Raw genomic sequence first — 71335 nt, 5'->3', positions numbered from 1 at the left:
TTTTGGGGGTTAGAGTCCACTTGTATTTATTTTAGTACTTGAATGAAAATCTTTTTAGGTATTTGGGTTTCTCTTTTTTCTTGTTAACCCAAACTGAAATAACAATAATCTCTCAAGTATAATTCCACATTGCCTCAGGATTTGATTGGCACGATCTCAGTTGAATGGATATGATCAAGATTTCAAATGAAATAATTGCATTTAATTAAATTCTGTAAATTAAGAACCAAGGGATTACCAAATCTTTTGATTCAATATGATTTAGTGAAAATGTAGCTTGAATTTATGCTTGTGAATCATTAGCGTTGAATTGCAGTTACATGATGTATATATACTTCCATGTCTTTTTTTTTTATAAAAAATTTGTTACAACCAAAGAAAGGAAAAAACCCACTCACACTCTAGCTCCTAGGGTGACTCGAACCCCTGACCTATTGGTTGGAGGGGAAGCGTCTTACCAACAGACTGCGCTTCATCGTCCACTGCAAGCTGACTTATTAGTAAAAACAATTTAAATAAAACAAATGAAATTTATACATCAGGTCTCGCAAATTAAAATCTCTGCAGATGAGACGAAACACAAAATCAAACTATTGGAAGAAGTAGTGAGCTACAGCGAAGATGGAGCTTTAGACCAGCCATCACCTCAATTAGGAATGTCAAAAAAGTCCGAAATAGACGGATCGACCCGAATAGATCGATAAAAAATGTGGGTTAAGGCTGAAAAATTTTTAGCCCGAAAAAAATTCAGCCCGAATAGCGCGAACTGAAAATAGCCCGAACTGAAAATAGCCTGAACCCGATAGGGTTGGCCCAAAAATCGAGTGAGTTGACCCGATTAACCGAACACTTTCTTAATAATTGATTTTTAAACTTTAATATTTTACTTTTTAATTTGATAATAACATTTTGATGCTTGTATAATATGTTTTGATTTTTTCTAACGATTAATAATAAATATTTATGATATAAAAGTCAAAGAAAGATAGTAATTTATGTTATATCTATATACAATTTTTATCGGAAATAAAGTTAAAATTAGACATTATGTAAATTTACATTAAAATAACACTAATTTTTGTATCTAAAATAAGGCGAAATGTTTTGATTTAAAAAGCACGACATATTTTTATTACAATAATATGATTATCCATATAAAAAATTATACATATAAAAAAATCGTAAATTTGTGGGCCCAAATGAGCTAGCTTGAAACCGAGTGGGTTAGGGTTATAAATTTTAGCCCGAAAAATAAAAAAAACTGACTAACCCGAACCAAAAATAACCCGAAACCAAATGAATTGACCCTAAATCGAGTGAGTTAGTCCGATTGACATCCCTAACCCCAACTATGTTATAATAAAACCGCCATTTATTTATGTGCATGATTTTCATTTATTATTGATAAACCCGTCATTTATTGTTAATAAGCATATAATTTATTATTAATTAATAAAAGTATCATCCACGTATAATAAGTAGATAGAATAAGACATAAACAAAATGTTAAAATCGAATTAAGTCGAGCGAACACAAATTTGATTGTGCTTTCTGTTGAGTATGGAGCCTGATTGGATTTGGGCCGTGGTATTTTTGGGGCCCAAGCATGTCTCCTAGTTTGACTAGGGTTAGGGCTTCATTAATATTGCTATATATAGTTGTTATCCTATTGTAATCTGTATCTGAAAATCATATAGTGAAAACCTGGCTTGGCATCGGCCCCAGACGTAGTTACATAACGTAACAAACTGGGTAAACAATTCTCGTGTGTGTTTTGTTCTTCTTTCGTGATTGTTGTTGTGTTTATTTCCTAACAACTAGTATCAGAGCCAGGTTCGGTGGGAGCAGTCACGATGAACGACATAAAGGTTGTAATCGAGAAGTTTGATGGATTAGACTTCGGCTTCTGGAAGATGCAGATCGAAGATTACCTCTATGGTAAAGATCTGTACTTGCCCTTCAAAGCGAAACCCAAAAAGATGTCTGCGGACGAGTGAGAGTTGCTGGACACAAAAGCGATGAGCACGATTCGTTTGTCGCTGTCCAAGGACGTGGCTTATCACACGACTGGTGCAAAGTCGACAAGGGACATGCTAAAGATTCTGGGGGAGATGTATCAGAAGCCGTCCACGGCAAACAAGGTATATCTAATAAGGCGTTTGTTTAATCTGAACATGACAGAGGGTACATCGGTGCAGCAGCATCTGAACGAATTCAACATGATCACCGCGCAGTTGGACTCGGTTGATATCAAGTTCGATGATGAACTTCGTGCCTTAGTTATCCTATCTAGGGCTGGGAATTTCGGGTTCGGGTAATCGGGTACCCGATACCCGACCCGAAAAAATTGGGTATAGGGTACCCGATACCCGATTTTTTCGGGATCGGGTACGGGTTCGGGTAGTTTGGGGAAAAAATAATCGGGTATCGGGTATCGGGTATACCCGATCGGGTATCGGGTATGCCCGAATTACCCGATTATTTTTAATTAATAAATTTAAAATTATTTAATTAAATTAATTATTAAATATGAATTCTAATTTAATTTCTAAAAGACTAAAACTCCCCAGCCCTAAAATTTTCGGATCCTCCCTCCCGCCCGCGGCCCGCCCCCAGCCCCCTGTTCCCAAAGGATTCATCCCTCCCAAACCCAATTCCCAACTCGCCCCTGGTCCCAGCCCGCCGGCGCCGGCCCTAACCTCTCGGCCGCCCCACTCGCCCCTCGCCCCTCGCCAGCCTGGCGTCGGCTCCATCCCAGCCCCTCGCCCCTGCAGCCGTTCGCCGCCGCAGGTGCAGCAGCCGTTCGCCGCCGCAGGTGCAGGTGCAGCCTCCGAGCTCCGACGACAGCGTTGACAGACAGGTGAGCTTCTTCTTCTTCTTTTTTTTTTTTTTTTAATGCAAATTTCGAATTTATTTCCAGATTTGAGATTTCTTTGTCATTGATGTTAATGTGGTTAGAGAGACTTGTTAGTTGTTAGAATTCATTGTCATTTTCAGAGAATGTAGTTGTTAGAATTGTGCATTATGAATGATTTTCATATATGGCAGTTTATATGGCATTGAGATTTCTTTGTCATTGATGTTAATGTGGTTAGAGAGACTTGTTAGTTGTTAGAATTCAATGTCATTTTCAGAGAATGTAGTTGTTAGAATTGTGCATTATGAATTATTTTCATATATGGCAGTTTATGGCAGTTTATATGGCATTGAGATTTCTTTGTCATTGATGTTAATGTGGTTAGAGAGACTTGTTAGTTGTTAGAATTCATTGTCATTTTCAGAGAATGTAGTTGTTAGAATTGTGCATTATGAATGATTTTCATATATGGCAGTTTATGGCAGTTTATATGGCATTATGCATATATGGCAGTTTATATTATGCATATATTGGTGATTTTCAGTTTATAAATTCTTTCTTGTTGTTTTGTTTTGTAGTTTGCTAATTGCTACATTGTCATGGATTCTTCGCGCAATAGTAATAGAGTTGAGGAAGATGATATTGATATGAATGATGATATGGATGATGATGGCTTAGAGGATATTCCTATTGGCTTAGAGTATGTTTTCATCATATACAGAGGACTTGAGGAACAAGAAATATGATAATGGGCAGCATATTGGAGCACCTGAAGCGGTGGATTGGGTGAACATCAGGAAGATCATAGAATACCTCAAGAAATTCTATGACCTCACTCTTCTTGCATCTGGGACTTCATATGCCACTTCACACCTCTTCTTTGTTGAGATGTGTGATATATTTGATCTTATTGCTGAGTTAGAGCTGAATGAGGATTTGGAGGTGTCTTTGATGGCTACAAACATGAGGAAGAAGATTGGAAAATATTGGTTGGAAGGAGTTGAATCAAATCCAAACATGAATCGGCTTCTTTATATTGCTGCTGTGTTAGACCCTAGGCAAAAGTTGAAGCTTGTGGAGAAATGCTTCAAATCAGTGTATGGTTTGGAACGTGCAGCTGTTTTGGTGAGTGAGGTGATGAGCGCATTGAAGGAGTTATTTGAGTTTTATAAGGTATCTCATCATGTGGCGTCCACATCTCGACCACGAGTTAGTGCTTCTACATCGACATCAATCAGAGAAATGAGATCAGAGCGTCGTAGTGCAATGAGCCTTGAGGCTTTGCAAGAGAGTGATCAAGATTGTGACGATCTTGATACAAACGAGCTCACTATCTACCTCACCGAGAAGCAATACAAAGTGGGTAAGAATGATGTCGACCAGTTTGATATTTTGATGTGGTGGTCGAGTAATACTGCACGTTATCCTGTACTTGCTGAGATGGCGAGAGATATCTTAGCCGTCCCCATATCTAGTGTTGCTTCGGAGTGTGCATTTAGTATGGGAGGACGTGTTCTATCACCGTATAGAAGCACTTTGGCGCCGGAAATGGTTGAGGCCTTGATTTGTGCTGAGGATTGGTTAAGATCTACCAATATTGATAAAAAAGATGAAGAAGGCGTTCCAGAAGAAGAGCAACAGAAGGAGTTTGAAATGGGTAATTATATTTTATTCAAGTCTATTTGACATATTATTATGTTACATTGTTTGATTTTGTTTATTTTAATTTCAATTTCTTACAGTGCTCCATAGCTATACTCATGGTGATCCGAGGACGGCACAGAGTCAGACAGATCAAAGTGGAAGTCGTGCAACGGAGACGGATTAGTAGTTATGGCCCATGAACATCATTTTGTGATTGTGATGTATTTGAGTATTTGACTTGACATTTGTTTATGTTAACAACGTACTTGGGTACTTTAGAAGTTCGTTTAATTTTAAATTTTAGACTTGGGAGCTGAGATTTGTGCTTGTTGATTTTTTATTTGTTGTTATATATTATTTGTTACTACAGGGAATTAAAAACGTAAGAAATTGTATAGGGCAAAGGCTGAAAAATAGGGGTTACATTTTCAATTTTTTTTTAAAAAAAATAGGGTATTTTTCGGGTATTAGGGTACCCTAATATCAAAATCGGGTAATTCGGGTACCCTAATACCCGAAATACCCGAAATACCCGATTGACTTGGAAGAGCTCATTTTGACCGGGTAATTTCGGGTACCCGAATACCCGACTCGGGTACCCGAGTCGGGTATTAGGGTACCCGATTTCAAATTCGGGTTCGGGTTCGGGTAGCAAGTTTAGGGTATTTTCGGGTTCGGGTACCCGATTTTTTCGGGTAGGGTACCCGAACCCGACCCGATTCCCAGCCCTAATCCTATCTTCTCTACCATACAGTTGTGTGAATTTAGTGACTGTAGTTAGTGTTGGACATGCGAAACTAAAATTCGACAGAGTAATGGATCTGATGATTGGCGAAGAAATCCGTAAAAAACAATCTGGATCTTCTTCTTCGGGAGTAGCACTGAGCACGAAAAATAGAGGTAGGTCGAAGGAAAAGTAGAATCGGGGAAGGTTAAAGTCCAGAGGAAAGAGCCAATCTAGAAAGGATAAGGGTTCAATTCAGTGCTGGAATTGTGAGGAGTATGGGCACTATAAGAGTCAATGTAAAGCACCATTGAAGAAAAATAAGAATAAGGATCAGGAAGATAAGAAGACAGCAAACGCAATCACATCAGACGATGAAGGTGATGCGCTGGTCTTGAGTGTGAGCAGCCCGATAGAATCATGGGTGCTAGATTCTGGAGCGCCATTCTATTCATGCAGTAATGTCGGAATAATGGAAAAACTACGTCTCTGGCGATTTTGGACATGTGTATCTTGCTGATGATGAGCCCCTGAAAATCGTAGGACAGGGAGACATGCGAGTCGTGACATCCAACGGATCCATGTTAAAACTAAATCAAGTCAGACATATTCCCGAACTGAAAAGGAATTTACTTTCGATTGGGCAGCTTGATGCAGATGGCTACACAGTGACGTTTGGCTGCAGTAATTGGAAGATAATCAAGGGAGCTATGACAGTAGCTCGTGGAAAGAATGAGGGCACGTTGTATATGATAAATAACTCCAAAGACTGCATTGATCTTGTAGGAGCAGTAAACAACGCAGATTTATGTTATTGTCGGCTTGGCCACGCAAGCGAAAAATGGATGAAGATAATGTGTTCGAAGGGTAGGCTGTCTGGCCTGGAAACTATTGAAGTTGGCTTATGCGAGGATTGCTTGTTCGGAAAGCAGAAGAGAGTAAGCTTCTCGAGAGACGGCAGAACTTTGAAGATGCAGAAGTTGGAGCTGGTCCATAGTGATCTATGGGGACCGGCACCTGTAAAGTCCCTTGGTGACTCGAAATACTACATCAACTTGATTGACGATTACACTCAAAAGGCATGGGTTTATTTTCTTAAAAAAAATCTGATGCGTTTGATGCTTTCAGAAAGTGAAAAGCCCTTGTAGAAACTGAAACAGGGCTGAAGGTGAAGTGTCTACGATACGACAATGGAGGAGAATATGAACTTAAGAAGTTCAAGATTATTGTGCTGAGAATAGGATTCGCATGGAGAAAACTGTGAAAGAAACTCCCCAGCAAAACGGAGTAGCAAAGCATATGAATAGGATGCTGAATGAGCGAGCTGGATGCATGAGGCTGAAAAGTGGGTTGCCTAAGTCGTTTTAGGCAGATGCAGTCAACACAGCTGCATTCCTAATCAATAGGGGTCCATCAGTTCCGTTGGAGAATAGGATACCCGGGGAAGAGTGGACGGAAAAAGAGGTGAATCTATCTTTCCTACGCATATTTGGTTGTGTTGCTTATGCTCATATTGATCCTATTAATAGAAGCAAGTTGGATGCTAAATCTGTTAAGTGTACGTTCATTGGTTATGGTGGAGACCAGTTCGGTTATAGGCTCTGGGATGAGAATAACCAAAAAGTTATTCGAAGTAGAGATGTGGTTTTCAATGAACAGGTGTTGTACAAGGACAGATTGAAGGTATCGAGCTCTAGCAATTTTGATTCCTAAGTAGTCGAGTTAAACATCTCAAACTTAAGTGGGAGCAAGGAGAGCCAGAATATTGAAGAGGTTCCAGATGAGAAGCCAAGAACCCCACCACCGAACAATCCACTGTCAAGATCAGCTAGAGAGCGACGCGCACCCGAAAGGTACTCGCCCTCTAATTTTTATTTGCTACTTACTGACAGTGGTGAGCCTGAATGCTATGCAGAGGCAGGTACTGGTAGTAACAAGCGGAGGTGGAGAGTTTCTATGGATGGTGAGATTGCATCTCTTCTCCTAAACGACACTTGGGAACTTGTGGAGCTCCCAAAGAGAAAGAAGGCTTTGCACTGCAAGTGGGTCTATCGAATCAAGGTTGAAGCTGATGGTAGCAAGTGCTACAAGGCAAGGCTAGTTATCAAAGGGTTTGAGGAACGACACAGTATTGATTATACCGATATGTTTACTCCTGTCGTTAAACTGACCACTATTCGTTTGGTGTTGAGCATGGTAGTTGCAGAAAACCTGTTGTTACATCAGATGGATGTAAAGACGGCGTTCCTTCATGGTGATTTGGAGGAGAACTTGTACATGAAACAGCCTGAGAGATTCGTGGTGAAAGGCAAAGAAAATCTTGTGTGCAAGTTGAAGAAGAGCTTGTATGGCCTCAAGCAAGCTCCGAAGCAGTGGTACAAGAAGTTTGATAGTTTTATGTTGGAGATTGGCTACGCGAGATGCCACGCTGATCATTGTTGCTACTACAGCTATCTTATCCTTTTATTATACGTTGACGACATGTTGATCGTAGGAGCTGATGCAAAAGAGATGGATAAGTTGAAGAAGCAGTTGTCTGAACGATTCTCCATGAAGGATCTTGGAGAGGCCAAACAGATTTTGGGCATGAGAATCGAGCGAAACAAGGTGGCGAGGAAATTGTATCTTTTGCAGGCTATTTACATTCAAAAGGTCCTGGAAAGATTCAACATGGATAATTCGAAGCCGGTGAGTGTGCCGTTGGGCAGTCACTTCAAGCTTTTGAAGAAGGAGTCACTGACTACAAAAGAGGAACACGCCTATATGAAGAATGTTCCCTATGCTTCATCAATTGGCATCATAATGTATGACATAGTGTGTACAAGGCCAGATATTGCGCATGCAATGAGAGTAGTGAGCCGATTCATGGGTGATCCGGGTAGGCAACATTGGAAGCAGTCAAGTGGATTCTTCGTTACTTAAGAGGTATCACGGAGAAGGCTTTGTGTTTTGATGGCAAGAGTATTGAGTTAGCTGGATTTGTCGATGTGGACTTGACATCAAATGATCTTGATGCCTACCTTTTATTTATTTATTTATAAATTAACAGTATTAAATAAAGAAATTTAAAGATTACGCCACAAGGAACTCGAACCCAAGACCTGTAGCCTTAGGCATTAACCCCTTACCGCTTGGCCAACACACGCACACAATTGATGCGTAACTTAATTATGTATTTGCTTGTTACAGGCCATTGAGTGTTTTAATTAGGTAGTAGCAAGCGTTATTAATAACACACGCGCGCGCACATATACGTATAAAATGCAAAATTGTCAGATCTAGGTTCAAAATATAAGCAACGAGATTGCAGAACTACATTGCAAAATTAACGAAGGCAATTTTGGTTGATCTTAGCTCACAGATCACCACAATGCAAACAGTCGTCGAAACTATAGGAGTCCTTCGGTGAGAGATTCTGATGCTACAATTTGTGTTTAGGATTTAGGGTTTAGCATACTTTTGCAAGAACTAAAGATAAGCTATTTATGCCAGCATATTACCCTACTCTAAAATATTTTGAAATAAATTTAAACACCTAATACACTGTATTCGTTGAATTATAAAAAATTGAGGATCTGTTAATTAATTTAAAACATCATTATAAAGGTCAAAAAATTAAAAGATTATATATCCATCTCCCAAATTTAAATAAAATATTTAGTTAAATAAAATATTTAATAATTAATTAACATATCCATACACGTAGCTAGCATTTAAATAGTTAGAAAAGTAGGAAAAACACATTAGCCGTTGAAAATTAGGCTTCTCACGGCATTAGCCGACGATAGTGGTACCACGCCGGTTAATGACGTAAGAGCCTAGGTTTAGACGGCTAATCATATTTTCTGGCTTCTCTCCTACCTAAATACATATATTCTTAAATTTTTTTGGCTATCCGACACAATTTATTCGAATAAACATGCAAAATAAATAAATTACGCTCAAATTCAATGAACTACAAATTCATAACATAATAATGATAAATTCTAGATGTTAAAAAGTTAGATTCTTACTTGGTTTGAAGAAGAAGAAGCCATGGGTGTCGTTTGTGTAGAAATCTTTGATTAGCCGTCAACCACAAATGAGACCCGTTGAATTCACCTTCCCGCAAGTAGTCAACCACTATTCCCTTCTCACTAGCCGTCGATCTTTCCCTCTCACACACAAGTTTCTCTCTAATTTTTTTAGTTGTGTTAAACTTTCAAAAGGATATTGCTTGTAGTCGTCCCCCTTTACCGTATACTTCCTTCGTCCCATAACAAGTGTTTTAATTTGTTTGTTTTTTAACAAACAAACTAGGACACTTGTTATGGGACAATGGGAGTATCTAACTTAAAATTTTATGTAATGGACCCTACCCACTACCCATTTACCCACCCATTAGTTGTTTCTCTGTTGATTTTTTACTATACATGGCTTTCTCTTTCTAATTCCGGTTCCCCAACAAAGAAAAGTAGTCAAATTTGTCTTATAATATATATCAGATTTAAAAAATGTATAAAATCTTTCATAATTTAATTATGTCACCATTAAATCCTATAATTACAAAATTTGAGTCCAAAGTGTAAAACATGTAAAAAAAGTGTTGGACAAGTACAATAATGATTGGAATATTAGGGCATTTTAGTATATTTCAGTAGATTTAATATATTTTTTTGGAGGTGAATATTTTTCATGTATATATATGGGTATTTTAAATTCGGACCCTTTCATTATCTTATCAAAATTGATGATTTCAGGACTGCCCAAATCGAGATGGAAGAAATTTTTAGAAAACGTTTTACTGATATAACCCGTATATTAATATAGGTGGATACTAAGTGACAATTTATTTAAGTTCCTCATGCATGAAAGTTTCCAAATTGAGAGAGAAAGGTTTGTTTGTTGAAATAAGGGAATCAATCAAACAGCTTTAATCCGCCTAATTTGAAATTGACACCAACTTGTTGTACAAACAAATCCCTACTTGCTGTATGAGTATTCTTTTGGGAGTTTCCTTCTCTTTTCCAAGATTTTTCTCTGAATAATTTATTTTGTAAGATGAAAGGATGTGCAAGTGGCCAAGCAGGCTATTCAAATTCATGATTGTCCCCGTCACTATGCAATTATTATACTCCTACTTATCCAATTATATTTCCCTTAATTAAAGATTTCCTATATATTATATTTATAATAATGTTTTGTACTATCGATGTAATTTTATATTATGTGCCACACCTGACCGACCTCATACATAAAAGGAAAAGTACTCATAAAACAGAAAAGAAAACATAAAAATAGGAATTCATGATTTTCCTAATGATAATAAAAACAAGATTAATTAAGGGATTCTTGATTTTCCTAATGATAATCCAAGTCTTCCAATTTATTCAATTTTATATAAAAGAAGTGCAATGAAGTTGTTTCACTTCTAAATATATTGCAGTAAATTCTTAGCGGTGAACTTATTTTAGTGGCACAGTTGGAAACGTTTCGTCCTTGGCAAAGCTCTCTCTTAAAAAAAAAAATCTTGGACGGCTTCGTGTCGGTTTATCTGTAACACTAAAAATTGATTTATTGGTAAATACTCTGTTTGATTAATGCTCGATCCGTCACTTAAAATTATACATTGAAAAATTTATGTTAATAAGCAAAAACGTTCTAATTCTTAAAGTTACAGATAAAATCAATTTATTGGTAAATACTCTGTTTGATTAATGCTCGATCCGTCACTTAAAATTATACATTGAAAATTTTATGTTAATAAGCAAAAACGTTCTAATTCTTAAATTATATTCCATATGTCCCTCACAAATATGTGTAAGTATTTTTAATTAATAAAAAATCGTTTAGAGTATTGGTAATGATGACAAGATCTCATATTAAATGTATTACTTAAATAAGTTGTAGTAAGTTGTAGGTAAATAATGTAAATTACAAAAATAAAATTATAAAAATTATGTTTGAGTAATATTCAAAAATATTGTACGTATGAATTTGGAGGACGTACCAAAAAAGAAAAGTATGCATCAACAAGAGACACGCGGATGGAATACATGAAAATACCTTTTTAATTGTTCCTCGAAGTTATTAAGCTCTTGCACACGCAGACAGTTAGATTTTATACATCAATATGGCCCTTTTATAGTATTAGGCAAAGGTAAACAAAAGTCGTTTCCAAACCTTTTTCTTTTTGGCACCTTATTATCACCGTTTAATTATTACCACAAAATCTTCAGTACACTCGTGTAACACCCCGCCTATTTATATTAAATTTAGAATTATTTTGAATTTAGATATTAAGTTGATTCACGTCGGATAAAAGAAAATGAATTTATTTTTAATTCCAACAAAAATGATTTACAAAAAATATTTGTAAATTTAGTTATTGAATTTATATGCATTGCATATTTATTTTAGCATTCTTTCACGAGCTATTTATTTAGCGAACCCTGAAGTATTATTACAGTCCCGATATTTTTAAAATCAATTCATATCTTATCAAATTCTTTTCCACTCTCTTTTGTTTCCATTTTCTTTTGTTTTATGCTGTCAAATTCCACTTAGCAAATCAGCCAAATCTCTCTTTTGTTTCCACTTTCTTTTGTTTTATGCTGTCAAAACCCACCTAACATCCCACTCACACTTCACACGATACTTTGCCCCCCACCAAAATAAACTTTAGCCATAATACTCATTCCCTTCCACTCACTATTTCTCCTACATACCAAGGAACTAAGTGCAGAGCTACACCCACAGAAGTTCAGCTATACCACACGGACATCCCTATCACTTCACTCATTCTGAAAATTTTCATTTGCTCATCAAGATCATTTCGACAGAATCCAGCACACAAGTAAGATTTTAAATCAGTTTCTTTACATTCGTCCCTATGAATAAGAGCCTTCATTTAAATGGTATTCATATCTATGAACCTTCTTTTCCAGCAAACAAACAGGATCAACACTCACTGAAATTTCTCACAAGGTAGCCATTTGATTTCTTTTACCTCTGTCATAAATCGAACTTCAAGCTGCAAGCTTGTTCAAAGCTATATACAATTTGATATACACACAGCAACACATTCAAGCATTTCAATAGTATGACTTTCATTATTACATATACATACATGAAAGCATGATTTATTGAAAAGAAAAGAAAGACAAAGATTTTATTTTCAAGCTTTAACCGTGTGTGTGTGTGTTGGGTTGAGTTGAGCGGTGCCGGGATGGCGGCGTGCTCGCTGTCGGTCATCCGGCCGTGTAAGAGGAAGAGGACGCTGGTGAGAACAGAGGGAGGCCGCGGCACGGCGGTTTTGCCCGCTGCTGTCGGGCCGTCGATCCAGAGAGAGTCGGAGTCGGCGGCGGTAGTGGCTTCTCGCTGCTATTGCCGGAGTTCCAGAGGGAGGATCGGAGTTCGAGAGGGAGGAGCGGTGGTGGCTGGGGCTGCTATCGCCGGAGGTGGAACCGCGGGGGTTGAGCTTTCAGAGGGAGGCTAGAGCTCGGCGGCCTTGGCTGCTGTCTCTCGGCCACTGTCAGAGAGAGAGAGAGAGCTGGTGGCGGCAGCTCGTCGCTGCTGCTCCTCCGGCGAGCTCCACGGTGGGCGGCTGTTACCAGCCGAAGAGAGAGGGCCGAGGAAGGCGGCTGGTCTTTTCGGTTGATGCGGCTGCCGGTCGACGGCTGCCTCGCCGGAAGGATGCGCGGTGGCGGGACTGATGGCTGAGAGAGAAGGGAGCGAGAGATGAGAGAAGAGGGAGCCGAGAGAGGGAGAAGAGAGTGAGATGTGATAGTATGTGTGTGTGTGTGCGGCTGGGGAGGAAGAAAAAGGGTGGTGGGGGGGGGGTGTTGGGCTTTAGGTTTGGGTTAGGGGTTGGGCTTTAAATTTGGGCCGGGTTTTTAATTAGGGGTTGGGCTTTAAATTTGGGCCGGGTTTTTAATTAGAGTGGGCTCGAGTTGTGGGCCGATTTTAATTAGAGTGGGCTCGAGTTGTGGGCCGATTTTAATTAGAGTGGGCTCGAGTTGTGGGCCGATTTTAATTAGAGTGGGCTCGAGTCATGGGCCGATTTTTATGAGTATTTGGGCCGAGATTTTATTTATTTTTGTTTCAGTTGGGCTATTAATTAATAAATTTGTTGGGCCTTATTTTATTTAAGGATTTTGAATTGCCTTCAATTAATTAAATTGGGCTTTCTTATTTTTAATTAATTGAACTATTATTAGTTTGATTAATTTATTTAAAGGATAATTTTCATAATAATATTATATTATTATTATGTGCATATTTTAAGTAATTACTTATTATATGTTAAGCATGACATGATTTGCATTATATTTTGCAATAAGAATATTTATGATTTAATTGGTTTTATTATAATTCCAATTATTAAAGAAAGATGAGTAAGAATATTGTTGGTGTTCTTAACTCAAAGAGAAATGTTTTCAATTATTTATTCATTAAATTTTGAAAACCCGGCTAAGTGAATCATAGAATATTAAGCACTTTACCATGACTTAAGATTAGAATTCAAGGAGACCTATTAAGAATAGATTTCTTGTAGGCTTTGAGCATCAGGAGGACTAGCACTGCTATTCCGATTCAGAGATAAGGTTAAACGACAGGCTTTGCCTATACAGGTGGGCTTATTTTCCAAATGTATGATTTAGCTATTGAGCTTAAATATTTCAATGAAATGAAAACTGTTTATCCAATAAATATTTTTGTGCACTCTGCTCTGTTTAAGGCTCGCATAAGTTAATCGATCGAGGTTCTCTTATGACCTAACACGTTGTTTGAGAATTGTGTACACCTATTAGCTGACTCGGTGGGTTGATCTCCATCGGGCACTAATCATGTATGAGGCGTTATAAGGGTGCTCGACGGGATGTGTTCCGGAGCATTGGGTCCCAAATGGGAGCTTGGCTGGGTTACGCCCTCAGTCCAAGTAAAGCAGGAGTAATGGATCCGTCGGTGGCTAAAAGGTCCGGGATCACAGCGAGTAACGGAAAGGGAGTGTGACAATTGCGCGCAATATAATAAAATGTTTTAACATGCTTAGAAGTTATTTTTGTTTTAAAACCTTCTAAGTCATGTAAAGTATAATTGGATAAACTGCTCTTATGATTATGAAATATTTATAAAAATGCTAGCCCACTAAGTACATTAGTACTTAGCCCAAAATTTCTTTCAAATGTTTTCAGGTTGATTGGTCGGTGCTGACGGGGCAGAGCTGAGGCTAGGGTTCAACTCTGTATTTTGTCTTCCGCTGTTGCACTAGCTCTTATTTGTTTTTTATTTCTCCAACTTAAGACTTTTATGTTAAATTCTGAATTATGTTTCTTATCGAGCTTAAACTCTCAACTTCTAGCTCTATGTTATTAACGTTGGTTATCGGAAGCATGAAACCGAACTTGTGATCCTAAGGCTTAGAATGTTGTTGATTGATTAATATCACTTGATTTTTGTCTTTCTTCACTCAAAGGGCGTTCCCCGACTTTTTATCCTATTATTTGAATTCCACAAGGTTCTTTCCTTGTTTATTTCTATGATTTTAGTCGCACCTCGATTATAGTTTATTCCTTCAAGAATTGGGGTGTGACAGAATGGTATCAGAGCATGAGTTTCCTTTCATGTTTCTGATAACCATAAGCTTTTCAATGACGAGTCTAGAATAGTATCTCTAGACTTCTAAGAAAATTTGTTGACCCTCAGCTCGCCGTCACACTGCCGCAACAAAAGGTACGACTTAAAAATTTCAATGATTTTAAATGCTTTCAAAGTTTTTAAGAAGTGCGCGCTTTCAATGTATGATGTTATATGAATTGCTTATCGCTTTCATATTGTTATTTTGAGCCTTTAACTCATATAACCAATGTATGTATGTATGTCGTGTTTGGGACTACCCGAGCCCTTAACGAATCAATGAATTTATGGTCGAGTTAGATTTCATTAATCTTTCCGGATTAAGAAAATTTTTATGAAAGGGGCATTTATTGTCCATATGTTTAAAGGTTTCAAAAGAAACAAATGATTAAATGAATGAAAAGTTTTATGTTATCGTGTTAGGTCCACTGCCTGTACGATATGAATGATGAGTCTCTTACAAATCGTTTGAGTACTACCCAAGGATACTTTAGAAATGTTAGTCGTGAAAGCTCCGCTTGATCGATTTAAGTAAGGAATGATAAGATAGCAACGTTTAACATAGATATGTTACAACGTAGAAGAAATGTCATGAGATTAAGGTTTCACCTAAGTTATTCCACTTAAGTTTAGATTAGTTTCCACGTAGAACTAGTCTTTCACATGGTTACACTATAGAAGCGATATATCTCGTGTATATCTATATATGTATGTATGTATGTATGTATGCCGAATGAGTCTCTTCGTCTACTGATTCTCGTCCGTCAATCAGAATGGAAGGTGCACCAAGAGGACGTGGTAGAGGGCGCGGACGTGGCCGTGGGCGCGGTAGGGGATTTGTACCCGAAGAGCCTATTCCACAAGTAGCACCAAATCGCACAGCCGAGGAAAAGTTTCGCAAGGAAAAACCCCCAACGTTTGATGGATTGGGCGAACCTGCGGATGCCGAGAAATGGGTTAGGGCAATAGAACGGATCTTCAACTACATCCGTTGTGACGATGAGGATAAAGTGGCATGCGCAACTTATCAGTTGGTGGACGAAGCTGACTTTTGGTGGGAGTCAGTGAGGCGGACTATGACTGACGAACAGTGGGAGAATTTCACATGGGAAGAATTCAAGGCTGAATTATATGAGAAGTATATACCAGGATGTTACCGACAAAAGAAACAGAACGAGTTTTGGAATTTGAGACAGAAAACGGGAACTGTGACCGAGTATGATAGAGCCTTCAATCAGCTATCAAGATATGCTCCGACGTTGGTGGACAGCGATGAGAAACGCGCAGAGAAGTTCAGAAACGGACTGCGTCACGAGATAGCGATTTCCCTAGCAAGTCAAGGGGGTCTCACCTATGCGCAGACATTGAGCAGAGCCCTCACTATTGAGTCATTGTTGCCAAGGGAGAAAGGAAAATCCCCCGAACAGTTTGGATTTGTACCATCTCAAGATGGTAGTAAGGGAAAGAGAAAATGGAATGAAGGGACTGGTGGAAACATTGGAAATGGGAAGAAACCATGGACGGCAAATCAAAATCAGAATCAACATCAGAACCCACAACCTCAAGCAATAGTTCAAACTCCTTGCCCAAAATGTCAAAAACTCCATCCAGGAGAATGTCTGAAAGGAATGAACGTCTGCTATAACTGCGGAGAGGCCGGGCATTATGTCTCGACATGCCCAAAGAAGGGAGGAGGAGCACCCCAACAACAAAATCCTGGAAACCAACAACGACAAAACCAAGGTCCTAGAGGAAATCAGAACCAACCACGATACGCTAGGGCCTATGCCCTTAACCAACACCGAGCAGCAGGAGATCACGGAAACCTGGCAGGTACGATTAATGTTTTCGACATGTCGATTATAGCTCTATTCAATATTGGAGTATCCTATTCTTCCATTTCATATGTTGCTTGTAAGAAATTAGAATTTACGCTATAATCGTCCGTAACAACGTTAGAAGTTAGTACAACTGACGATGAAAGACTGCTACTAAGGACGTCACCGCGAACTCAGAGCTCGATATAGGCGCCGAAACATTTTGACATACTTACATGTTATTCTTATGATAGAAATTGACGCAATCCTCGAATTGGTTGACTTACTCAAGTCAGCGCCACGATACTTTTAACAAGAGAAAGATCCCTCTTCAATCTTCAGGAGAGGACGAGACAAGTTTCCACGACATAACGACGTACCAGAGTTTGAGGAAAATTTTCTAGTTTGCTAAAACGATGTCGCGCTGTTAGGGAATTAAGTACGTATATGATTTAGTGCCGCACAAGAGTTGAGTGGAATGAAAGTCTAGTATCCAAACTAGATGACCAAGATATGCAATTTCGAGGACGAAATTTTTATAAGGAGGGAGGAATGTAACACCCCGCCTATTTATATTAAATTTAGAATTATTTTGAATTTAGATATTAAGTTGATTCACGTCGGATAAAAGAAAATGAATTTATTTTTAATTCCAACAAAAATGATTTACAAAAAATATTTGTAAATTTAGTTATTGAATTTATATGCATTGCATATTTATTTTAGCATTCTTTCACGAGCTATTTATTTAGCGAACCCTGAAGTATTATTACAGTCCCGATATTTTTAAAATCAATTCATATCTTATCAAATTCTTTTCCACTCTCTTTTGTTTCCATTTTCTTTTGTTTTATGCTGTCAAATTCCACTTAGCAAATCAGCCAAATCTCTCTTTTGTTTCCACTTTCTTTTGTTTTATGCTGTCAAAACCCACCTAACATCCCACTCACACTTCACACGATACTTTGCCCCCCACCAAAATAAACTTTAGCCATAATACTCATTCCCTTCCACTCACTATTTCTCCTACATACCAAGGAACTAAGTGCAGAGCTACACCCACAGAAGTTCAGCTATACCACACGGACATCCCTATCACTTCACTCATTCTGAAAATTTTCATTTGCTCATCAAGATCATTTCGACAGAATCCAGCACACAAGTAAGATTTTAAATCAGTTTCTTTACATTCGTCCCTATGAATAAGAGCCTTCATTTAAATGGTATTCATATCTATGAACCTTCTTTTCCAGCAAACAAACAGGATCAACACTCACTGAAATTTCTCACAAGGTAGCCATTTGATTTCTTTTACCTCTGTCATAAATCGAACTTCAAGCTGCAAGCTTGTTCAAAGCTATATACAATTTGATATACACACAGCAACACATTCAAGCATTTCAATAGTATGACTTTCATTATTACATATACATACATGAAAGCATGATTTATTGAAAAGAAAAGAAAGACAAAGATTTTATTTTCAAGCTTTAACCGTGTGTGTGTGTGTTGGGTTGAGTTGAGCGGTGCCGGGATGGCGGCGTGCTCGCTGTCGGTCATCCGGCCGTGTAAGAGGAAGAGGACGCTGGTGAGAACAGAGGGAGGCCGCGGCACGGCGGTTTTGCCCGCTGCTGTCGGGCCGTCGATCCAGAGAGAGTCGGAGTCGGCGGCGGTAGTGGCTTCTCGCTGCTATTGCCGGAGTTCCAGAGGGAGGATCGGAGTTCGAGAGGGAGGAGCGGTGGTGGCTGGGGCTGCTATCGCCGGAGGTGGAACCGCGGGGGTTGAGCTTTCAGAGGGAGGCTAGAGCTCGGCGGCCTTGGCTGCTGTCTCTCGGCCACTGTCAGAGAGAGAGAGAGAGCTGGTGGCGGCAGCTCGTCGCTGCTGCTCCTCCGGCGAGCTCCACGGTGGGCGGCTGTTACCAGCCGAAGAGAGAGGGCCGAGGAAGGCGGCTGGTCTTTTCGGTTGATGCGGCTGCCGGTCGACGGCTGCCTCGCCGGAAGGATGCGCGGTGGCGGGACTGATGGCTGAGAGAGAAGGGAGCGAGAGATGAGAGAAGAGGGAGCCGAGAGAGGGAGAAGAGAGTGAGATGTGATAGTATGTGTGTGTGTGTGCGGCTGGGGAGGAAGAAAAAGGGTGGTGGGGGGGGGGTGTTGGGCTTTAGGTTTGGGTTAGGGGTTGGGCTTTAAATTTGGGCCGGGTTTTTAATTAGGGGTTGGGCTTTAAATTTGGGCCGGGTTTTTAATTAGAGTGGGCTCGAGTTGTGGGCCGATTTTAATTAGAGTGGGCTCGAGTTGTGGGCCGATTTTAATTAGAGTGGGCTCGAGTTGTGGGCCGATTTTAATTAGAGTGGGCTCGAGTCATGGGCCGATTTTTATGAGTATTTGGGCCGAGATTTTATTTATTTTTGTTTCAGTTGGGCTATTAATTAATAAATTTGTTGGGCCTTATTTTATTTAAGGATTTTGAATTGCCTTCAATTAATTAAATTGGGCTTTCTTATTTTTAATTAATTGAACTATTATTAGTTTGATTAATTTATTTAAAGGATAATTTTCATAATAATATTATATTATTATTATGTGCATATTTTAAGTAATTACTTATTATATGTTAAGCATGACATGATTTGCATTATATTTTGCAATAAGAATATTTATGATTTAATTGGTTTTATTATAATTCCAATTATTAAAGAAAGATGAGTAAGAATATTGTTGGTGTTCTTAACTCAAAGAGAAATGTTTTCAATTATTTATTCATTAAATTTTGAAAACCCGGCTAAGTGAATCATAGAATATTAAGCACTTTACCATGACTTAAGATTAGAATTCAAGGAGACCTATTAAGAATAGATTTCTTGTAGGCTTTGAGCATCAGGAGGACTAGCACTGCTATTCCGATTCAGAGATAAGGTTAAACGACAGGCTTTGCCTATACAGGTGGGCTTATTTTCCAAATGTATGATTTAGCTATTGAGCTTAAATATTTCAATGAAATGAAAACTGTTTATCCAATAAATATTTTTGTGCACTCTGCTCTGTTTAAGGCTCGCATAAGTTAATCGATCGAGGTTCTCTTATGACCTAACACGTTGTTTGAGAATTGTGTACACCTATTAGCTGACTCGGTGGGTTGATCTCCATCGGGCACTAATCATGTATGAGGCGTTATAAGGGTGCTCGACGGGATGTGTTCCGGAGCATTGGGTCCCAAATGGGAGCTTGGCTGGGTTACGCCCTCAGTCCAAGTAAAGCAGGAGTAATGGATCCGTCGGTGGCTAAAAGGTCCGGGATCACAGCGAGTAACGGAAAGGGAGTGTGACAATTGCGCGCAATATAATAAAATGTTTTAACATGCTTAGAAGTTATTTTTGTTTTAAAACCTTCTAAGTCATGTAAAGTATAATTGGATAAACTGCTCTTATGATTATGAAATATTTATAAAAATGCTAGCCCACTAAGTACATTAGTACTTAGCCCAAAATTTCTTTCAAATGTTTTCAGGTTGATTGGTCGGTGCTGACGGGGCAGAGCTGAGGCTAGGGTTCAACTCTGTATTTTGTCTTCCGCTGTTGCACTAGCTCTTATTTGTTTTTTATTTCTCCAACTTAAGACTTTTATGTTAAATTCTGAATTATGTTTCTTATCGAGCTTAAACTCTCAACTTCTAGCTCTATGTTATTAACGTTGGTTATCGGAAGCATGAAACCGAACTTGTGATCCTAAGGCTTAGAATGTTGTTGATTGATTAATATCACTTGATTTTTGTCTTTCTTCACTCAAAGGGCGTTCCCCGACTTTTTATCCTATTATTTGAATTCCACAAGGTTCTTTCCTTGTTTATTTCTATGATTTTAGTCGCACCTCGATTATAGTTTATTCCTTCAAGAATTGGGGTGTGACAACTCGGGTATACCGCACACTCTAGTTGACCTGTATTCAAATTCTGATCCGCATGCTAATTCAAATTCGCATTCTGACTCAAATTGTGTGAATTACACTATTTAATTATACAAATAACACTGCTTATAATTGACACTATTCAATTATAAATGACACTGTAACATTTTAAAATGTTATAATGCCATTTTCAATCTTATAGTGTTATTTAAAATATTATAGTGTCATTTACAATCTTATAGTGTCAATTATAGGAAGTGTCATTTATATTTCTAAATATCGTCAATTATACACAATGTCATTTATACGTAGTATCATTTGTATAACAGAATATTGTCAATTACAGACAGTGTCATTTGTATAACCGGATAGTGTCATTTACACGATTTGAGTTAGGATGCGGGTTTGGATCATGATACGATTCAAGATTTAGGTACGGGTCAACCCGGGTGTATGGTATACCCGGGTGTACCCAAGACCACCTCTATCATTAATCATACACCAAGAGCATCCCAATACCTTTGAGCTTTGCGACTGCTAGAATGCCATGTCCTTGATCTTGAGAGCTCTGAGTTTTTTTCTCATTCTTTTTTTTTTATTATTATTATATTATACTTTTCTTTTTCTTTTTTCTTTCTTTGTTTTTAGCTACCAAAATTTGACAATAGCATAGAACTCCTAAACTCTTTTTATATTACGTTTCAAGAAGGAAATTATTGAAGGGGCTAACTATAGAGAGTTGTTCCATTTCTTTAAGTTCATTTGTAAGAAATTTATCTTATTTATCTGTATTACTCAAATTTGAATTATATTTTTAACATTTCTTCATATATAGAGATAGATTGTGTTTTAATCATTAATATGTAGGAAAATCGAATTTATGCTCAAAGGGAGATTGATGAAGTTCGTCATTGAGTAGAAAAGTTCTTGCTGGAACACGTATAGTACGATGGTAGTACTTTTGAATATATTTATTGTATAGATAGTTCATACTTATGATTTTAATATGAAACAATTGGTATTAATTAAGGTTGTATTGATACTTGGTATATAATTTTTGGATGAAATATTTTGATTTTGAATGTAATGGAATCGATTGTATTTTAATTTCATTCTCATTGAATTATAGGTCTTAAATAATTAAATGTTATAGGTTTTAAATAGGGTTAAATGCATGTAATATCACAAACTTTTCCCGAAACACGTTTTTCCCAAGATCTTTAAAAAATTCATTTTTTATGACAAACTTTAACATTTGTTCAATTTTTCCGCCGTTTTTATTTTTCCCAGTTCGGAATCGACGTGGCTCGCCGGCACCCGCCTATTCGTTGTCGTCCGATGACTTAAACACAACGTATCATTCTTGTATAAAACTACGTCATTTTGTAATCATTTGTGATTAAATCATTACAATTGCAAATCAAAACCCTAAACTATTTCATTTTTGCTTCCGCTACTAGAAACTGTTCTTCTCATTCTTTCTCATTTTCTCCTCGCGTTCTGCAACGTTTTTCTCCTTCTTCGTCCGTCCAAGTGAGAAGAACAGAAGATTTCTTCTTATTATTATTATTATTATTATTATTATTATTATTATCCTTCAGCTCTCTAGGTTTGATGTGTCTTCGAATTTTGGGCCATTTGGCCCTATTTTTCCCCTTTATTTGTGTCAGTTCAGGTCTTCCCGAGAGAAAACTAGGTTGTAAAGGGAAAATAGTCTGGTAGAGCGCAAACGGGAAAAATATGATCGGAATGGGCATTACTAGGCCCGATTGCAAGAAGTCATGTTTACCAGGAAGGAGCCGAGGCTCAGTACCTCTCAAGTATTACTTGGGGCATGGGAACCCAAAGCAACCCACCTGGTATGAGTCAAACTGGAGGAAGCAATCCGTATGACCACTACAATCAGCAGGAGTAAGCCATTGCCAGAATTCGGAACCTAATGCAAAGAGATGTAAGAGATGATCGTGGAAGATAGGAGAAGGAGGCGGAAGAATTCAAAAGGGTGGAGAGTTGACCTAATCTGCAGCTGGAGGAAAGGATCAATCGAATCTTCAATCATATCAATCAAGGATGGAGCCAGAAAAGGAAAGAAGATCCTGATGGATATTTGAAGGCCAGCGTGGCTAGGGTTAACCCACCACCAGAAGCAAGTATAAAGGAAGAAGGAGTCCCATCTGTGGAGGACTTTTGATCTTTTGGCCAACGTGTGACATTTACTCTTTAGTACCAGAAATAATTTATTTTTCAGTTGTTTTAACCAGTTCAAACACTTTATCGCTTTCTAGTATTTTCAATCGTTTGCAAGGAACAAGATCAAGGCTTTTGCCTTAGGTACTTTTGTTAATTCAAGCATTTCTCTTTACTACATGTTGCGTTCATATTATTTCGTATTTATGTTTATCAACATGTATGAGTAGATCATTTGGTAAGGTTAAAGGGTGGAAATAACTGTTGTCGATATGTAAAACTATTGTGAGGCATTTGTTCTTTCGGTTGAGTCTAGTAATTTCGAATGGATCTGAGCCGAACCTTGGACAATAGTGGCCTAACGGGTGATCTCCGTTCGGTAAAAAGCTATCCATGTCAAGCAAAGACTAGGCATACTTGGGCGTGACAACCAGTATGCCCATGACCGGGTAGCTGAGCAGCATCAACAAAAGATGTTGTAGATCCAAAATGCAAGGAAATGATTGATGGGATACACTGTCCTTCCTCGATCTTGGGCTTTTCTAGCAACGACCCATGAACTGTGACGAGGCATAAAGCCATGGTTATCGATCGAGGAAAGCACTATGCATCTGTAAGAGTATCACATGATTGGTTGGACGCGGTTCTGAAAATGAATATCCCATGATGGTAGACCTTCTGAAGGTGCGGAACCGTGGACCTCAGGAGAGAAGGTTGGTGGTGGATAACGGGTATGACTACTACCTAAGGAGGAGTGAAGCACAACCTTATGACTGGGGAAAAACCGTGATCTTCGGACCAAGTGATTACAATGGACTCAACCATCCTAACTGTGAAGTATGATCTCTTGAAACGCCCCAATGTCTTTGGGCCACGCCTTGAGGTTATATGGATCATGGTTGGATCATCAGTATGCCTATGACCAACAAAAAATATCGACAATAGTTATGACCTAATCGAAAACCTTACCCCTTGTTATATTTGATCTTCGTTTCATTTATTTGTGCAGGTTATATAGATTGAGACTTGTGACACCTCAGTTTGTCTTTGAAGAACAAAGTGGTTCCTCACTCCCTGTGGGATTCGACCCTATACTTGCTGCTAAGACTGATCTTTGGTTGTCAGCATAGGAGAGTGATTTGTCCGTCTAGGGCAAACACAAGTATTTTGATCGTACCGCACGACGGGTGCGTGTCAAGGTTCGAAACCAAAGTTCATTGTTTGTAGGTGTAAAAAAGCTCTAAAGGTGTAAATAGGCCACAGAGTTCAAATTACTATCAATATTGGAGCAGATTTTCTTAGTAATCAATTAATTTCAGAATGCATATAATGACATTTGTTGTATTTGTCCTAATGTTTATTTGCCAAAAATAAATGGTATAGAGGTCGAGTTTTGCAAAATTGTATAGAATATTAAAACCAATATTAGAGGCTGAGTACCTATCAGCCATATTGGAGACATGTATCAAATTTATCTTTATTATTATTGTTGTTGTTGTTTTGAATATTTGGTGCAATGCTGACTTGGCAGAGCTGACTTCATCAATAAAGACGTAGAAAAATGTGAATCATTCGGGAGATAAATCCCACGTGATATCGAGGATTCAAATATTCTTTCGTAAGAAGAGGATGCAACTCTAAAGCTCCAGAACTGATGGCACTTCACAGAAGAAATATATTCTCAGCTTCACCTTAGCTTGGACAACTCAATTTCAAGACGTGGATTAATGTAACATGGATTGGGCCTAATTGCTTGAGTTAATGGGTCCAATTGCTAGGTTTACTTTGATGCTTATAAATAGAACTTTCAATGGTAAACTTAAGGGGATTCTCTCTTTTCACCATTTCATCTTGTAAATGTAATCTCTTACCAAATATAGTGAAAACTCCGGCAACCTTTCATTGACGTAGATTTTTATGATCGAACCACATAAAATTCTGTGTATTGTTTTTCTATTTTTATCTATTTTGTTGTTGAAGATTAATTTAAATCAGATTCAACAATAATATTTTAACTACGATTTTAATTATAATATTATAGTGGTAGTTATAAATAGACTACAATAATAAATGTATATAAAAACATAAAAAAAAAAAAGAAAAAAAGAAATTGTAGTGAATGTCTTACAAAAGACTACATCTTTTTACTATTGGGTAATGGGTATACATAAAACAACGGTAGTCTTTGTATACAAGTACTACAATTTTTGATGAAAATGTATATATAGAAAACTGACTTTACACTATAGTTATAAATTAAATAACTATAATAAAATAGTGTAGTCTATGATTGACAATAGACTACGATGTAAAACTGTAATAAATGTGCGTGTCCAACTGTAGTCTATAGTGGTTATAGACTACAGTTTTCAAACCGTACGATTATACACATACGTACACTACAGTTTAAAACCGTGGAGAAAATGCAAATTTGTAGTAGTATATAATTAGAGAAATAGTGAGAAGAGCGATATAGTAATGACCAGGATTGCATCTAGCGGATCCTTCCATGAAAGTCTTACTACGCCCGACGTTTAATCAATATTCTACAGTCTAAATAGATCTAGGAAGTCTATTGGTAATGGCTGAAATATCTAAGTTGTGAATTTAGTTTGTCTTGATTAATTAAAGATAATTATGCGGTTGTAATACTGAAATTGGATTCACAATGAGATAAGTTTTAAATGACTTAATTATAACATTAAGAACAAGAACTCGAGAAATTGTTATTTCTTAACTTATAATAATAATATTGTACTCCCTCCGTCCCAACGAGATTCTACATATTCCTTTTTCGGCCGTCCCAACGAAGATGCTACATTTCTAGATATGAAAAAAATAAAGGATTTTAATTGCAGAATTACAACTAATTAATCACTCCCTTATTACCTTCTCTATCTTGCTTTATCACTTTATTACCTTCTCTCTCCTACTTTATCACTTTTATACTACACACTTAAAACACTAATCCACAATTCCTTAAATTGCAGAAAAGAAATGTATCATCTTGGCTGGGGCAGAGGGAGTATATACGAATTTTATTATGCATTGCTTTGCTTTATTATTATAATCCAATATTCTTGATATTTTGGGTAGTGGTAATTTAGTATCGATAAATGTTGTTATATTATTATATAAAATCGTGCCACGATGCATTAAGTTGATGATGTCCTCTTGAAATAATTATAAGGTTTATTGTACTAAAAGCAAATCGGTTGGATTATTTTCAAGTGCAATAATTATGTTGGAGCAATTATAGTATTGGATAACTGATTAATTAATCAAAGCAGTCAGTAAGCTTAAATTAATTAAAGGACATGTGTTATCTTAAACATGATAAATAATTAAATAAAATGGTTTTATCTTTGTAATATGGATGAGGATTGATAGTGTGATATTAATTCTTTAACGGAATGAATTAATATTGATATTTTCAATTTGAGTTAAACTTAACTTAAGGTAATTTGAACTCTATCAGGATATCCAATCCTAATTCTCCTAGGAATCTATATGCTTAGCCCATCACTCATATAAATAGGGAAGGATGGAGCACATAACTCAGTGCACCATAGGAAAAATCATCCCCTTCTATTGTAGTGAGGATCTTCTGTGAGTTTGTGTTTGTCTCTCAGCTATTAGGCTTGTCAGTTCGTTGTCTTTCCAACGTTCAAGTTTTAGGAAATAAGCTAAATGATTCGTTGGTAGAATCAATAGTTGTTAGAGTTACATTCAAAGACAAGAATACTACAATTAATCAATGTATGTAATCAAAATTTAGGAGCATGTTGAGGCTAAATTCTGTGCTTTATCTTGAATGCAACATATGTTCTATGGTAGTTATGTTATTGAATATGCATGAGATATTTTTTTGAAATATTATTTCTATGAGATCATGACAGTTGATCCTCATCCATCAATGTCGAAATTTATAAACACAAATTTTATGTATTTGATTTTATGAAATACAAAAGTACGTACAAATGCAAAATTTATGGATTGAATATGTTTGTGCACGTGTGGCAATCTTAATATTCGAATACTTTTGAGTGTTGTTTGAATTTCTCGAAATCTTTAGAGGGAAGTAGGCCTTTTTGAATTTTGATCTCCTTTGGACTTGGGAAAGTGTAAATTCTTGATATCCTTTGATAATGTCAATTTAGAGGGTTTCCACCTCATTTCTGAATCAAATATTGATTTGAATGATTTTGATGAAGAACACATTACTCTTTTTGTAGAACACTTTGATTGTTGATTTAAAGTTTTGTAATCACTACAACAAAAATGCTGATAGAATGACCGGTTTCTATGTACTAAAATGACCGGTTTCGTAGGCACCGGTGTTATAAGTGTCTTAAAAAATGCGCTAATAGAAACCGGTTATTAACCGGTTTCGTAAGTACTTATGACACCGGTTTAAAACCGGTTTCTATTAGCGTGACTTTTTAGCGGTGTCTTTTGCGGTAATAGACACCGCTATAAGTGGGCGCTGATAGAAACCGGTTATAAACCGGTTTCGTAGATAGATTAGAAACCGATTTATAACCGGTTTCTATTAGCACAACAATTAATGGTGTTTGTTACCATAAAAGAAACCGCAAAGAAGTCACTTATAGAAACCTGTTTATAACCGGTTTCGTAGCTAAATTAAAGGAAAAAAAATAATTTTTAAATACATTTTGTAGGCCCTATAAAAACAGTTTTTTAAATAAAATTATATATAACTAATAACAACAAATATCGAATTACACAATCAATTAGCACCAATGTACGTTACAATCATCTCCAATGTCTCGCACCAAGTTTCAACTATCAATATAACAATAGAAAGTCTAATATCAAGTTTCTAGGAAGACAAAATCTAATATCAACTCTCAAAATCAAATGTTCTTGAAGCCTCAATTTTTCAAAAACTAAATATGGTCTTCTTTCCTCTTTGCATCCAAGTTAGCTTTGATCATATTACCTACAAAACACAATCAGCCCACTCCCTCCGCACTTCATCAATCTCCACACTAGAATAACTTTTGCTATTGAACTGTAAAGTAATAGATATGCCCCATAAGAATATGGCAAACCATCAAATATGTTCAACAAGATATAATTATAATAATTACGTACCAATAATTGCAGCGAGCTAATCCTCTCAAAATTAGCAGACTCAATAATATCTTTCATATATCTCATGACATAAAAACCACACTGAGAGTTGTCAGGTTGTTTAGGAACCTACATTCAAATTAAATTGTTAATGAAAAGTTTATTCCTTATCATTTATTTTATTTTTATGAAGTTACATACCTTAGGTATTGACCAGTTTAGTGTCTTTCTTCCTTTCCTCTGCATCGTGGCATTGAACATCTTTAACGCCCTTCATATATGAGACATAAAGAATTTAATTCAAGGACTAATAAATTATAAAATACATAGTAAGAAATAGTAAAACAACAATGACTTACCATTCAATAACTTTTTTCCAAGTACTATCATGAATACCACTATAAAATGGGTCCAATATACCAATCTCCTCCTTGTGCGGGTCGATCACAGTAAGAATCCAATGCTCACTAAATGTAATCACGACAAATAATGAGTGCATGCAAGTATTAAACATTGGAAAATAATATATAAGTTTTTACTTACTCCACATTACATGGAACCAATACAAATTGATTGGACAATGTACCAACAAGTCGATTTGCTAAATCTTGTGCTCTTCGTTCCATTCTTTCATTGATCGATTTTGTATCCTTTTTAGTGGATGGTACATGTCCTATGTTGTAAGGATCAACAAATCTAAACTTATTGGCCTTGTCTAGCTTCTTCACCTTACCGAACAAGAGCCTACGCAGAAAAGACAAAATTAATCAAATATAATTTAAATTGGAAACATACTATAAATATATAATCAATTACTTACCATATATAGATAGCAATGCACGTATATGAAATTGGCTTCAAGCGGCAGAAAGGCTCAACATCTTCAAGATTTACATGTAAGATGCACGGAATAGTCGAACATCTCCGTGTTCATATCATTCAAGTCGAGAATATTTAACAAGAATAAAAGTTTGAATGATAATTTTCAAGCTCAAGAACCACTGTATCATTTCTTATCCACATTTGTGATGGGAGGGGCCAAGCTTTTTGATAGCATTAGCCCCACACACACAAACACGCAATACATAATATACACACACGAATTATTGAAATACTTTATGGAAATGTAGCTGGTTTAGCTCTCTTGATTAGAGTTGGCAAATAAGAATAGCTTTCAACTTTTCAACTAGGACAATTAAATACAAAGTTGATGCTATAAGTATTAGTACTACTTGTTATGTTCATATTCACGCAGTCAAGTAAAGCTAGAGTTTTCTCTTTAGGGTCTGCTATGTCACTTTCCTGGAATTAAATTCAAGAACAGCAAAGCAACCGAGAATGTGTGTGTGTGCAGCATAATTATACTCTGATGAAACAAGATTGTAGTGCAGCATAAAACTAATTTTCTGTTTGTAATTAATAAAGAAATCAAGCTAAACATAAAACTAACCTCAAGGAGCAGCGGCTAAGTCGAGAACAGACCGGAAGAGCAGTGCACGTGCTGCCCTCCGATTGAAGCAGCTAATTCTGCTCCTGCCTCGTCTGGTGTACAGCAAGGTAAACCAGAGCAGCGTGGCAGCCACCGGAGAAAGCTTGACAGCAGCATCGTTTCTGGAGTACAGCAGCAGCTCAAAGCAGCGGCGAAGTATGGCGCTAAGGGGATCAGAAAAACACTCAGAGTAGCGTCGTTTTCCGTTGCTTTACAAACAAATAATTATACTCGGATGAAACAAGCTACACATAAAACTAACCTCAAGGAGCAGCGGCTAAGTCGAGAACAGACCGGAAGAGCAATGCACGTGCTGCCGTACAGCAAGGTAAACCAGAGCAGCGTGGCGGCGACCGGAGAAAACTTGACAGCAGCGTCGTTTCTGGAGTACAGCAGCAGCTCAAAGCAGCGGCGAAGTATGGCGCTAAGGGGATCAGAAAAACACTCAGAGTAGCGTCGTTTTTCGTTGCTTGCTGACCGGCGGAGATTGTGGCGGCGGCGGCGGCGAGGAAACCTACGATTTTATGACTGGAGAGAGGCGACAGAGGACGTGGTTCGTGGCTGCGTTGACTGTTGATACGACGGCGGCGGCGCAAGGAACGAGTGGCGTTGGTCGGGGTGAGTCGGCGCCGGAGAGATCGTAGGCGGCAGATTTGGGAAGAAGAAGATAGGTGGCAGATTTGGGAAGAAGGTGGTAGGCGCGGCGCATTTGGGGTTAATTAGGGCTAATGTGTTTGAACGATCAAACTGATTTTTTCTCTTTTCATTTTTTTTTTTTTTAAATTATGAAAAAGCCTTTAAAACCGGTTTAAAAACGGTTTAATATGTTTAATTAAAACCGGTGTCATAATGTAACTACGACACCGCAATAAAGAAACCGGTAATGAAAAACCGGTTTCTATTAGCGCACTTTTTTTAAATAGAAACCGGTTGTACCTACTAAACCGGTTTTTCAAGCTACGAAACCGATTTTAAGCAAAAACCGGTTTCTTTTTAGTGGTTTCTATTTCAATTTTTGTTGTAGTGAATACCAAATAAAAAATTGGTGACTTGATAGAGTTGATGTCTTGTTGAGGAATTCAGAAGGTCACAAAATGTGAATATATAATTAAAACTAGGTAAATTAAAAAGTTGTTCTGTGAAAAAGAAGAAGAAAATGTCAAGGAAAGAAGAGCTTAGCAAAGAAGAGGTGGTTCCAAACGTCTTGAACTCCAGGCAAGCACCAGTGTATGCAATCAGCGTAGGGGATGGGATTTGCGCGCTGGGTGGGCGTTAAGGGGCGGCGATAAGCTTTATAGATGGAGGTGTGGGCATCCTTGCGTCGGCTCGTCACCTCACTGATGTTCAGGAATGTGATCGGAACTGCAGACTTGCTCAATTCTTCTTCGATTATGGGAAACAAGCTTCTTTCCACTCCCATATACCTACCATCCTCGATCATCGCTGTTTCGTTGTAGCAGTTTCCCTTCGGAGCTCCTCCCCATTTTGAGCTCCTTCATCCATATACGTACACATTAATCAGTATACGAGGTAGTACAACACAATCACCAAAAATAATGCATCGTTTTAATTTTATTTATGTTTGTATTAACTTTATATATATACACGAAATTAGATTTTTTTTTTAATAAATGATGAAATATATCATATGGTCAACTATGACAATGCAAATATATAATTAATGATACTCCTATATTTTTTAGCTAATGAGGCCTAGCTCAAGTGAAAAAATTGAGGTACTTATAAGGATTCTCGTTTGTTAAAGGTCTTGGATTCAATCTCGCCTAGCTATGTGCGAATTTGCTTCAGAATAGTGAATATCTACTATATACATTAACACATTGAAAAAAAAAACTCCTATATTTTTTAAATGCCGCTATATTAGCTCGACTATCTTTTAGCAAGCGTTAATTAATAACTTAAATTTTGAAATATTTGTTTGGGCTCAAGTTGATTACGCTTCCTAACAGGGGCGTAGCCAGGGGGGGGCTAGGGGGGGCTGAAGCCCCCTCCCAAATTTTCAATTTTTTTTAGTATATATATATATATATATATATATATAGATATATGTTTATATTATAAAAGAAATTTGTTTTACAAAAGTTAATTAGCTTGTTATATTCTTCCATTTATAATTAATTTAAGGATAATTGTGTTATTTAAAACTATATAATTTATAAAAATATTATACATTATTATCACTATTATGCTTGTCTTTTAATAGAAAATGCCTAAAATGGATGGAATGCCCAAAAAAAATTTGTTTGCTTTTATTACTATGCTTGCCTTTTATTATTATTGATTCTAGCCTGTAATTTATTGAAAATATATAATTTATGAAAATATTGTTCGTTATTATTGTTATTATGCTTGTCTATTAATAAAAAAATGCCTAAAATGTACAAAATGACAAAAAAAAGTTTGTAATGTATTGAAATTAATTTTTAATATATTAAAACTATATAGTATATGAAAATGTTGTTCTTTATAATTACTATTATACTCGTCTTTTAATAAAAAATGCTTTAAAAATACAGAATGTCCCAAAAAAATTTGTAATGTATTGAAACTAATTTGTTATATATATAAATTATATAATCTATGAAAATGTTGTTCTTTATTATTACTATTATGCTTGTCTTTTAATAAAATAATGCCTTAAATATACAGAATGTCCAAAAAAAAATTCTCGGGGGCTACCGCCCCCGAACCCCCGTGTAAGTTCAGCCCCCTCCCAAATTAATTCCTGGCTCCGCCACTGCTTCCTAATAATGTGAAGTGAGAAATAGAGCCATATAAGCGGAATTAATGAATAAAATAAATGATAATTGTAAAGCATGGATTATGAATTACCGTTGATGCGTAGCTGACAAGCCCACAAAAAAGAGCCTTGTTTTGTTGGGATCAATGTTCTCGTTTATCCATCTTATCAGCATCTTCAGCGCCACGCGATACCCATCCTCCATTGATACCTTTACCGTTTCCTTCGCCTCATCCTCCAAAGACCCTCTCCTTCATCGCCAAAACCAAAACACACACTTAATTTGTGTGTATAAATAATTTGACGATGCATGTGTTAAATTAATAATTAGAGTAGGCTAATAACATAGTCATCTTAATATAGTAAACATTAACTCTTGGTAGTATGTGGAGTGACGTACAATAATATATGGACGCCCTGGACCCACCAAATGTAAGTGTTGAAGAGGATTATGTCTGCTCCTTTCCAGTATTGGCCATGCCTCCCAATGGGGGCATTTCTGATAATTCTGTGATCCACCTTGTGCATTTTCGGGTCATCTGCGTTCGACTCCACCAAAAATGGCATCCAATAGAACTCTATTGTTGCATTATAATCCTGATTATTATTACCATAATAATCAATCTATCTTTATTGGCTTCTATTTAATTTATTATGCAATAAGTGGTTATCATGGGAAAGAAACAAATAACTGCATTGTAATGAAATTACTTGATGAGATATAATTACGATATATCAACAATCACAAGAAACATTCAACTATGTATAAATTTGCAAGGGCAAAATTTATTAAGCAAGATAAACGGAACTATTTGTAAAAATGTAAGGAAGAAGAAAAAAAAAGTGACCTTGGCTGTGAAAATAGTTAAGGAATGAATGGTTTCCATAGATTGAGCATGTGGAGGTATGACTCGGTGAAGAAGACAAACCAATGAGGTGAATTGGCCTCTAAATAGAGAATCACCCACAAATATCATTCTCTTTCCTCTAAGCTCTTCCAGCATCAATGTTGCGTTAAAACTGTAACAAATATTCTTCATCATTATTACTTGCAAACTGCAGTATATATATATTTCTTCTTATAATAAAGTTAACGATCAAAAGATATAGAAATCAATCCCGAATTTCCATTTGGAAGTATAATGACCAAATTCGCCACACAAAGATTTGATCATGGGCATTGCCATACATGTTATATTAACTATTTTATCTATAAAATATCCATTTATGTGGATTGACATTTTGATTCACCTCAAAATTACCTCGCAGACGAATGAAGCAAAATACCAATGATTAAGAAACGTTAAACCCCCAAAACAAAACGCTGAATTTTGTTAGTTACTAAACATAAAAAGAAATGGCAACAGTAAAAGATAGCCATTTTTCTTAGCCAAAATACAAATACTAGCAATAAATTTACAAATTTAGAAATTTTAGCCACTTTTTTTTGTATAAATAGACTATTTTACCTTTAATGAAATTGTAAAAAAAAAAAATCATGATTATGCGAAAATCAAAGATTTATGCAATCTCGTGAACCTTTAATTTTCGTATGTGCAAGACCCTTGAATTCTTTTCAAATTTAAAATAATTTTTTTTTTTTACTTGGGGGAGTTGGGGAGGGGGAGCAGTGGGGTTTGAACCCGGGACCTCACTGTTCACACGCAGGAGGTGGCACCGCTTGGTGTCCCCTGGGGACTTCAAATTTTAAATTATTAGTATATTTTTCAATTAGTGGCTACTATTTATATTTAAGCTAATTTTTGCCTCTAAAAAGAAATTGGTGAATATAGAATTATATATCCATACATAATGAGAAAGTAAGCATGTTTTTTAATTTGGCACCTAGGGAGAGAACAAGCATTAGGTTGCCATCTCCAGTAGCGGTAGTCCTTATCAGGGCGGCCGTGGCCGAGACACGTCAGCTGGCCGCCGATGTACGGACAGTCGGATTCCTCGTACGGCGGCTGATCGTAGTCCCGGACCCACCTCCCGCCGAACATATCACAATTTCCGTCACCCTCCCCGATCGCGAAAGGCAGTCTTTCTCTCGTCTTCATCTCTAACACCAACAAATCATCAAAAACAAACACAACACACACACACATATGGAGAGAAAGGCAAAAAGAAAACAAGTTTAATTTTACTGAAGTGAACAGCTAGTGGAATGGGCGGGTGATGATCGTATAGACGAGAGATGTAGCAGAAGCCGGAGCTGTAAATCACGACGGCCGATAAAATGAGGGCTAATAAGAGGGAAGGAGAAAGGATGGAGGAAGACGAAGGTGATGGCGAAGGCTTCATAACAATGTTTCCTACTATTGTTTTCTTCATTTCTTCTTCTTCTTCTTTCGTTGAGAGAGGAATCAACATAGACCTCTATTATTTATAGGAATAATAGAGGTTCGAATCATTGGAAATAACTTATTTCCTTGTTCGGATAAAAATGCGATACTCCTACTTTGTTACCTTCTCCGTTCAAGTCATTTTGGCACACTTTCCTTTTTAATTGTTTTGTCACATTTATAAATTACTAGCAGAAAGAACGTACGTTGTACGTGTAATTAATGTTATTTTAATTGGTAATCTATTATTTAAAAAAATCTATGAATTCATTACTTTTATTAGATAATTTATTGGATGTATATATTTATTTATATGCCTTATCAATAGCTATAGATATAAAGTATTCTTTATAGATTTGGGTGACAAATAAATGTACATCAAAATAGATTTATATTTTATAAATATAATAATAAATATATAATAGGGGTAAAATATGCAATTCACAAGTTTTCCATTTTGGGTTGTCCCGCTATTGATGGCACGTTTCCTATTTTGGAAAAAAATAAGGGAGTGATTAATGTTAATTAAAAGCCTAATTAAAAGCCTAATTTAATAACTACTCCCTCCCTCCGTCCCGATAATTACTCTCTCTCTTTCTCTCTCTCTCTCTCACAACTGCTACACCCTTGTCGCCTCTCCTCCTCCACGGCGACGGCGCGGCGCCTCCGCATCCACCCACCCTCCTCCACTGCCCTCTCTTTGCGCTCACTCTCGATCTCCTTTTCTCTATTGTTCGCGGCGGCCGCTGCGAGCTGCGGCGGCGCATGCAGAGCCAGCGGTCACCGCAGCTCTGCTCCCTCTCTCTTCCACTGGTGTTCCGCCTCCGCGCTCCCACCTCCTCCACGATCGGTGGTGAGATCTGCACACCGCCTCTATTCTCCATCCTCCATTTTCTTTCTCTGCACCCAAAGATGACATTTAGGGGGGGTTTAAATCCTTGCTGATTCCTGGAGATTCGGTTCCGATGGAGGAATCTGGGTTTCCTATTGTTTGTGTTGAGTCGGCTTGCGTGAAGGGATATGGGTTTCCTATTGTTTGTGTTGAGTTTGTAGAAACGGTGGGAGATGGTTTGGATGGTGGAGGGATCTAGGTGGCAGTCGACGGAGGAAAGGTGGGAATTGGGTTTTCGACGGAGGAAGGGTTAAGTTTGGGTTTGTGTCGCCGGAATTCTGTAAATGTGAGGGTTGGTGTGGGCTTCTATGTGTCGGCCACATCCAGTAAAATGCCGGCGAGGCTTGGGTTGAGATCTGACGAGGCGAAGGGAAGGCAGCGGCGTCGGCCTCGCCGGTGTTGATGAAGAAGAGGTGTTGATGAAGAAGAGAGTTATTTTATTAACAATATTTAAAATTAATTAACAATAACATTAAACATGTGATCCCTACAACTTTTCTGCTAATACAATTCTTCTCCTTAATACCCGTGCCAAAAAGAAACGTGTCGTTAATAGCGGGACGGAGGGAGTACCTATTTAGGACTGTACCCATCACTTACTTTTCACTTTTTCACCACTTCTTGGTCATGGGTTTGGAATTACTTCTCTAGTAGAAGTGCTAATAGATCAGGCCATCATTGTGTTGTTCTTAGTGAGAAGTGGTAAGTAAATTCTGTCGTTAACATAAAAATCCTGGGGGACTTTAGGTACCTTTATTATGATGATGATTTTTTAATTTGAATATGTATAGGACAATCTTAATTTAGGATGAGAATTTCCCACCAGGCCACTGTCCTTCCAACATGATGGCCATTCAAGAACCATTGTTGGCATTCAAAGTAAGCCTGAGAAGAACATGATACAACAAAAAAACCCTTATTAATTTCGGATGGATTTTGATGAAGTAAGAAAATGTGACATCCCGACTTTTACATGAGGAATAAAAAAAAAATCCTTAAATTAGTATACTATTGATACACGTCCGATGTTTTTTTTATGTAACTTATAATACTTCAAAGAAATTTCATAAATTGTAGTTCATTACTATTTTATCGATCAAAGACGTTGAGCTCGTTGCTAAGGTATATGTGAAATATTTTCAAGCATTTTTCATTTTTATCTATTATTTATTTATGTTTTTAATTATATATTTATACATTTATTTTTGTGGGCTTGCAGCCCAAAATTTGTGAACCCATTAATAGCCCAAGATTAGGAGATCAATAGGAGAAATTGGGACGTGTGTGTAGCAGTTTGCGAACTGAAACATTCTCCATTTTCCCAAAAATTCTGCTGTATCAAATCTTCCCTCTTCCCCAAAAATTCTGCAGTATCAAATTTCATATTGTCTCTAAATCTTGGCAATTCAGCCTATAAGCAACCTCCCTCCACCTCCATTTAAGTATACCCTTCAACCACAAATATTTTCCATCCACATGCTCCCATCTCTGCAGCTGCGAACAAACACAGCAACATATTCAAGAAGAACTCTGCACCAGGTTCATCTTCTCCCCAAATCATTTTTCTTTGCTCTCATTCCTAGACTTTGACAGAAGAACAGACATAGGACTCCCAAAAACACCTCTACATTATTACTTTATTTCATTTCACGATTATTCAAATGAACGAAGAACAAAAGCAAGAACAGAAATCAAGTGCATATTTTTCTTACATTTCTGAATAAGAGCAAGCAAGAGACTTTGTTTTTCTAAAAGATTTCAGAAACAGATCACTCAAAAATCAAATCTTCCTAAATCTGAGAATTTTCTTTTCGTTGCCTTGTTGAGTGTGAGAGACGAGAGGGAGACGGGTGCGGGCTGTCCGAGCTCGACGCCCGGCTGTCAAGGCCGCGGCTGCCGGCGCTGCATGCGTTGTAGCAGCCCGCCGGCCAAGGCAGACGGAGTCGGAGCAAGGTGGCTGAGCGGGGCGTCTGCCACGGCGGCGGCGCCACTGCTGCTGTTGTGTTGCTGGCAGACGGAGCGGAGGCGGCGACGTCGCCGGATCTGGAGAAACGGGAGGCGGCGACGCTGCTCCCGTACGGGGAAGGCGAAGGCAGCTGCTGTTGCCGGTCCGATTCACGCGAGGGAGACGAATGGGGGAGTGGCTCCGAGCGAGTTCGCCGGCCGGGGAGAGAGGGCGGAGGAGAGAGTGAGAGGGCGACGGCGGCGGATCTGTGGAGGGAGAAGAGGCGGTGGCTTTGAGAGAGAAAAAGAGAAGTTTTAGAGAGAGAAAGAGAGAGGCGGATGGGAGGTGGTGAGAGAGGGACGACCGGAGGTGGTTTGCGGCGATGATTCCGCCGGACTTGGAGCGGCGGCGGCAGAAGCCGATGGCCGTCCGGCCAAGAGAGGGAAGGGCGGTGGTTTTGAGGGAGAAAGAGAGAGATAGAGAGGGAGAGGGGGAGAACCGATTAGAGAGAGAGAGAAAGTGAGAGGTTATTTCCTATCTCTTGTTTTAATTTGATTTCTTTTTCAAATTGGGCTTTAAGTTATATTTGGGCTTTAATTTAGCTAATGGGCCGATTTTTATTTCTAAATAGGCTGTTGTTTAATAAGTAAAACTTATAGGCTCAATTTATTTATTATGCTTGGGCCTTATTAAGTCATTGTAGGCTTTTCCTCAAATTATTTTCTTTGACATAATTATTATTTTGGGTCTGTAAATGGTTTAATAAATTTTATTAATTTCTCCCAAGATTAAGGTTTGGTATTTCTTTGAAATTATTAATTATTTTATAAGTCTTAAATTTAATATTATTAATTATATTTTAAAATTACTAATTATGTATTAAAAGTTTATAAATTCACTTAAAGAGATTATTAATTCGGGCAAAGTGTATCAATAGTTAGTGATTTTCCCATTTTTATTTAGAAGTTAGAATAGCACCAATAGACCTATTAAGAATAGATTTTTTGTAGGCTTTGAGGATCAGGAGGTTTAGCATTGCTTTCCCGTGACAGGTTTACGATTAAACTACAGGCTTTGCCTATTCAGGTGGGCTTTATTTTACATACAATGTATCTTGAGTTATATAAGCTCTGATATTTCATGAAAGTTACTCGTTTATCCAATATAAATGTTTTTATGTGCGTTCTGTAATTGTTTAAGGCTCACTTAAGCATCGATCGAGATTCTCATTTGGCCTAACACGCTAAATGAGGATTGTGTACACAGGGTTAGTGGCTCGATGGGTTGATCGCCATCGTGCACTAACAGATTTAGAACGTTATAAGGGTGGGTGCTTGACAGGAGGTTATCCGGAGCACGGTGCTTGACAGGAGGTTATCCGGAGCACAGTTAAGGTTATTGATTCCGACCGGGTGCATCCCGAGATCAATAATAGATTTTAGATCTGACTGGGTGCGTCCCGAGATCAGTGAATGTAGGGAGAAAGTGAGTAACAATCGAACGTACATGGCGCGCCACTTAATGAAGAAAAGTTTTGTCATGCTTAGAAGTGGATTTCTATTTTTAAAACCTTCTAAGTCATGATTGTGATATTGGATAAACTGCCTTCTCATTTCATAAAATATTTCAGAAACTTGTGCCCACTGAGTACATTAGTACTCAGCCCAAATTATTTTCAAATGTTTTCAGGTTGATCAGTTGGTGCAGACGAGGCTGAGCTGAGGCTAGGGGTCCACGATGCCTTTTGCTTCCGCTAATAACTATCTTGTCACCTCATCCTCCATCCCCTAAATTGAGAATTTCTATTGTGTGGTATAATATTATCTTGTTGGGCTTAGACTCTTAACCCATATTTCTATTAATGGAGCTATCATTGATTATGATCAGAGTCACGAAACTAAACCTATGCGATCCTGAGTTCGAATATTGTCATTTGATTAGCATCTCTTAATGCCTTTCATTTTATCTCCTTTCATCTTATCTCTTTAGATATGCATACCCGATTTAATGGGTAAATTATAAATTTTATTCAGCTCAATTAAGTTCTTCAATTATTTTCCTATTTCTTTTTGCCTTGGAGAAGTCGGGTCGTTACAAGTGGTATCAGAGCATAAGTTTCCTTTCGTGTCTCTGATTACCGCTAGGTGAATTATTTCGAGTCTAGAATAATACCTCTAGACTTCTAAGCGTTCCTGCAACCCTCAGCTCACCGTCTCACTGCCTGATCAACAAAGGTACGTTTTCAAAATTTTCAAATAAATGATTTTGCTTCAAGAAAGTGCGCGCAAATGATTATCATGTGAAATACTTGAATGATTCCACATATGCAAGGAGATATTGTTTATGCAAAGAAAGAAAAGTGTGATTTCTGGACCAACGAGTCCTTTCAAGAAGCAAAGTATGTAATCATGATGGGACTCTCTGAGCCCACATGATCTATTTTCAGAACAAGTATATTATGACGAGTCTCTTTGAGCTCACATAAGCATGTTTGAAAGAGAAAAGAATTGTTGTTTATGTTTTGATTCTATGAATCGTTTATGATTAAAGTTATGTTATGATTTTTAACTTCATGCATGTTGAGTAATATTTCAGATGGCATAAGTGACCTTATTTGTTGACCTCGGATATTTATGACCTTTTTGACCTGATGATTATAAGTAGGTTGACTCAATAGTCAACAAAGTTATGAACTTATAAGAGTATGCTTTGCCTCATAGTTAGAGGTGCTCTAACTAATGCTATGATAGGATTTCAATCCATATGAACTATACTTTTGCCTAGAGAACTTTAGAATGACGAAGAATAGAACCTTGATGAACATAGAATGCTCTCAGAATACCTATGATGCCCACAGAACAGAGAAACTTGGTTAGATCTAGCTTCGCGCTATTTCCGTTTGAATGTCATTGGTCTTTCTTTATAGACAGACAAACAAGGCGAGAAATTCTGCAAGCATTGGACTCCATTGTACCTGCAAGAACAATATGAAGAGAAGTTCCATGACTGCATCAAGAACCTAGATGTTTTCTTCAAGGAATTTTGGGAGATTTTCGTGTTTTGAATAGATGCGCGCATGGAAGAGTATTAGATATCGAATCATCAACGAGGCTCGTGCGGCACCTTTCTAATTAATGGAATATAGGGACAAGCAACACATGCCTAAGAATTGTGATCAACGATTTTCCGCAGCTGACCAAGAGCACCAAGCCAAGGCCTTTGACATCGTAAGGAGATAATAAGAACAATATTGAGGAAGCTATCACAAGAAATTCACGAGAGAGCAATTGTCTGCATATGTTATTAGATTAGTGGCGGTACCAGTTGTGTGGAATCACGTTTCTTTTGACATAATCACCAAACCTTTTGATTGTAAGGTCGAACTCTTATACATCTAACTCAGACCTTACCTAGAACCTCAATTCTTTTAATAAATTCTCATATTATGCTTATGTATTCCAAAGAAACACTTGGAGTATACTATCGTATTCATTATATTGAAAGTCCTCTTTTGAGGCATATGATACATAAGTATTTTGTTTGTACTTCAACACGTGTTATTCAAAATTTTCTTCCTCATAACACGCCTAGTTCTTATGATTAATCTAGATCCGACATTCTTCAATCGTGTTAATCAAAAGCCCTTTTGAGATGCACTATCATTTTGAATATTATGAAAGTCCTCTTTTGAGGCAAATATACAAGTAATTTATTCATACCTGATGCGTGTTGTTCAAATTTGCTTTCTCATAACACGCCATTCTTATAATTGATTCACACACGGTATTGTTAGGACGTATAACCGATCGAACCTTTAACCACACAATGGATATGCAATAAGAGAGCGTGGATGACGACGAGGAATTTCCCTAATGAGGTTGCACCACAAGTAGCACAAGACCATTTAGTAGATAAAAGGATTTTGCAAAGAGAAGCCACCTAGGCTTGACGGTTTAGGCGATCCTATGAATGCCGAGAAGTGGATCAAAACAATGGGAGAATTTCACCGGGGATTATTTTGGCAGAGTTATCTGAGAGGTACCCACCAGGATGTTACCAACGGAGAAAATAAAGCGAGTTCTGGAACCTGAGGCAGAGGGCTGAAACGGTAACTGAGTATGAAAGGACTTTCAACCGACTGACACGATACGCTCCACTCCTATCTATACTTATGAGAACCGCGCGGAGAAGTTCAGGTTCGAATGTGCCATGAGATATCAATTTCCCTAGCAAGTTATGGAGGTCTCGCCTATGCACAAACACTGAGCAGAGCTCTCACGACCGAGTCATTGCTACCAAGCTAATGAGGAAAGAAGAATGTCAGACTTTTCTTAGTTAGTTTAACAAGAGAACCAGAATCAAAGAAAAACGATCAAAGAAGTTCCAGTGGTTCAAGATTTCAGAGATGTTTTTCCCGAAAAATGTCTCGATTTACCACCTGATCGACAATTGGAATTTACAATTTATTTGGAACCTGGAGCTGCACCTGTGTCCAAGGCGCCATACATAATGGCCCCACCAGAACTATAAGAACTGAAAACACAACTGCCGGAGTTGTTAGACTTAGGTTCTATGCGACCTAGTGTGTCGCCATGGAGAGCACCAGTTTTGTTCGTCAAAAAGAAAGGTGGTTCGTTGAGGATGTGTATTGACTACCGAGAACTCAACAAGCTCACGATATGGAATAAGTACCCCCTTCCCAGGATCGATGATTTGTTCGACCAACCGAATGGAGCAGACGTATTTTCCAGGATAGATCTTAGGTCTAGCTATCACCAGCTTAAGATAAGAAAGGAAGATATCCCCAAGACAACATTTCAAACTCGGTACGGGCATTATGAATTCACAGTGGTGCCTTTTGGTTTAACCAATGCACCGACTGTGTTCATGGATTCGATGAATTGAGTTTTTCACCAATTCTTGGACAAATTCGTTTTGGTTTTTATCGATGACGTCTTCATATACTCAAAAATAAAGGAACAACACGAGGAGCACCTGCGCATAGTGCTAGAAACCTTACGAGCAGAATGATTATGTGCCAAGTTTAGCAAATGTGAATTCTGGCTGAGCGAAGTGATGTTTCTCGGGCACCTTGTTTCAGTCAAAGGAATTATAGTGGATCCGGCCAAAGTAGAGGTCGTCAAAGAATAGAGAACACCGACGAGCGCCACGAGGTCAGAAGCTTTCTAAGAATTGTGCAAGCACAAAGGTGAGATTGGTTCTTAGAGAAGACACGTCTTGCGGCAAGAACGAATGAAACTAAGGGATTCTCTGAAGACAAGGATAATGCACTAACGGTTGGTAAAAGATTGTGCGTGTCATACAAGGAAAAGTTGAAGAACGAGATTTTGAGGGAGGCTCATGATACTCCTTACGTTGCACATCTAGGCAACACAAAGATGTACCGGGGTTGAAGCAAATTTTCTTATGGAGAGAAAATAAAAGGGATGTAGCGTCGTTTGTGCAGCGATGTCACACCTGTCAACAAGTTAAAGCTGTGCATCAAAGGTCGTATGGAATGCTGCAACAATTACCTATTCCTGAATGGAAATGAGAATATATCAACATGGATTTTGTGGTGGGCTTACCAAGATCAGCGCATTTTCTCCACATACAAATGACTTTCGGATAAGAGAAGCTTCCAAAGCTATATGTTAAAGAAATTGCACGTCTTGACGGTATACCTGAGTCAATCACATCTTATCGTGATTCCAAATTCACAGTTAGATTTTGGAGGAGCTTACAGGAAACGATGAGCACCACACTGAACTTCGACACAACCTACCACCCCCAAACGGACGGTCAATCTGAATGGATTATTGGAGTATTGAAATACATGCTTTGAGCAACTATTGCAGACAAGGGGAAAGAAAATTGGGAGGACCTGCTACCCCCCGTGGAGTTCGCCCATAATGACAGCTACCAGTCAACGATTGGCATAACCTTACGAAGCACTATATGGACGTAAATGCAGATCACCACTTTACTGGGAAGAAGCAGGTGAACGAAAACTGTTGAGACCGGGATTAGTTCAGTGGATGATTGAGGAAGTCGACCAGATTAAGCAGAGGATTAAAGAAACATAAGATAGAGAAAAGTCACACACGACGCACTGAAATGGAATTCGATGCCGGGAACCGAGTCTTTCTCGAAATTTCCCCAACAAAAAGAGTTATCCGTTTTGAAAGAATAGCTAAATTGCGACCCCGCTATATAGGACCTTTCGAGATTCTAGATAGAATGGGACTCGTAGCTTATATGTTGGTACTGCCACCTAGCAATTTGAACGTGCACAATGTGTTTCATGTTTCAACATTACGAAAGTACGTGCTGATCCAAAACACGCAGTAAAGCATGACGAAGTAGTTCTAGCCCAACACCTGAACTATGGAGATAAGCCAATCCCGATGCTTGATCGAAAGATCCAAGTCTTAAGAAACGAGCAAAATCCCTCGGTTAGTACTTTGGCACCACCATGGTGTAGAAAAAGCGAAGTGAGAACTAGAAGAAAAGTTGTAAGCTCAATACCCCGAGTTAGATTGCTACGGCTTGTAAATTTCGAGGACGAATTTTTTTTTTAAGGAGGGTGGTATGTGACATCCCGACTTTTACATGAGGAATAAAAAAAAAATCCTTAAATTAGTATACTATTGATACACGTCCGATGTTTTTTTTATGTAACTTATAATACTTCAAAGAAATTTCATAAATTGTAGTTCATTACTATTTTATCGATCAAAGACGTTGAGCTCGTTGCTAAGGTATATGTGAAATATTTTCAAGCATTTTTCATTTTTATCTATTATTTATTTATGTTTTTAATTATATATTTATACATTTATTTTTGTGGGCTTGCAGCCCAAAATTTGTGAACCCATTAATAGCCCAAGATTAGGAGATCAATAGGAGAAATTGGGACGTGTGTGTAGCAGTTTGCGAACTGAAACATTCTCCATTTTCCCAAAAATTCTGCTGTATCAAATCTTCCCTCTTCCCCAAAAATTCTGCAGTATCAAATTTCATATTGTCTCTAAATCTTGGCAATTCAGCCTATAAGCAACCTCCCTCCACCTCCATTTAAGTATACCCTTCAACCACAAATATTTTCCATCCACATGCTCCCATCTCTGCAGCTGCGAACAAACACAGCAACATATTCAAGAAGAACTCTGCACCAGGTTCATCTTCTCCCCAAATCATTTTTCTTTGCTCTCATTCCTAGACTTTGACAGAAGAACAGACATAGGACTCCCAAAAACACCTCTACATTATTACTTTATTTCATTTCACGATTATTCAAATGAACGAAGAACAAAAGCAAGAACAGAAATCAAGTGCATATTTTTCTTACATTTCTGAATAAGAGCAAGCAAGAGACTTTGTTTTTCTAAAAGATTTCAGAAACAGATCACTCAAAAATCAAATCTTCCTAAATCTGAGAATTTTCTTTTCGTTGCCTTGTTGAGTGTGAGAGACGAGAGGGAGACGGGTGCGGGCTGTCCGAGCTCGACGCCCGGCTGTCAAGGCCGCGGCTGCCGGCGCTGCATGCGTTGTAGCAGCCCGCCGGCCAAGGCAGACGGAGTCGGAGCAAGGTGGCTGAGCGGGGCGTCTGCCACGGCGGCGGCGCCACTGCTGCTGTTGTGTTGCTGGCAGACGGAGCGGAGGCGGCGACGTCGCCGGATCTGGAGAAACGGGAGGCGGCGACGCTGCTCCCGTACGGGGAAGGCGAAGGCAGCTGCTGTTGCCGGTCCGATTCACGCGAGGGAGACGAATGGGGGAGTGGCTCCGAGCGAGTTCGCCGGCCGGGGAGAGAGGGCGGAGGAGAGAGTGAGAGGGCGACGGCGGCGGATCTGTGGAGGGAGAAGAGGCGGTGGCTTTGAGAGAGAAAAAGAGAAGTTTTAGAGAGAGAAAGAGAGAGGCGGATGGGAGGTGGTGAGAGAGGGACGACCGGAGGTGGTTTGCGGCGATGATTCCGCCGGACTTGGAGCGGCGGCGGCAGAAGCCGATGGCCGTCCGGCCAAGAGAGGGAAGGGCGGTGGTTTTGAGGGAGAAAGAGAGAGATAGAGAGGGAGAGGGGGAGAACCGATTAGAGAGAGAGAGAAAGTGAGAGGTTATTTCCTATCTCTTGTTTTAATTTGATTTCTTTTTCAAATTGGGCTTTAAGCTATATTTGGGCTTTAATTTAGCTAATGGGCCGATTTTTATTTCTAAATAGGCTGTTGTTTAATAAGTAAAACTTATAGGCTCAATTTATTTATTATGCTTGGGCCTTATTAAGTCATTGTAGGCTTTTCCTCAAATTATTTTCTTTGACATAATTATTATTTTGGGTCTGTAAATGGTTTAATAAATTTTATTAATTTCTCCCAAGATTAAGGTTTGGTATTTCTTTGAAATTATTAATTATTTTATAAGTCTTAAATTTAATATTATTAATTATATTTTAAAATTACTAATTATGTATTAAAAGTTTATAAATTCACTTAAAGAGATTATTAATTCGGGCAAAGTGTATCAATAGTTAGTGATTTTCCCATTTTTATTTAGAAGTTAGAATAGCACCAATAGACCTATTAAGAATAGATTTTTTGTAGGCTTTGAGGATCAGGAGGTTTAGCATTGCTTTCCCGTGACAGGTTTACGATTAAACTACAGGCTTTGCCTATTCAGGTGGGCTTTATTTTACATACAATGTATCTTGAGTTATATAAGCTCTGATATTTCATGAAAGTTACTCGTTTATCCAATATAAATGTTTTTATGTGCGTTCTGTAATTGTTTAAGGCTCACTTAAGCATCGATCGAGATTCTCATTTGGCCTAACACGCTAAATGAGGATTGTGTACACAGGGTTAGTGGCTCGATGGGTTGATCGCCATCGTGCACTAACAGATTTAGAACGTTATAAGGGTGGGTGCTTGACAGGAGGTTATCCGGAGCACGGTGCTTGACAGGAGGTTATCCGGAGCACAGTTAAGGTTATTGATTCCGACCGGGTGCATCCCGAGATCAATAATAGATTTTAGATCTGACTGGGTGCGTCCCGAGATCAGTGAATGTAGGGAGAAAGTGAGTAACAATCGAACGTACATGGCGCGCCACTTAATGAAGAAAAGTTTTGTCATGCTTAGAAGTGGATTTCTATTTTTAAAAACTTCTAAGTCATGATTGTGATATTGGATAAACTGCCTTCTCATTTCATAAAATATTTCAGAAACTTGTGCCCACTGAGTACATTAGTACTCAGCCCAAATTATTTTCAAATGTTTTCAGGTTGATCAGTTGGTGCAGACGAGGCTGAGCTGAGGCTAGGGGTCCACGATGCCTTTTGCTTCCGCTAATAACTATCTTGTCACCTCATCCTCCATCCCCTAAATTGAGAATTTCTATTGTGTGGTATAATATTATCTTGTTGGGCTTAGACTCTTAACCCATATTTCTATTAATGGAGCTATCATTGATTATGATCAGAGTCACGAAACTAAACCTATGCGATCCTGAGTTCGAATATTGTCATTTGATTAGCATCTCTTAATGCCTTTCATTTTATCTCCTTTCATCTTATCTCTTTAGATATGCATACCCGATTTAATGGGTAAATTATAAATTTTATTCAGCTCAATTAAGTTCTTCAATTATTTTCCTATTTCTTTTTGCCTTGGAGAAGTCGGGTCGTTACAGAAAATTTATTTGCATTCATGATCCATCAACTAAAATATGATTACCATTGACTATCAATAGTGTTTCTGTATTTATGCAGAGATATGATGCTTATTTCAAATTTTATATTGTGTTTTTGAAGGTGGAATTTTCTAGCCTTTATTGTGCAACTTTGGATATCATCTTAATGAATATAATTTGTCTATATTTTTCACAGGATCCTTCTACAATTTGCTAGCTACAAGTAACTTGTTGCCCTCGAGCTTTATGTGATTGTTTGCTACTCCCTCCGTCCCACTCCAATAGGCTCACTTCTTTTGGGCACAGAGATTAAGAAAACTTACTTTTTAGTAGGAAAGTGGTAGTAAAGTGGTGTGGTCCACACCAATTAAGTACAACTTTTTTACCCAAAAAGGAAAATGAGCCTATCGGAGTGGGACATCCCAAAAAGGAAAATGAGCCTATTGGAGTGGTACGGAGGGAGTATTAATTTTGTGAAGTGAGCTGATTTTATGCTCTAGTGAAGAGGTTTCAGCCTTACATTCTATTATCACAGAAAATAGGGTTAGATTAGGCTGAAAATGGACAGAAATTATCACAAATATTCAACTTTATTAGACCTGCTAATAACATATAAATACACCTAAAATAGCGAAAATAATAAGACAAGAGTGACACAAACATTTGAAGTCTCCAAACACTATAAATTATTAAAAGACAATCCAAGAACACATCCACAAGCACAAGCCTTTATTTAGTTCCAAAACAAAACGACAATAAATAAATTTAAAGTCTTCAACTCTCGAATCCCCGATTCTCCATATTACATATATAAAATCAAGTGCTTGAATCTTCATTTGACACCTGTATTTTCTCCAGCTCTTGCATTTCTAAAATTAAAAAAGTAAAGTAAAGAAAAAGAAGTTAGTATTAGGAATGAGAGGTAGGGTTTTGTTTCTTTTACTTATTGAAGCTTAATTAGGTAGGTAGATAGAATTAGAAATGAATTAATTATTGATTAGGCAAAAAAAAAGTTGAAAATAAACCACTATTTAAATGATTTAAATCCTAATTAGTCTTGGACTCTTGGAAATTCGATCAGACTCATACATGAGAACTTGATCACTATTTTTTTTAGCAATAAAAATACTGCAACTAACACAGTGTAATCATAGCATAATTAGTAAGTCAAGTATCGTATCCTCAGATACTGATAATCGAAATACTCTAAGTACTCTCAAATTAAACTTTAACAGGCAATAGAATAATGATTGATGACTTGAAATTTAAAATAACACAAAGCAATTAAAAACAGAAAACAAATCAAATAATAAACAACTCTGACCCTAGAGATGTACTATCGTTAATTAATCACATGCATTCAATCTATTGATTCAATTACCAATTTAATCCAGCCCTAATGAAAGATCACAATACTATTCATAAGCTTCTCAAACGAACACTTACGAACGTAGATCAATAAATCCCTTATCACTTTCAAGACTCAAAGGAATAAATTAACTCCCAACAAGACACAAAGAATAACTTCTTATAGCTTCACATGTCACATTCAAGATTCAAGGCTAACACTATATCATGCATTATTCATGAATCGACTGACCAATTATCGCATTCAAGACTCAAACTGAACAGCTAGACATGTAAACTATTGATCAGATAATTCACAAGATAATAAGTACCAGGAATCATGGATCACAAGCTGGAGGGCAAAATGATATCAATAAGTCAAACACACATATTTAATCAACTATGTATAAACAATATGTTCAGATTAAGAAAACTAGCCAGACATAGCAAAATAAAACATAAATATAATTAAAAAGAATGCAATTGTAAAAATTGAATTAAATAAAACTCTAAATAAAACTGATGAACAATCTTGAATCTTCAATCCTTGCAGAAATTCGATCAAAGTTCTAAAAACTAGAAAGTAATGAAAAATAAAAGCTATAAAACTAAGAAATAAAGTTGGGAACCCTAAATAGGTCAAAAGAAGACCTATATATAGGCACAAGAGATAATTACAGTGTAGAACTCAAAAATACTGATAAAATCCCGCAAAATTCCGAAAATTTGGAAATTCCCGTCAGGCACTATTCATTGTTGCACGCGACTTTCTTATTTCGGTCATATCTTTCTCGTACAAACTCCGATTTGCGAACCGTTTATGCCTACGAACTATAACTTTTATTAAGACCACCGGTCCAAATTCAGACTACATATTTCTGTAAAATTCATCAAAGTACGAATAAGTAACATATTTCACAAAATAAAGCAATTTAAGCACAAAATAATCATCAAACACTCAATTTCCTATAAAATTAGCATCTTATGAACACTAAAAACCATGGAAACAAGAGTGTTATCAGAACTAACGAGTTAATTTGGTTTGAAAGCTCAGCGGGCTTTTTGGCCCGTGGCCCGCATGACCCGATGGGCCGCATGGATCGGGCCAAATAGGCCCAATTTTTTTGGGCCTTAGAACTCCTAGTCCAGCCCGACCAAAACTACGGGTGGGCAGGGCCACTACTTGCTTACATGTCATAAAATAATTTATTTGCTTCTAATTTGAAGCTGATAAATGAACCATAAATTATAAGATAAGGAAGAGATACAGGAATACGAGTAGCAAAGTACCAATGAAACATAAGAATATGAGGAACCAACAAGCGTGCAACAATTGCAGCCAGAATTTAGTCAACAATCTAATGGAGAACAATGTAATCAAGTCTTAGAAAGAAATTTTACATACAATTATGGAATGTGTTTGAAACTTAGAAAGAAATTTTACTTACATGTGATTGGTACGTTCATCAAAGAAAAGTGGGGGTCCAAATGACTTACCTAATCTTTGGGCAATAAACTCAAATAAAGGGAGCATACTTCTGAATTTCAACAAGAGAGCTCAACCTATTAGCCCTCATAAAAAGATATTTACGGGGTTTTTGGATACATTGGCAATAAAATAGTAGGTTTACTCCTCTTAATATTGAAGATCTTTATTTACCTATGTTGTTGATTATGTTGGTCTCCTTGATTTATTTTAAAATATTGATTGCATTTTATTCTTTCTTTGTTTTCCCTAGAAACACATGCTTGCTTTTGAAATATCTTAGTTATTGGTAGGCTAATAAAAAACTTGAGAAAAACGAGACTGATGATTGATTGATAGAGAGCTAAACCTCAATAAACTATTGTTACAATAGAGAGATGGTTGCACTGATAGTTTGTTTTGAAACTATAAGGATTAAGTGGTCTATGGGTTCTTCCCTACATATATAGATCTAGATAATACAATACGAGAGCTTCTATTGTCTACAAATTGGTCGATTTTGCTAATTTATAATATTTCTAGAAAAATATTGTCATGTTTGAGTTTGACAAACTTCAGCTGCTTATTATGTAGTATTTGATTGTTGGAAAATGTGAGGTTGGCCCATTTCTCATTTATCTACTCTTTCTTTTTCTGGGCCATCACTTAAGCCCAGAACCGAGCCCACTCAATTCTCCCAGCCCATTCCCAAACCCTAGCCCACTACTCCTTCGGATATACCCCACCCAGCCCCACTCTCTCTCTCACTTTTCACTCTGCGCCGCTCCATCTAACCCTAATCCTCTCTCTCTCTCTGACCCCTCGACTCCTCTACCTTCCACCGCCCTTTTGCCTTGGTTTCTCCAGCGCCTTCAATGGCGTTTCACCCTACCGTTGCTGTTGCTCTCCTTAAATCCCTGATGCTCACTCATGTTGGAATAACCGTTATTATCAAAGTGAGAAAGGCTCTGCTATTCCTTTCAAGTGTTGTTTCTTTGATAGTACGGGATTCCCTGTGTGAGTGGAGGTATCACCGGGCTTTCCTGACCACTGGAGCCCTGTTTGGTGGTTACCTGAGTAGATCTGAGTCACCGGAGTTCTGTACTTGGCTCCTGCTATTGGTGGCTCTGCTGAGATCTGAGAAGCTGCTCCATATCCGTCACTTTGGCCTTGATCGAACTGCTGCCGGAAGGGTTGCCGAGTTCTGGGGAAAATCTGAGCCCCACCGTGTCCCGAGGACACCTTTTCCCCTCTCTGAATTCTCTTTTCTTTATCTTCTTTTCCTTGTATCACTTTTACTCTTTTTCTTTCTCTTATTGTGCAGATCTTAAGCAGAAGAGGAAGAAGGAACAGAAGACGAAGAGTTAAGTGCTTGAGCACGAAGTGGGGAAGACAGGAGGTTCGGGAAACAAGAGGTGTAACCCTGGCTAGGCGAAGATACCCAACAGTGGTATCAGAGCCACGGTGACCTAGCCAGGGCACCCTCCGAACACATCTTACCCACCCCGCCGCCCCTTGGCTGCGCCATTCTCTCTCCCGACGAGCAAGGAACAAGGTAAGACCGACCTCTCCCCTTCCTGGGAAGGCGGCTCTGGTAAATTTGCTTGCTTTTGCTTACTGAGTTTCTGGTATCTTTCGATCCTGTACTTTCTTGTGCTTCCGCTTGTTGTTCTACATCTCGATAAACCCTTGGTATTCCAAGCCAAGTGAGATCTCTCTTGCCTTGGTCCAGTTCGTCTGGATTCTTCTTTAGAGAAGTCTCCTAGTGCGAGTATCCTGGAAAGCAAGAGAGAGAAGGGTTTATCTAGTGTGGTTGTGTGTGCTTTCTTGTATACCCTGTTGCTGCGTTCTGTCTGCTTTGGTGATACTGTGTATCTGGTAAAACTCTCTCAGATTGAGAGTTTTTTGTCCTCCTTTTGACTGAGATAGTCATTGTTGGAGCCCCTGAGGTGACCAGTGTGACTCCTTGCTCCACAGTTCAAACTGTGCTGAGAACTGGGCTCTCCACTGCTCTGCAACTTCAGTTGTGGTCTCCTGTGGTCTTCTTGACCATTTTTGTTGTGTGACTAATTTACCTTGTGCTCTGCTTGTCCAAGTGCTGCATTCATCATGAATACTGTGCATATGATTCCCTTTAATGGTAGGGATGACTTCCAGGACTGGAAAACCAAGATTGAATGTATCCTTGTAAAAGAAAAGGTTAATAAGGCTATTGTGAACAGATATGATGAAAATACTGCTGATGAAAAATTGAGGGACCTGAATGATAATGCAAGGGCAACTATCCTGTTAAACTTGAGTAGCTCTGTGGTAAGAAAGGTGTCTCATCATAAAAATGCTAAAGATTTATGGGATGATCTGACCACCTTATATTCTGCATCTTCTGAAACCCTTGCATGGTCTTTGCAAAATCAGTTTATGTCTTTTCAAATGGACTCCTCCAAAGATGTTGATTCTAACATGGATGATTTTAATAAGTTACTTCAAGATTTGAAACTTGCTAGAGATGATAATATTGAAAAATATGCTCCTCAAATTTTGTTGGGTTCAATTCCTGAGTCATTTTCTGAAGTCAAATCTGCTTTGAAGTATGGAGGGTCTAAAGTAACATGTGATATGATTGTGAATGGACTAAAAGCTAAAGAAAGTGAACTAAAGTTTCAGAAACCAAAATCTCTGCATGGTGATGTGATGTTTGTGAACAAAAATAATCATAGAACCTCTAATCACAGCTTCAATAAGGGTCAGTCTTCCAATGATGTTAAACATATTACTAATGAAAGACAAAGAGAAGAGAAAAGGCCTAATTTTGCTCCTAATCAGAACAGAAACCAAAATACTGATCAAAAGCCTAGAAAAGTTTGTTGGAACTGTGGTAAGCCTGGTCACTTCATCAATAGGTGCAAAATGCCTAAGAAGAATAGAGATTTTGTCCCTAATGAGCCAAAGCAGGATGCTAATAATGTCTATGAGGAAGATAGTGTCTACATGGTGCATGAACTTGATTTTCAGTACATTAATTACTCCAATGATGTGTCTAAATCTGTAAAATCAAATGATTGGTTGATTGACTCTGGCTGCACATTTCATGTCACACCTTTCAAACACATGTTTCACAATCTGGAGTCTGTCAATTCTGGTCATGTGGCTTTAGCTGATGGTCAAAAGTGTGATATTTTGGGAAAAGGAGATGTTTGTCTGAAATTTGAAAATGGAAGTTTGTTGACCTTGAATGAAGTCAGATATGTGCCTAACTTGAAGTTCAGTCTCTTATCTGTTTCAAAGATTGCTAATAAAATGCTTGATGGGTCTGTAAACTATCTGAGGTTTCAATTTGAAAAAGACTCCAAACTCTTCTTTACTGCTCCTAGAAAAGGTGACTTGTATGCTGTCCAAGCTGAATCTGTGGCTCCATCTGTGATTAATTTGGTGCATGATGACAAGACTGCATTGTGGCATACTAGGCTAGGTCACATGAGTAACAAAGGTCTAGAAATCTTAAGAAAAATTGGTGCATTTGGTAAGGATAAAGACTCAAGCATGCAATTCTGTGAACCTTGTGTGATGGGCAAGCATCATAAGTCTGCATTCCCTGTGTCCAAACCATACCCCAGAGAACATGTTAGTACAGAAATCCTTGAGTATCTTCATGTTGATGTTTGGGGCCCTGCAAAGGTGCCCACCCATGGTGGAAATTCTTATTTCTTGTCTGTGATAGATGTTTTTTCTAGAAAAACTTGGGTTTTCAAATTCAGAATCAGACTAAGAAAAGAATTAAATGCATCAGAACTGATAATGGGCTAGAATTTTGCAATAATGTTATGGATAAATGGTGCTCTGAGTCTGGTATTACAAGACATAAGTCAGTCCCATACACTCCTCAACAGAATGGAGTTGTAGAAAGGATGAACAGAACTCTTCTAGAGAGAGTAAGAAGTCTTCTAGTTGGCTCTGGTTTGTCAAAACATTTTTGGGGTGAAGCCCTTATGACTGCTGTATACTTGATAAACAGATCTCCCTCTGTGCCTTTGCTAGAAAAATGGTATGCTGCTATGGAATCTGAAATGAACTCACTGCATGACAATAATACTTGGATTCTTGTTGAAAAACCTGATAATTGTTCTTTGGTTGAGTGTAAGTGGCTGTTTAAGATAAAGAATGAGGTGGACCATGTTAGATACAAAGCTAGATTGGTTGCTAAAGGTTTCACTTAAAAGGAAGGTGTTGATTATGATGAAATCTTTGCTCCTGTTGTGAAGTTCACCACTGTCAGAATTATGCTTTCTTTGTGTGCTCATTTCAATTGGGAATTAAAGCAAATGGATGTTACAACTGCTTTCCTGCATGGTGACTTAGAAAATAACATTTACATGAAGCAACCTGAGGGTTTTGTTGAAATAAACTTTCCAAATCATGTGTGCCTTTTGAAAAAATCTTTATATGGTTTGAAACAATCCCCAAGGCAATGGAACCTTAAATTTGACCAATGCATGAAAAGCATGAACTTTACAAGGAGTAAGTTTGATCATTGTCTGTACTACATGAAATTTGGTACTCCTGTTTACTTGCTCTTGTATGTGGATGATATGCTGATACTTAGACCTTGTCTGAAAACTATTGAGCATGTTCAGAAATGTTTATGTGAGAGTTTTGATATGAAAAATCTTGGAGATGCAAAGAAAATCTTGGGCATGTGCATTGAAAGAGATAGGGATAAATCCACTTTACTTTTGCATCAGTCAGATTATGTGAAACAGGTCTTGAAGAATTTAACATGGAAAATTGTAATTCTGTCAATGTGCCTCTTGGTTCTCACTTTGAGTTAAGTAAAAAGCAATGTCCTGTGTCTGAGTCTGAACTTGCAGAAATGCAGAACATTCCTTATGCCAACACCATAGGTTCTGTCATGTATTTGATGATAAGCACTAGACCTGATATTGCCTACATTGTTTCCTGCCTTAGCAGATATATGGCTAATCCTGGAATGCCCCATTGGGAAGCTGTTAAATGGTTGTTTAGATATTTGAAAGCTACTGTGAATTGTGGTCTCTCTTTTGATAAATCTGATGATGGGGTCAAATGTGTTGGTTATGTTGACTCGAATTATGCTAACAATAAGGATAATAGAAAGTCTACCACTTCCTATGTGTTTACTCTCTGTGGTTCTTGTATTAGCTGGAAATCTCAATTGCAAGGAATTGTAGCTCTGTCTACTACTGAGTCTGAGTACATTGCAGCCACTGAGGCTGTAAAGGAAGCAATCTGGCTGAATGGAGTCTTATCTGAACTTCAACATATTGATGATAAACCCTTGTTGTTCTCTGATAGTCAGTCTGCAATTCAGTTATGCAAAAATCTTGTGTTTCATGATAGAACCAAACATATAGATGTCAGGTATCATTTCATCAGAGATGTTGTTGAGAGAGGTGAGATCATTCTTGAGAAAATACCCTCTGAGTTCAATCATGCTGACATGGGTACTAAGTGTCTTCCTGTTGCCAAGCTCACTTCTTGTCAGAAAACCTTGCATATGAATGTGTAGTTGTCATGTCCTGCTTGTTTTTTTTTTCTTCTTTCTTCTGCATGTTGTTGTGATTGTGTGTGGTGTTCTGCTCTGGGCTGTCCCTCCACCTCTGCTCTATGGGTTGGCTCTGACTCTGTCATATCAGTCTCTGCATGTGATTTCTCTGCTCTGCATGCTTTTCTCTGCTCTGCATGTGGTTTCTTTGCTCTGTTGTCTGTCTTCTCTGCTTTGTTTGGTCTGCATGTCTGTTGAGTCTTCAATGATAACCTTTGGGTTTGAGAAATGGTGATTTCCCTCTGGGTTGATCTCTGTGGTTTGAGATTGAGTTAAATATGAATAATATTTTTCTCACCCTCTATTGTCTTGTCTTTGTGATAGGATGATAGTAAAAATGGGGCTGTGATGATAACTCCAACTCAATGGATGGCCCTTCCATGGTGACTAAATGATCAATGTGCCAAAGGTGGATATGTGAGGTTGGCCCATTTCTCATTTATCTTCTCTTTCTTTTTCTGGGCCATCACTTAAGCCCAGAACCGAGCCCACTCAATTCTCCCAGCCCATTCCCAAACCCTAGCCCACTACTCCTTCGGATATACCCCACCCAGCCCCACTCTCTCTCACTTTTCACTCTGCGCCGCTCCATCTAACACTAATCCTCTCTCTCTCTCTCTGACCCCTCGACTCCTCCACCTTCCACCGCCCTTTTGCCTTGGTTTCTCCAGCGCCTTCAATGGCGTTTCACCCTACCATTGCTGCTGCTCTCCTTAAATCCCTGATGCTCTCTCATGTTGGAATAACCGTTATTATCAAAGTGAGAAAGGCTCTGCTATTCCTTTCAAGTGTTGTTTCTTTGATAGTACGGGATTTGATTTATGCTTAATTGTTCTAATTTTAGGGGTTTGAATGTGCTCATTGTAAGTTAAATCTTCTGGAAATTGGTGCGTTTTATGGTGTATTTGATGCTTTTCAGGAGATTTAGGTTTTAATGGTGGAAGAGTATAATTTTGGGGATTTTTGGCTAAAAATGGCGTTTTTACGCCAGACCAGATCAGAGCAGAGAAATCGCTGGCCAGAGCAGAGAAATCGCTGGCCAGAGCAGAGAAATGCACCAAGTCAGAGAAGTGGTCTAGGCTAGAGGAATCATAGGCCAGAGAAATCAACCGCTAGAGAAATCACCCGTCAGAGAACTCGCTAAGCCAGAGAAGATAGCCAGAGCAGAGAAATCAACCATTCCTCTGCAGAGAAGCGCCAGCATCAGAGAAGTCAGCACCAGAGAAATCATCCATTTCTCTGGCGTGACCCATTCCCCTGGCGATAGCCATTTCTCTGGCGAGAGCCGCGATTTCCGCCAGAGTGGAGATTACTTGCTGCGCGCGTCACAGCTGGAAGTTACCTTTTCATACACGATTCTATTCCTTTTAGAGTCCGGCTTTGCATGGTAATTTCCATGGTGATCCAGAAGGAGTTGAAGTCTATAAATAGGGCCATAGTTTTCATTGTATAATTAATTTTTGCCCTAGTTTTAGAAGCCATCTTAGAGAGCTGTTGGCATCCGAAGCTTAGGATTTAATTGCTTTCTTAGTGCTTTCATAGTTTTGAGTTTTCATTGTTCTAGTTAGGTTTCAATTTAGTTTTATTTAGTTTTTATGCTTGGATTGTGATTGAGTGACACAATTACATATTCAAGACGTTTTTACGGTTTTTCGTATTTAAATTCAATTTACTTTGTTTCATCATGTTTATGCTTTTCGTTTATGTTTATGTTTTCTTTTCATTCATGCATTTTAAATTATGCACTTTAGTTTCACGCCTAGATTAGAAGTCTTTAAATTCACAAGTATTTTATTTCATAAGTAGGTTTAATTTAGGTTATTTAAAATCTTGCCTAGGGTTTAATAGTTCAATTTGCCTAGTTAATTTTAAGTTCAGTTTTTAATTAAGTTTTTAATTTCAAGTTTTAGTTTAATAATCAAAACCTTTACTGCTTTCTTTTACTGTTTTTCCTGCGATACAATTAAAAGCCCTTTAAGACTTTCCTTGAGAGATGACACTGGGTCAACTTACCATCACTAGGATGTCCTTGTCATATTGCAAGTCAATCTAGAGGTGTTTCTAGTTGAGTCAAATTTTGGCGCCGTTGCCGGGGAAAGTTTTAGGCGTTTTAGTTGTGTCGTTTTTACTTGCTTTATTTAAATTTCTGTTTTTCTCGTTTTTGTTACCTTTCTCTCCCTCCGGTGCGTTTACTCCGTGTGTTAAGTGTTGTGTATGCAGGGACGCCGTAGTCTGAAAATAAAACTTACTCCCCCGCTAGATAACACTCGCACACATACCAGAGTAGCCGTGTTATACTCTGACTCTGATTCTGAGGCACACTCTAAAGCCAGCTCTGAATCTGACCAGCCAGAGCAAACTACAGCCACGGCATAACACACTAAGGAGGAAGAGGCCAGCTCCGCCAATTTCATTCCTAAGCAGAATTTCAACGAGGAAGAGAAGGAGATGGCCCAAAACGTGGAATACATGGGAGACTTCACCAGGCCGGTGATTGGCGATACCAACACGTCGGCAATTGTGCTCCCCACTGCTGTGAGAAACTACAATCTCAAGCCGAATGACTCGAATTTACTACCGGTGTTCCACGGGATGCAAGGTGAAGATGCCCTGCAATTCATTAGGGATTTCTGCACCCAAGTGCAAACGATTCCTCTGCTTACTCTCACGGAGGACCAACTCAAGCTCAAGTGCTTCCCCTACGCACTTAAGGATCGGGCGAGGACGTGGATGCTCTCTCTGCCGCCCAACTCTATCACTACATGGGGAGATGCTTGTGAAAAATTCATGCTGAAGTACTACCCAAGTCACAAGACACAGGAGCTGAGAACAAAAATAATGGAGTTCACCCAAGGAGCGGATGAGCCTTTGCATGAAGCTTGGGAGAGATATGAAGAACTCCTCCGTCAATGTCCACAACATCAATTTCCCAACGTGATGTTAATGCAGTTTTTCTACGATGGGTTAGTAGAAACTGCCCAATTCATGGTGGACAGCACTGCAGGAGGTAACATAGCTCGGAAGACTGCAACAGAGCTGAAGGAGATATTCAAGACCTTAGCCGAGAGCTCACAACAGAAATCAGTCCGTCGAAAAAGAGTTGAGGCCAGCTCTGTGACGCAACAGTTTGAGCTGCAGAAGCAAGTAGCTGATCTTGTGAGACAAGTGGAGCATCTTAAGATGGGTAAGATGGACACACCTCCCGTCCCGGTGCAGAATTCAGCTATGCAGCATGCAGCGCTGCCAAATGTTGAGCCTTGTGGAATATGTGGAGATTTCAGCCATGGAGCTAATGAGTGTCACAGAATGGGCGAGTTCACTCCGGAGGGTCAAGCTGAAGTCTATGCGGCACAAGGATTTCAAGGCTACAATCAAGGGCCAAGCAGACCTGGCTTCGTGCAAAACTACAATCAAGGGCAAAGCTATAATCAAGGGCAGAGCAGACCACAAAATTATAATCAAGGGCAGAACGACAATAATGGATGGAGAGGACAGCAGCCCTATGCACCGCAGCAAAATTTTTCCCAACAATATCCACCGAGGTATCAACAGCAAGGGAATTTTCAGCCTGCGCAGCAACACGCTCAGCCCCAGAAGTCATCACTTGAAGATACGTTGCAAGCTTTCATGGAGATTAGCAAGCAAAATATGGAGATGACTAAGCAGACTATGGAGTCTCAAGCTTCCACCATAAAAAGACTTGAGACCACCGTAGGGCAACTGTCGGGCACCCTGAACCAATTGCAGCACCAGCAGCAGCCGGGAAAATTTCATGGTCAACCTCTGCAAACTCACCAAGCTTTAGCTATCACTGCTCTCGAAGAGCAGACTTGGATACCGGAACAAGCATGGATTCCAGAGAAGACCAGGATACCAGAGCTGACGTGGATGCCTGAACCAACCACGGTACTAGAGCAGAAGAAGGTAACCGCGCTGCCCAGCCCAGCCTTACCGAGTGCCGCGCTGCCCAGCCCAGCTTTGTCGAATGCAGCACTGCAGAGTCCAATGCAGCCGAGCTCTCCTCTGCCAGAGTCAGAGCAGCCGAGATCCCCTCTGCCAGAGTCAGAGCAGCCGAGCTCTCCTCTGCCAGAGTCAGAGCAACCTTCAGCACTGCAGAATCTAACACTTCAGAATCCAGCTATGCAGGAGCCAGCTATACCAAGTCTAGCTCTGCAGCATCCTGCCATGCGTAGTTCAGCTATGCAAAATCCGGCCCCGCAGAGTGCAGCCTTGCCAAGGGCAGCATTGCAATGGTCAGTCATGCCAAATCCAGTTCTGCAAAACTATGGCATGAGAAAGGCACCTAAGCTGATAAGGACGCCAGAGCTAAGCAGAGCACAGGAGCTGAGACGAGCGCCAGAGTTGATAAGGCGGCCAGAGCTAACTCTCCACAAGTCCACTATGCCGTATCGACCACCGAAAGTTGTCCAACGTTCCAGCCCACCTCTGCCACCACCAATTGTTGATCCAACCCAACCATTACCGAAGCAAGGAGATCCTGGCAGCTTTATTCTTAGTATTGGTTTGGGTAGAGCTGGAGAGTTCTCGGGAATGTTAGACTTAGGTGCAGCAATCAATGTCCTGCCGTTTGCTATTTTTCAGAAATTGGGCAGGAAGGAAGATGAGCTTAAAAGCACGAGAACAAGACTTCAACTAGCTGATGGAGCATATTGTAGCACTCGTGGTCTTTTAAAAGATGTTGAGGTCAAGGTGAGAGGAATCACGGTGCTAGCCAATTTCGTGGTGCTTGATGAAGGGCAGGGCGTTATAGGAAAGAATGGACACCTTGTTCTACTCGGACGGCCTTTTATGGCTACTACCCAGACTCGCATTGATGTGGGATCTGGAACTGTGAGTATGGCGGGATCCGGTAGATCGGTAACGTTCTCGGTTTTCGATAAGAAGCCTGTTATTCCTACCTCGTATTTATGTTCTTTTGTTGAGATTTCTGACCATGTGGAAGAAGTGGGAAATTTCAGCGCTAACAGTCTTCTGCCAGCTCTATCCAGCACTCCAGCTCTGACGAGCCCAGCTCTGACTACTCCGCCAACTATGACGAAGGACACTAGCGCTGCACATCTTTTGCCAGTTCTGACGAGCCCAGCGCTGCCCATCCAGCCTGCTGTGATGAGCACTGGCCCGAACGAAGAAAAGGAGACGCCGATTCTCAGATCGGTAGCGCTGTCCCAGAATAAAGAAGGTGTGTTGCCAAAGGACGTGTTTGACCCTGGTGTCGCCCAGTCTAAGGAGAATTTCAGATGAGAGGGTCATCGTATGAAACCCGATTATGGGCAGTTGAGTACTCCGATGGTGGTGGAGTCTCACACTCTGCATGATCCTCACTAAGGGTCAGATCTGAAGTCGGGCTGGCGACTCTAACTCTAGCGCTTGGTGGGAGGCAACCCACCGTTGGTTTGTTTTTGTTTTTCTTGTTCTTTTCTTGTTTTTCGTTGTTTGTTTTGTGTTTTTCTTAAGCTTCGGTTGCTTTGCGGATCCTATGATGCTTGGTGTGCATGCCCTTTTCCGAGCTGCACTTCTCCCAACGTGGCAACTCTCTGCTCTGCACAGACCGTAAATCCCCCTATTCACCACCTCGCACGATGCTTCAGTTTCTCAATGCCGATAATCAGGGACGTTTTCTCAACTCTATTCTTATTTCTTTTGTGCCCTGAGGACATGGCATGCTTTAAGTGTGGGGGGTGTTTTATTGTGTTTATATTGTCAATTGGGCAAAATTGATTTTTCTATGCTTAGTTTTTGGTCTCGAATCTTGCTAATTTATATGAATTTGTGGAAGAGTAGATGGTTTTCGATGCGAGTTTCGGGTTTGTGAATGAATGGTGGTTATTCTTGTTTTACTCTTGATATATGTATCTTGTTTATGCAAAGAATTTGAGTTTTGTTGCAACATGATTGTAAGTTAGTAAAACGTGATTTGTCCGGTAGATGCTAGAAGGAGTGTTGTCATTGTGATTGCCTACGATCGTATCTTATCTGTGAAATGTGAAAAATGTTGGACGAATTGCCAACTTCAAAATTGCCAGCTCTGAAACATCTGGCCTGTTCTAAAACGTGATAGCTCTGAGTCTCTGCTCCTCTAGTCTAACTATGAGCATGGGAAACCACGTGAAAAGACTTTGGATTATATCCAAATGGTTTTTATTTCACGAATTATGACTCAAATGTCGAAAATCTTAAGCACACAAAGTGTGAAAAATGGTGATATTGATTATAAAGGAGATCACATTAGGGAATTCACTTCTAGCGGAGAATTGGGTCTGATCGAATTACTTGCATTACTCTTTTGTTGCTTCTTAAACTTTGAGTTACTTGCATGATCGAGAGATGTGTATTGATTGTAAAATTTTGAATTGACTTTGAGAATGTTTGGATGGAAATTAGCATTGTTGAAATCAATCTCTTCCTAGGATTCATATGGATTTTGCTTGAGGACAAGCAAAAGGCTAAGTGTGGGGGGGTTGATTTATGCTTAATTATTCTAATTTTAGGGGTTTGAATGTGCTCATTGTAAGTTAAATCTTCTGGAAATTGGTGCGTTTTATGGTGTATTTGATGCTTTTCAGGAGATTTAGGTTTTAATGGTGGAAGAGTATAATTTTGGGGATTTTTGGCTAAAAATGGCGTTTTTACGCCAGAGCAGAGAAATCGCTGGCCAGAGCAGAGAAATCGCTGGCCAGAGCAGAGAAATGCACCAAGTCAGAGAAGTGGTCTAGGCCAGAGGAATCATAGGCCAGAGAAATCAACCGCCAGAGAAATCACTCGTCAGAGAACTCGCTAAGCCAGAGAAGATAGCCAGAGCAGAGAAATCAACCATTCCTCTGCAGAGAAGCGCCAGCATCAGAGAAGTCAGCACCAGAGAAATCATCCATTTCTCTAGCGTGACCCATTCCCCTGGCGATAGCCATTTCTCTGGCGAGAGCCGCGATTTCCGCCAGAGTGGAGATTACTTGCTGCGCGCGTCACAGCTGGAAGTTACCTTTTCATACACGATTCTATTCCTTTTAGAGTCCGGCTTTGCATGGTAATTTCCATGGTGATCCAGAAGGAGTTGAAGTCTATAAATAGGGCCATAGTTTTCATTGTATAATTAATTCTTGCCCTAGTTTTAGAAGCCATCTTAGAGAGCTGTTGGCATCCGAAGCTTAGGATTTAATTGCTTTCTTAGTGCTTTCATAGTTTCGAGTTTTCATTGTTCTAGTTAGGTTTTAATTTAGTTTTATTTAGTTTTTATGCTTGGATTGTGATTGAGTGACACAATTACATATTCAAGACGTTTTTACGGTTTTTCGTATTTAAATTCAATTTACTTTGTTTCATCATGTTTATGCTTTTCGTTTATGTTTATGTTTTCTTTTCATTCATGCATTTTAAATTATGCACTTTAGTTTCACGCCTAGATTAGAAGTCTTTAAATTCACAAGTATTTTATTTCATAAGTAGGTTTAATTTAGGTTCTTTAAAATCTTGCCTAGGGTTTAATAGTTCAATTTGCCTAGTTAATTTTAAGTTCAGTTTTTAATTAAGTTTTTAATTTCAAGTTTTAGTTTAATAATCAAAACCTTTACTGCTTTCTTTTACTGTTTTTCCTGCGATACAATTAAAAGCCCTTTAAGACTTTCCTTGAGAGATGACACTGGGTCAACTTACCATCACTAGGATGTCCTTGTCCTATTGCAAGTCAATCTAGAGGTGTTTCTAGTTGAGTCAGGATTCCCTGTGTGAGTGGAGGTATCACCGGGCTTTCCTGACCACCGGAGCCCTGTTTGGTGGTTACCTGAGTAGATCTGAGTCACCGGAGTTCTGTACTTGGCTCCTGCTGTTGGTGGCTCTGCTGAGATCTGAGAAGCTGCTCCATATCCGTCACTTTGGCCTTGATCAAACTGCTGCCGGAATGGTTGCCGAGTTCTGGGGAAAATCTGAGCCCCACCGTGTCCCGAGGACACCTTTTCCCCTCTCTGAATTCTCTTTTCTTTATCTTCTTTTCCTTGTATCACTTTTACTCTTTTTCTTTCTCTTATTGTGCAGATCTTAAGCAGAAGAGGAAGAAGGAGCAGAAGACGAAGAAGACGAAGAGTTAAGTGCTTGAGCACGAAGTGGGGAAGACAGGAGGTTCAGGAAACAAGAGTGTAACCCTGGCTAGGCGAAGATACCCAACAGAAAATGAAACTAACAACCTGCTAAGTTCAACTTTCACTCTTATTCAATTATGCAGGTGAAGAAATAGCTTAATTTCGACTGTAGATGGTACTATCATCAAATAAATCTATGTCACAATTCTAATGATTTTTTTTTTCTTGTGAATTTTAGGTAAAAGCTCATGATTTGGATTGATGTGATGCTAAAACAGCTTTAAAAGTGAAGCTTAGAGGTGCTCAAAATCGTAACAAAAAATAGAGAGAATTTAATTTGACTACGAAAAAATCACCCTTAGTTTGAGGACTATGAATTATAGAATAAATAAATAAATTATAATTATTTATTATTACTTTTTAAATAAAAATTTACATTGAATAAAATAGAAGCTATGAATAAAATACCACCTATGAAATTGACAACTGTACCTTTTGATGGGCTTATTGGATCCATGTCATACGTATTAACAAAAAGGACCTCAAAATGCTCTTATTGGGTCGTCAAGCATGTTATTTTGAAGCCCTTCAACACAATTTTGTAGGTGGCCCAACAGCTATATCATCATCAGTCAGAATTCGGACCCATTTCAGTTACTCAACAAGAAAATATTTCAAGAAAAGATAACTTGAGACTAGTTCTTTCTTCCCCATCTTTAAGTATGTACTAATCAAATCATCAAGATTTGTTGGTAAAAAAATCAATATAATTTCTTTCCGAGTCCAAGAGTATCAATATACAAATTGCCTTTTTTGCTTACACTTAAACAAAATCCCTGAAATCATCCATAGATTTTGGACAATTAAACAAATCAAGGGTAGAAAAGTTTAGCAAAAAGAAGTTCATTCCAAGTATCTTGAAGGCCAGGCAGACACCAATGCACACAATCCGCATAGCTCACCGGATTGGCCAGCTGCTCGGGCGTCAAAGGGCCCCATTGCTTCTTGTAAATGGAGGTGTGTGCATCCTTTCTGTAGCTCGACAGCTGCGTGATGTTGAGGAACGTGATCGGATACCTCGACTTCCTAAACACTTCCCCTATCACGTTCATCACATTCTTCCGACAGTCTGAACCCCAGTAGTTTGCATCCTCAATCATATTTGTCTCATTGTAGCAGTTTCCCTTTCCATCCCCTCCCCAATCTCCGCTCCTGTAAAATATTAGATTCAATATCTTGCATCAGACAACAATGTTATACTATTATTCAATGGCTCATCGTGTCATGATTTTCCACTGACTTTGCATGTGTAGGCGACATGCTCGTGAAGAAGACTCTCGTCTTGCTGGGATCCATGTTTTTCTTGGCCCACCGCACCATGCTTTTCATCGCCATTCGATAAGCTTCCTCCGTTGGCACCTCCGCTATGTCTTTGTCTACATCGTCAAAGCTTCCTTGTCTGTTCAATCACAAAAATATAAATTACTTATACTTTTTAGTTCGAAAATTGAACACGATTTCGACTTACAGTATCTTGAACTTGATCCCCGTCATCCACCACAGATAGGTATTGAACACCATTATATCGACTCCTTTCCAATACTTGCCGTGCTTGTTGATGGAGCCCTTTCGCACCAACCTGTCGCTTATTCTGTGCACGATTGCATCGTCGGAGTTGGACTCCATGAGAAACGGCGCCCAGTAGAATTCAATTGTTGCATTGTAATCCTGCAAAACGAATCAAGCTGAAGCTATTGGATTTGTTTGATATAATGTGCATATGCAAATTAATTAATATACCTTGGCAGTGAAAACCGTTAGCGAACCGTTGGTGATCATGGATTTGGCGTGATCGGGTATAAGCTTGTGAACAAGGCAAACCATGGAGACGAACTGCCCCCGGTTCAAAGAGTCGCCCACGAACATCATTCTCTTGCCTCGCAGACTTTCTAGTATTAATGTCGCGTTGAAACTGTCGTGTTTGATCAACCACAATTAAGATGCTTTTCTTTTGTTGGATACATATATAAATTTTTAAACACATATATATAAAGAGAGAATAAAACCTTGGAAGAGAGCAGGCGTGAGGCTGCCATCGCCAGTGCTGGTAGTCGGTGTCGGGGCGGCCGTGTTCCCGACACGTCAGCTGCGGCTGGATGTACGGACAGTCAGACTCATCGTACAGCGGGCGGGTCTCGTCCCACACCCACCGCCCGCTGAAGACGTCGCAGCCGCTCTCCGCCTCTCCCACCGCGAAAGCTAGCTTTTCTCCCTTCTTCTCTTAACACCAAAATAATGCATCTCACATATATTAGCCCAAAAAGCCAGACTCAAAACACGACAAGTCGAAACAACTCACTTGTTGCCGACGACAGGCTCCGGTAGGGGCGGTAGTCCTCGAATTGGCCGCCGATGGTGCAGCTGAAGTCTTCACCGTAGAGGATCGTCACGAACAGAATAAAGGCCAATAGGGTGAAGAGGTACGGCGACAGCCGCCCCTTGCGGAGGAGGGCGGCGGACGGCGTCGCCTTCATGGTTTTTTGCTATTGAGGTTAATGTGTTAATTTTGCGCTGATTATACACGAGGAGTGCGTGCTTGAATAAATACAAGTATGCAATAGTTGGGAGAAGCTTTTGATTCCAAAAGTTTCTTTGCTGTATGGAAAATTGTTTTGATTATAATTAGCTTGTGTGAAGTGGAACACAAGTAATACTAATATTTAGTTTTAGTTTAGTTTTGCATCAACATACAATTATGGTTCTCCATTATTCTTTAGACGGAAGGTGGAGGGTGCATTTGGATGGTTATGCTTTACAGTCTGTTATAGTGACTTGTTAAATAATTCATCGTAAGGTTTTGGATTTTGGAGGCAATCTTGAAATTTATCTTTAATTTTGTATGCTTGTGCGGCAATGATTTTCTCCAAGGTCAACCATCTACCTAATGCATGGAAATTTTTTTATTTTTTATTTTTTTGACAATTAAAAGAAATCGAGATTTGGAAGTTTTATTGGTATTGCCGGCTTTAAAAATATTAATTAAGGAAACTAACTCCACTAATATGTGTCCAATCAATTCATTTTTCCTTCAGTTATTGGATGCAGATACCTGATAGCTATATATGCACTTTTGTATGCAATGAACAAGAATATTATACATTTATTTAATTCTGACTACTAAATTTATACTTCCTTCGTCTCAATAATAGTGTCTCATAGATTTTGGACACGGAAATTAAGAAATGTGTAAAAAGTAGATAAAATAGATTGGTGAAAACTATTTAAATATTAGGTAAAAAAAGAGAGAATATATTGCAAAACAGGAATGCGACATTTGTATTGGGACGTCCCATTAAGAAAAGTGAGATATTACTATTGGAACGGAGGGAGTAATATTTAATTTGGTTAGGTGCATAAATGACGTGATCACTACTAACATACATTTAGTATATAATATGGAAGTTCTTAAATACTGATAATAGAGTACAAGAACAAAGTTATAGTTACGAAAGAGAAAACACTATTTATATAAACAATCATTCTCATGTACTTTTTGAGTAATTTCTTTCAGGGAAATATAACTATATATGTGAAGTGAAAAATCAAATAATTAACAGCAATGATGGAATAACAGAAAGGAGATTAAAAAGCCTTCCAACTTTGCTTAGCTTCAAAGACAAGTGTTTTAGTGGAAAGACGATAAATCATTTTCTTCACTTTTGGGCCATGTAATTGATTAAGTAGGTGTTTGGAAAAACAAGAGATAGATAAAATTAAATAAAGTGTGACGCCAGTATGAATGGTTTTGGTAAGGATTTGGTGGAGAGTAACTGTGCTTCTGGTGAAACTTCAACTTCAGTAGTTGGGATTTGGCCCTAATTTCGTGATTTGTTTTCATCGCCCACTCTAAAAAAACAATTGAAATTGGTATTGTAGATCAATTATAATAACTGTAAAGAATCATTTGAGCACGTTCTCACAATTTCATTCAATCCATCAACAATAAATATCACGAATTTTAATCAATCCCCTGGGACAATATCATTTGGAGTTGACACAAATTTTAATAAATACTTTGATAGTTAATATGTTGAGTAAAAAAATGGACCCACTAATTTATTTTAAAAAGTGATTATGTATGGTAGACAACGTGTAGGGTCATGTCTCAAAATAAAAGTGATATTTTATTACGAGATGGACGAAAATAAAAAAAATGATACTCCCTCCGTCCCGCCGAACTTGGGGCATTTCTTTTGGGCACAGAAATTAAGGAGCTATTGTTTAGTTATTTATATAATTAATTATTTTAAATATAAAATTTAAATTAATTAAATCTGAAATTTAATTAAAATAATAAAACAATAAAAATATTTTAAATATAAAATTTAAATTAATTAAATCTTAAATTTAATTAAAATAATAAAATTATTTTAATTATTATAAATATAAATTTAAATTAATTAAAACTGAAATTTAATTAAAATAATAAATTATTTTAATTATTTTTACTATGTTTTATTTTAAATATAAAGTTAAATTAATTAAATTATTTTAAAATTTAAATTATTTAAGTATGTTGTGAAAATGTTTTGATTTTTTGAGAAATGAAGGTTATTTGGGATGATTAAAGAAAAATAAGGGGTACAATTAGTTTAGTTAATAAGTGTTCTAAATTGCCTAATACTTGCCAAAAAAATGAAATGACTCAAGCTCGGTGGGACGGACGGAGTATTTTTTTATGGGACGAGAGAGTATTATCTAATATTAAATACATATATTGAAAAAGCGAAAAAAAAATCATTTTCCACCTAAATATTATAAATGGAATATAAAAAAATGTACAAAGTCATAATAGTTTTAAAAAATGAGCATAGGTAAATTTGGTAGTTTGGCATTACACTTAGGAGACGGAGTGAATATTTTTTATGTTCCAAAAAGTTCTTTAACTACAACCGACAGGTTCTGAGATTTAGGTTTGAGAAGTTCAAATATTTTGTACTACTAATTAAGAATCAATCATTAGAGGTATGGACATAAAATCAAAGTAACAGATGTACATGTTGTGCTACATGACATACTAACAAATTTTGGGGCACTTGCAAAATCTAAATACAATGTGCACTACATGCTCACTAGCTCCAAAAATTTATCCATGATAAAATAGCACCTAAAAAATTGATTAATTCGTGGAATATGTTTTATCAGCTTTCTTTCTTTAGAGGTATATATAGTCATCTGATTTCTTCGGCTTAGACTATCCCCTTTAGAGGGAGATGTCATGTTGGCTTTATGTCTTGGGCTACGCAGGCGTCATAGTGAAGAACTTCGTTGGTTCTATTCTTGAGGAAGTCTTTGTATTGCTTGAGGCTGCGCAGTCACTTGACGTCTCATCCTTACTTTCGTGATGTCCCCCAGTCTTATTGCTCTCATGCAATTCCCTCTTTGTACCAGCATTGTTAGTTTCCTTTGCTATAAATACAATAATGTGAATTGTAGGAAGGCCTGCGCTGCTGAGAATCTCAAGGTCCTATGCTGATGGGGATCTTATCCCTCATCAATCATATTTTTGAGAAGCGTGATTATGCATTCCTCTTTCAATCATGATTTGGCAATCCTGAACACTTGATCGTATCGAGATATTCAACCGAGAATAATTGTTCATCGAGCTCAATTTGTCCATCTTCTTTGCAAATACTGTCTGAACTTAGATAAACTATTTCTTTGATAGACATTAGAGACGTGACGTAATCATTTATCGTATCAATCATCTCATTAATTAGTGGGGGGCAAGATAGCTCTATTCTTAAATATTTCTGTATCAAATACATTATTAATTATGTTATGGATATAAATAAATTTTTCTTGATTTGTGGAATATTAATATCATAAATTTTAGATATTTCATAGTTTTCAGATATTTAATGGTTTTTATATATGGAAACTGATTAAATTTAGAAAAAAAAATGAATGAGAATTGAGGAAAATTAGAATGAAGTGATTATACGACGTTACATAGGATATAATTTATTTTGTTGAAATATTAATATAATGATTTTTAGATATTTAATAGTTTTTAATATATTTTGTGATCCGGCCCCTTGTTTACGTCTGTGCTCTCATGAGTTTTTAGGTCATGTTTCTTTTTTTATTTCTTTTTTAATAAAATTTCTATTTCAGCAGAATAGTTTTAATATATCATAATTTTTAGATATTTAATGATTTTTAGATATGAAAATTGATAAAAAAAAAATAGAAAAAAATAAGAATGAATTAGAATTGAGGAAAATTAGAATAAATGAGAATTTATAATTCGTCATCTTCATAAATGAATATTAGCAGAAGATAAAAAGGACTAAATTCATTCAACCATATAAGTTCAGCAGTGCTCTTTTGAACAATGGAATCAATTTATTTATATTTGAAGGAAAAAATGTTAACAATTGAATTTAGTAGTTATTATATATATATATATAGGGGCGCGCTCCAGTGAGACCCCCTATTTTTCGTGTAACATGAGTACAATGAATAAGACATATAATACTAATGAATAAGACGTATATCTTTAAAAAAATTGGTAATGAATAAGACATATATACTGATGAACAAGGTAGTATATACTGATGAACAATGCAGTATATACTGATGAATAACAAAATTTAAAATATTCTGCTCCCTCCAGGATTCGAACCCTGCAAAAAAAATCACCCTCCAAATACAATATCAGCCATAGGATTGATGAAATAAACGCACCAGATCGTGCCCTAGATCTCACTAAAATTAGGGGGTCTCATTGGAGCGGCCCCCTATATATATATATATATATATATATATATATATATACTCTATATAGAGGTAATATATAGAAGTGTCCACTTTGATATTGTAAAATTAAAATTTAGCCTATGAAATAAAAACTTTAAAAATTGACCAATTTTTATGTAAAAAGTCAAAAATACCCCTAACAATAAAAAATTAAAAAATAGCCTATCTATCACACGGTTTCACTCTTTCTCTCCCTGAGGCAGTTACTCTCTCAGTCTCTCTCTCGCACGATTTCCTCGATCGATCCCCTCTCTCTCTGCCGTCGATCTCCGCCATCGCCGCCGCTCATTCCGGCGAGTTATTGTTACCATCCTCTCGGCGGAGCTACGAAAGCAGCAGTGGTGGCAGCAGGGTAATACCAGGAACAACCGTCGCCAACGCGGCGTAATCGGGGGCAGCCCGGTGGTTAGGGCACCGAATCCATTGATTCCGACTTTGAGCTCAAAATTGGAATTAGGCAGCGGTGGCATCGCGAGGATGGGCGTGGCCTAGGAACTTTCCAGCGAGTGCGACACGACCGGTTCATCTTTTAAATTTAAACACTTTAACAGAGGCGAAGCTGAGAGATTAGATTGGGTTGTCGGTGTTTTGTCGTAGACCAAATCACAAGTCACATAAACTCTTGTTGGTGCAATTATCGAAAATAGTTGAAGAGTCGGTGAGAAGGTTAGATAAATAAAAAAAAAGGTACACATGGAAGAATTTTGGGGTATGTGCTAGAGCATTTTTCATTTCTTCAGATTATAACTTATAAGATGACTATTGATAATGTAGTTAGAACTCCAGCACAAGTCTTCAACTTTAGATTGAAATAACATCAAATGAAATAGGAAAGCGATAACTCACTTGGGGGGAGAAATTTTTCAACAAATTGTGTTATGAATTTTTTGGAGAGACTTGATGGATTGAAAGAGAGAGAGGTTTTCAATAATCGATTAATGTTCTTGAATTCACAATCAGATCTATGAATTCACAACTTAATGTTCTTAAATTCACAACCAGCTCGATGATTTCACAACTTAATATTCTTGAATTCACAACCAGATCTATGAATTCACAACCAAAATAAATTCTAGT

At 38.2% G+C, this 71335-nt stretch overlaps 4 protein-coding genes and 2 long non-coding RNA genes across 9 annotated transcripts; 3 read left to right on the top strand and 3 right to left on the bottom strand.

The window, feature by feature from the left end:
* Positions 1-27416: 27416 nt before the first annotated feature.
* LOC131002016 (uncharacterized) lies at positions 27417-30142 on the bottom strand. Of its 4 annotated transcripts, none has more exons than XM_057928694.1 (8): positions 29595-30142; positions 29294-29496; positions 28664-28724; positions 28387-28587; positions 28203-28310; positions 28045-28114; positions 27865-27972; positions 27419-27709 (listed from the first exon to the last, which is right to left on the bottom strand). In XM_057928694.1, exons 4-8 carry the CDS (start codon positions 28467-28469, stop codon positions 27701-27703), a joined length of 378 nt encoding a protein of 125 aa, XP_057784677.1. In that variant the 5' UTR covers positions 28470-28587; positions 28664-28724; positions 29294-29496; positions 29595-30142; the 3' UTR covers positions 27419-27700. The 4 variants fall into 4 exon arrangements, with proteins under 4 accessions (XP_057784674.1, XP_057784675.1, XP_057784677.1 ...); XM_057928693.1 differs by having other exon boundaries at positions 27423-27781; XM_057928691.1 differs by having other exon boundaries at positions 27417-27972.
* A 275-nt stretch (positions 30143-30417) lies between these two features.
* Positions 30418-35322, bottom strand: LOC130998223 (protein trichome birefringence-like 33). The gene is made up of 7 exons (XM_057923652.1): positions 35053-35322; positions 34241-34472; positions 33939-34155; positions 32942-33113; positions 32521-32690; positions 32186-32344; positions 30418-30825 (listed from the first exon to the last, which is right to left on the bottom strand). Exons 1-7 carry the CDS (start codon positions 35320-35322, stop codon positions 30492-30494), a joined length of 1554 nt encoding a protein of 517 aa, XP_057779635.1. The 3' UTR covers positions 30418-30491.
* Positions 35323-36397: 1075 nt separating this feature from the next.
* On the top strand, positions 36398-39313 carry LOC131002015 (uncharacterized). Its single transcript, XR_009094102.1, has 3 exons — positions 36398-36869; positions 38286-38361; positions 38965-39313. It is a non-coding gene; the product is annotated as an uncharacterized LOC131002015 (long non-coding RNA).
* A 4668-nt stretch (positions 39314-43981) lies between these two features.
* Positions 43982-46897, top strand: LOC131002014 (uncharacterized). The gene is made up of 3 exons (XR_009094101.1): positions 43982-44453; positions 45870-45945; positions 46549-46897. It is a non-coding gene; the product is annotated as an uncharacterized LOC131002014 (long non-coding RNA).
* A 7645-nt stretch (positions 46898-54542) lies between these two features.
* On the top strand, positions 54543-55310 carry LOC130998222 (secreted RxLR effector protein 161-like). Its single transcript, XM_057923651.1, has one exon. It carries the CDS (start codon positions 54543-54545, stop codon positions 55308-55310), a length of 768 nt encoding a protein of 255 aa, XP_057779634.1.
* Positions 55311-64181: 8871 nt separating this feature from the next.
* LOC131002013 (protein trichome birefringence-like 33) lies at positions 64182-66298 on the bottom strand. Its single transcript, XM_057928689.1, has 6 exons — positions 65796-66298; positions 65503-65716; positions 65237-65408; positions 64965-65164; positions 64737-64895; positions 64182-64648 (listed from the first exon to the last, which is right to left on the bottom strand). Exons 1-6 carry the CDS (start codon positions 65968-65970, stop codon positions 64309-64311), a joined length of 1260 nt encoding a protein of 419 aa, XP_057784672.1. The 5' UTR covers positions 65971-66298; the 3' UTR covers positions 64182-64308.
* Positions 66299-71335: the final 5037 nt, after the last annotated feature.

The sequence above is a fragment of the Salvia miltiorrhiza genome, chromosome 8 (genome assembly GCF_028751815.1).
Source record: "Salvia miltiorrhiza cultivar Shanhuang (shh) chromosome 8, IMPLAD_Smil_shh, whole genome shotgun sequence".
NCBI lineage: Eukaryota > Viridiplantae > Streptophyta > Magnoliopsida > Lamiales > Lamiaceae > Salvia > Salvia miltiorrhiza.
Note: the sequence above shows the minus strand (reverse complement) of the source record. Positions and strands in the feature narration are given on the sequence as shown.

Bases quoted from the DNA above. Each gene is read 5' to 3' on its own strand.
- LOC131002016 (XM_057928691.1), bottom strand. From the start codon at position 28,469: ATGGAACGAAGAGCACAAGATTTAGCAAATCGACTTGTTGGTACATTG. The intron at 28,311-28,386 runs GTAAGTAAAAAC...GATTACATTTAG, and splicing joins TTGGTTCCATGTAATGTGGA to TGAGCATTGGATTCTTACTG. The intron at 27,973-28,044 runs GTATGTAACTTC...ATTTGAATGTAG, and splicing joins TAAACTGGTCAATACCTAAG to GTTCCTAAACAACCTGACAA.
- LOC130998223 (XM_057923652.1), bottom strand. From the start codon at position 35,322: ATGGAGAATAGAGGCGGTGTGCAGATCTCACCACCGATCGTGGAGGAG. The intron at 34,156-34,240 runs GTAAAATTAAAC...TGTTGGTGTTAG, and splicing joins TCCACTAGCTGTTCACTTCA to AGATGAAGACGAGAGAAAGA. The intron at 32,345-32,520 runs GTGGGTCCAGGG...TTGGCGATGAAG, and splicing joins CTCTTCAACACTTACATTTG to GAGAGGGTCTTTGGAGGATG.
- LOC130998222 (XM_057923651.1), top strand. From the start codon at position 54,543: ATGGAAAATTGTAATTCTGTCAATGTGCCTCTTGGTTCTCACTTTGAG.
- LOC131002013 (XM_057928689.1), bottom strand. From the start codon at position 65,970: ATGAAGGCGACGCCGTCCGCCGCCCTCCTCCGCAAGGGGCGGCTGTCG. The intron at 65,409-65,502 runs GTTTTATTCTCT...CAAACACGACAG, and splicing joins CACGCCTGCTCTCTTCCAAG to TTTCAACGCGACATTAATAC. The intron at 64,896-64,964 runs GTAAGTCGAAAT...GTGATTGAACAG, and splicing joins GGGATCAAGTTCAAGATACT to ACAAGGAAGCTTTGACGATG.